At 39.4% G+C, this 72,089-nt stretch overlaps 2 protein-coding genes and 1 long non-coding RNA gene across 4 annotated transcripts in view; all 3 read right to left on the bottom strand.

Moving 5' to 3' along the window:
• ASAH1 (N-acylsphingosine amidohydrolase 1) overlaps positions 1-8,286 on the bottom strand; it is a 51,415-nt gene extending 43,129 nt beyond the window's left edge. Inside the window, exon 1 of the mRNA XM_077772464.1 lies at positions 8,037-8,286. Within this exon, the coding sequence (XP_077628590.1) occupies positions 8,037-8,114 (78 nt within the window). The 5' untranslated portion in view covers positions 8,115-8,286. The remainder of the gene's footprint in view (positions 1-8,036) is intronic.
• Positions 8,287-25,456: 17,170 nt separating this feature from the next.
• On the bottom strand, positions 25,457-48,382 carry FRG1 (FSHD region gene 1). Of its 2 annotated transcripts, XM_077772336.1 has the most exons (9): positions 47,856-48,377; positions 45,570-45,640; positions 38,841-38,966; positions 37,556-37,613; positions 36,024-36,138; positions 31,789-31,893; positions 27,354-27,445; positions 26,760-26,870; positions 25,457-25,567 (listed from the first exon to the last, which is right to left on the bottom strand). In XM_077772336.1, exons 1-9 carry the CDS (start codon positions 47,915-47,917, stop codon positions 25,531-25,533), a joined length of 777 nt encoding a protein of 258 aa, XP_077628462.1. In that variant the 5' UTR covers positions 47,918-48,377; the 3' UTR covers positions 25,457-25,530. The 2 variants fall into 2 exon arrangements, with proteins under 2 accessions (XP_077628462.1, XP_077628467.1); XM_077772341.1 differs by lacking the exon at positions 31,789-31,893 and having other exon boundaries at positions 47,856-48,382.
• A 305-nt stretch (positions 48,383-48,687) lies between these two features.
• LOC144239302 (uncharacterized) lies at positions 48,688-49,329 on the bottom strand. The gene is made up of 2 exons (XR_013337379.1): positions 49,209-49,329; positions 48,688-49,129 (listed from the first exon to the last, which is right to left on the bottom strand). It is a non-coding gene; the product is annotated as an uncharacterized LOC144239302 (long non-coding RNA).
• Positions 49,330-72,089: the final 22,760 nt, after the last annotated feature.

The following is a 72,089-nucleotide window of genomic DNA, read 5'->3' as shown; positions in this document are numbered from 1 at the left end:
AGGAAACAAACTCTTAATTATAGACAGCAAATGGATGGTTACCAGAGGGGAGGGGAGGGGTGAGGAGGTAGATTAAGAAGGACATTTGTGACTGGCACCAGGTGTTGTATGGAAGGGTTGCATCACTGTATTATACACTGAAACATTACACTGTGTTAAGTAACTGGAATCAGAGACAACATGTAACTGCAATGGAGGGCACAGGGCTCACCAGTCCTTCAGCAAAGCCAGAAAGGAACACTAAAAAGCCGCACTCTAGTTAAAGTCTTAAGCTGCAACTACAAATTTTCCAAACAGATCACTTAATAAGGGAAACACAACTCTTACTTCATTCCAACTTATTCACCATAAGATTCTTCTAAATATCACAACTTTGGGTTAGTTTAAAATGTGATTTGAGGGGCGCCTGGGTGGCTCAGTCGGTTAAGCGTCCGACTTCGGCTCAGGTCGTGATCTCAGTTTGTGGGTTCGAGCCCCACGTCAGGCTCTGTGCTGACAGGAGCCCATTTCAGATTCTGTAGCTCCCTCTCTCTCTGACCTTCCCCTGCTCATGCTGTCTCTGTCTCTCTCTCAGAAATAAATAAAAACATTAAAAAAAAATTTTTTTAATGTGATTTGATTCATTAAAATCCAATGTGTGCCCTTTCACTGAATTTCAAGTTATCAGGAATCTAAGGCTCATGTTCTGGATGCAAGGCCCATCTCCATCAGTGACTGCAGGTTACACAGCTGGAGACAGAACGAGTCTCCAAAGCCCTGGTCCAGCATCCTCCCCCTGCTCTCTCTCACATCGTTTCCCACAGAGAGAGCAATAAAACCAGTACCTCAATTTAATTCCTAATAGTGAACAATCTAAATTCCCTTCAGGGCTTTTAATGATCACTAGAATCAACACGGCAAGTAGGGCAATGTAATAACGCTCATCTCTCCCTAGTAATTATATCCGCATGAGCTGGGTGGAAAAGCCAATATAAAAATCACACTACAAGGTCTATTTCTTATGGGACAATGTGAGGAAAGTCAGAAGTGCTCTGTCAAGTCCTAGGGAAGAAATCAACCTGCCCCAGAGGTGAGAGCAGCCTCGCCCTAATAGATGTGGGACTTTGAGGCCAATTAAACATTGTAGTATGATAATCCTGGCAGCAAAAAATAAACCTGAAGTACAGACATGACATCTACATAAAATCTATCTGAAAGAATTAAGGTTACGGGCATCTGAGTGGCTCATAAGTGTCTGACTTCAGCTAACATCATGATCTCACACTTTGTGGGTTCAAGCCCCACTTGGGGCTCTGTGCTGACAGCTCAGAGCTTGGAGCCTGCTTCTGATTCTGGCTCCATCTCTCTCTGCCCCTCCCCCACTCATGCTCCGTCTCTCTCAAAAATTAAATGTTAAAAAAAAAAGGATTAAGGTTAAATGTGACTGAAATTTTTAACTCATCAGCTTAAGACTAGGGTATTTCAGGTGCTCAGAAGGTTTTAGCACCGAAGTCATGTTAAACAAAAAGGTTAGATTTGGGGGTAGAGTGGAAACAGCTGTGTCCTTACCTTCAAGGGAGATTTCTAAAAGGAAAGAACACTTCAAAATCTATGTAGAGACTTGAAATGGAATTACAATCAGCTCATTTGTTATTTAAAGTTTCTCACGATCACGATCACCAAATTTAACTACACATAGCTTTAATAACAGACTGCCTTATCAAGGTAGGTAAACATTTAAATAGATGATAGGTAAAGATTACGACCAGGTGACAGGTAGAAGGTTATGCAGTTGGCCTGGCATACTGTGCTATACTCTGTCACAGGGGAAGAAAACACAACCAACTTAGAATCTCAGTCTCTCTCGCACTTGCTCTCTCTCATTTTGGCTTCCTAGGACCAGAGGAGATGGTGAAAATCTCTGGAAAATGCTTTGTAAACAGTTTCTGGGTCAGTGAATTCTCTGAATATTCTAGTTATTTGATAGGAACTTGTACCTCTTTGAAATTAAAAAATCTTTATGTCCTCCCCACAGGTGAAGAAAATTTACAGAGCTACTGGACACACAATTATTTAGGAAAATAACATAGAAAGTGAAAATTCTTCCATTAGCAACTCAAATGCTCCATCCTAAGAGAAATGACATACCTCATCCAGGTCCTCAAAATATTTGAGTCCTGCAGAATTAGCGAGACAGTCCATGGACTGTGTGCTTCTGAGACGCCACAAAAACGTTCAGAAAGCCCTCGTGTGCCTGTCTTATTCACACACTCAGAAAAATACAATGAAAATACTCAGAAAAGCAACTAGAAGAAATTATATAGCTCACACCCGTGTTCACACCATCAGAAAAGAAGTCAAACAATTCTAGCCAGAAAATTTTAATTAACCAACAACAATTTTCTAAGTAAGATTGGTTCCTCAAAATGTTCTCTGTGTACAAGAGCAGGCACCTATCTGCTGAGTGAGGCATGTTTCTTGAATATACGGCAAACTCCAATGGGCAAGCAACCCTAACTTGTTTTCTGACCTTTGATGGCATGGCATTCTACTTAACTAGGAGTATTTAGGAGAAAGGAATGGGAGTAAACCTTCCACGAGGGCTAGGACCTTTGTATCTATCACTAACCCGTTCCCAGCATCCGGAACAGCACCTGACACACAGTAGGCATGCAGTACTGGGTCAGTGAACAGATTACACCTGTGTGTTCCTTCCTTTGGAGTAACTGGGGAAAGCAGACACGGTACAATTATATCGGGCAGGCAGGAAAGTGTTTATGTGATTCGTGAAAACTCTGTGAAAATCATTGCTAAAAAGCTGACCTAGTAGCCAATGTCAACAACGTTATTATTACTCATAGGAGAAGTTCATACATAAAAGAAAGTCTGATTTAGGGGCACCTGGGTAGCTTAGTAGGTTAACGGTCCAATTCTTGATTTAACTCAGGTCATGATCTTAGAGTTTCTGGGATCAAGCCCCAAGTTGGGCTCTGTGCTCAGAGCCTGCTTGGGATCCTCTCTCTCTCTCTCTCTACCTCTCTCTCTATGCCCTGCTGGAGGCCAAGCCGGCTCCAGCAGGTCCAGGGGTCCCTGAAGGATGGACGGTGTCAGCAAGAGAGAGAGTGAGAGAGCCCCGTGATTCTTTCTGATCACCCGGCAGGCATCTCTGTCCTGTCGGTTTTGGTCTTTATTTATAGGTTAAATGATAACATGACATCAGAAAAAGGAATTTTTACAACGGATAACTCTTTGTGATAAGATGCTTTGGAAAGTGTACAGAAGCAGGTTTTACAGAAATATTCTTGCAGAACTATTCCAATTATAGTGAGGTTAAGTAAATCTTATAACTAGAGAATTAAGGTATTCTTAGTAAAAGACAGGATACATATTTGTTCTAAGTTAATAACGCTAAGGTTAGGTCATAGGTTAAGTGTAAAGATAATGCTTTAGCTACTCTTATCTATCCTCATCCCAGCCACCTGTAAGGGAGGGTATTTGCAGAAAGTAGGCCTTGGGGAAGGGACTGCCATCCATCACCAATTAGGAGAGGGTGTAAGTATTAAGTTCTGTCCTTATCTGTACCTTAACTCTAAATTAGGCTCTTTGTCTCGGGGCCAGGCTCAGTTGTAATTCTTGTGTTCCTAACCCCCTAAGTCTTGGATCTGCAAGGCCCTTAGGAAGAGCCTTTTGACGATCATCCATAGAGCTTTCATCCCAAATCTCTCTTGCAAAGGCAGGAATATGCTTTTCCTCATGAGGTATCTGTGTTCAGAATATTGGTCTGATATGGAATATTGTGAGGCCTGGTCAATACCAGCACAACATGAGCCAGTAGTAGCAGGAGATACCAGTTTTCATTTCTCATGGCGGTAGCTGTGCAAACACTGCCATTTCCTTGCTGTGACTGCCATCCATAGAGGCCAGTGCGGCTCCTGGCAATGCCCCTTTCCCACTCAGGCTCTCACTCTCCCTCTCCAAATAAACAAACATCAAAAAGTAAAAATAAATAAATCTGCTTCCGCAATTACTGGGCCATTGGGTTTCATTGTCACACATTTTCGGAATCTGCTCGCATTTATCACTGACAACAGTCGTCTCTGCCACGCTCATTCCTTCCCTTCTCATCACTCCTCAGCCCAACTGCAATGTCTCTTCTGCTCCCGCCACTGCTCAGGCCAAGTGGCCAATGACCTCCCGCTGCCAAGTATAACAGACACCTGACATCTCAGTGGCATCCGGCACAGGGAGACCACCGTCCACTCTCTCTGAGCTTCCCCAACGCTCGCGCTCCCACGCTGGCTGCCGCTTCACCTTTGCCATCTCTCTCTACCTGACACACGTCCACGTGCAGGCGCCCTAACCCCTGCCTAGGGGTCTTCTTTTCTAGGTCACCGATCTGCTCAACCTTCACTTGCTCCAAAGGCTTCACGTGATAAGCCTGGACTCCCAATCTCCTCTGAGCTTCAGTCCCAAAGGCCCGCTGGTATCCTGCACCCACGGGAATGCAACGTAAGCAGAATAAACACAACTTTCATTCTTCCAACCCCGAACTTCCCCCTTCCTGTGTTCGGCCGACGGAGCACTGGAGAAAGGTGCTCGTCCCTCATCCTCAGCCAGTCCTTCCTTCTGCTCAGTCTACCTCCTGCTGTTCTCTGGAGCCACCAGCCTCTCCCTCTTCACTGCACCGCCTTCCACGTGTACGTCACCCTCCAGCTGTCTTCTCCCCTGGACTAGTCTCCTCATATCCACCCCTGCTCCCTTCCAATCCAGACTTATGTTTTTATTTTTTTAAGATAATTTATTTATCTTGAGAGAGAGAAAGAGAGAGAATGAGAACAGGGGAGGGGCAGAGAAGAGGGAGAGTGAGAATCCCAAGCAGGCTCCCAGCAGCCAGCACAGAGCCCGACGCCAGGCTCAATCTCAGGAACTAGAAAATCACGACGTGAGCCAAAATCAACTCAGATGCCCAACCAACTGAGCCACCCAGGCGGCCCCCAGACTTTTAAAAATGAAACACTTGGGGCACTTGGGTGGCTCAGTCGGTTAAGCGACCTGGCCAGGATATCCGTTTGGGAGNGCCATTTCCTTGCTGTGACTGCCATCCATAGAGGCCAGTGCGGCTCCTGGCAATGCCCCTTTCCCACTCAGGCTCTCACTCTCCCTCTCCAAATAAACAAACATCAAAAAGTANTTAAGATTCATTTTCTCTCTCTGTCTCTGTCTCTCTCTCCACCCGCCCCTTTCCCACTAGTGCCTGATCTCTCTCTCCCTCTCTTTCAAAATAAATTAAAAAAAATAAATAAAATGAAAGCCCTTCGCAAAGTCCACAGAGCCCTGAATGGCACGGTCTCCACCTCCCTCTTCAGATATTTCTTGTGCCATTCCCATCACCACCATCATTCCATAGGTCTTTTAACAAAGTCAATAATTAACAATGACTCAGGAAGACCTTAAAATAAGCTATATTCTGAAAAGCCTCAAACACAAAACCCACGGAACATTCCAAATCAGTGATTTTTGTTTGTAACTTAAAGCCAGTCTTCATTGTTCACGTTTATCAAAAGTAGTTCTGAAATATCTTTTGTTACTAAGTCATTATGCACAGTTGATCATATGATTTGAAGTGAAAAAATGCTTATTCTTGTCTGGGAATGAATGAGGTCACTATACATCTATGAGGTCCCAAAGGTCCTTTCCAGCCAGAATTTTTCAGATCAATAAAATATTGCGAGGCCCCACACAAGGGAATGCAAATTTTTATTCTCCCGCATGGAGGTGTTAAAAACAAACAAAACCCCACGCAGGTAAAAGAAAGAACGCTTTAACAACACAAACTGGAAAACCATAAAGTCAAAATAACAGCTAACATTCTAAATGAATAATTTGGGTATGATGCCCTCATTTTTCTCATTTCATTTAAGATTTGTGAAAACAGGTTTCCAAAATGACACCTGTTGCTAGACTCGATTCTGACAACCGCTCTTCTGGATACAACTACCGATGTTCTACAGATGGCTTTGTAGGGGTGCCTGGCTGGCCCAGTCAGAATGCGACTCTGGATCTTGGGATCATGAGTTTGAGCCCCATGGTGCATGTGGAGATTACTAAAAAATAAATAAATAAACTTTAAGATAAAATAAAACCTCTTCCTTGAAAGTACTGAAAGGAAAAAAAAAAAAAAAAAAACCCAGCCCCTAACATCTGAAACTGCTCAGAGGTTCACAATCGGACCCCAGTATTATTACAAACTGGTATGACACTCACAGGCCACCTCGGCTCTCCTGTTGGATATAACCAATGTCACAGAATACCCACCTCAGTTACAGTTACTCTGAGAAACCATAAAATGAAACAAGGCGAGGCTACTTCATGATTCTTTTTAAGCACAGACAAAACAAGGGTATGTGCAACCTACAAAATACCAAACACCCCCTTTTCTTCCTAAATTAATGTTTCCTCTTTACCCAATCACAGAATTTCCCCACCTTTTAAAAGTATCCTATCCTGGGGAGCCTGGATGACTCAGTCCTTTAACCATCCGACTTGGCTCAGGTCATGATCTCATGGGTTTGTGGGTTTGAGCGTTGTGATGACAGCTCAGAGCCTGGAACTGTTTCAGATTCTGTGCCTTCCTCTCTCTCAGCCCCTTCCCCTCTCGTGCCTTGGTCTCTCTCAAAAATGAATAAACAGTAAAAAAAAATTTTTTTTTAAGTATCCAATCTAGATCAAACTCCCTATCCCTTGGACCTACTCCAATTTACTCAACCCAAGTCCAAGTTATGAAATAGGTTTTGCCAATTGCCCTTTTACTGAGAGGCCAATGGTCTGCGTTCCTTCTCACTGTAAAGAGCAATAAATTCAATCTGTTCAACTACAGTTGGGTTTACTTTTGGCCTTTGGCTGAAGGGCACTTAAGGGTATCAAAGTATTAAACTATTTTAAAATATTCATGATCCCAACCACTTTAAAGCAAATGAATTCCCTACACACACTAAAAACACCCAAATTGTATCTCTTCTTATGCCCTTCCAATCCTTATCCACGTGTATGTACTGTGTATTTTTCTGTTACTGAAATCACAGTACATACTATTTTATTTTTATTTGCTGAATATTCTATCAATTTCAATGAATGAATAGTATCCCACCGTGATTTTATTCTTAAATCATTTCTCCTTAGAAAAATAAAATAGTAAAAGGAGAAAATGCATATATTGTTCCCACTGCTGACATCTTAACTAAGCTATTCAAGATCACCCTCATCCAACCTCAGGTCAGATGCACCCAAGTTCCTATATATCTGATCTGCTAGCCTGTCCACTTACTCTATAAATGAAATCTTAATGCTTTTAAAGAAGAGAAGGAACACCAGATGGGTGTCAAGAGGCCTGAGTTTTTAGGCATAATTGAGTACACGATAGCGTAACCTCTGGCTAGACATTTTCCCACTGAGTTTACTTCCTCCTCTGTAAAATAAGGCTGGTCCTTCACTGTCTCTTGCAGTTGGCAAATCTGGGTTCCCCCGACTTCCTTCTGGGGAAAGAGCCATGGGACAGGCGTTCCCATGACTCGGGGATCAAGGCCACAGCAGCCACATCGGGGCCAGCCTGGGCCGCTCCACAGCCCTGACTGGGGACGCCTCGGCCTTTCCCAGGGATCTCAGAAGCCTCGGGGGGCAATTTATCCTTCAGCACCTCTCCGCCTGGCAGAGAATGCCCAAGTCATCACAATTATGTACACAAGTCGACTGAACTTTTCTCTTCGCAGCACAGGAGGCGCAAGCCTGGACCTGGTATAACGAGCGTAATCGCTCAAATTTGGGGGCGTGCAAATCACACCCAGCATTCCGCAGAGGTCACAATTTCCCTAAAGGGTGTCTTTCCAAGCATGTAGGGAATCAAAGCGGGGTAGGGGTCGCGAGCCCGCTCCGCACGCACACCGCCCGGGGGGATCCCGGAGACCCCCGGGCAGACGCCGCCCCGCGCCCGGCCACACTCGCACCTGCGCCACCCCGACGGGGCACGCCCCTCTGCGCGCCGCCCCCTGGAGCGCACTCACCGGCGGCGCGTGCTGAGCCACGGCGCGGGTGGCCGCCACGGTCAGCAGTACGAAGGCCAGGCGAGCCCAGCCCGACATGGTCCCGGTCGCTCCTGGAGGCGCCTGCCCAGGCTTTAAGATGCACCACCCGGGCTCCAAGCAGGCCTCGCCCCGCCGCCGCGTGACCTGGGGCACCGGGCCGCACCAAGCGGGACGGGGGGAGCGCGGACGAGACGGGGCGGGAAGGAGAGGCCGGGGCTTTTCGGTGTGGCAGGAAGGGGCGGCCTTCGGGAGAGCGTGCACAGTCCTCGGGACGGGAGTCAGAGCTCTCACGAGGACCCGCGATATCGGTCGGGCATCCCCCCAGGCCCCTGGGCAGTGGTTGGGCCCAGCCGGAGCCCCGCCCCCCGGCGGGTGGGGCTCAGCAACTTTTCTCCGGGTCTTGGCCGGGGAGGTCCGCGCCCACCTCGGAACCTCCTCCGGTGCGGGCCGCGGGCGACACTCGGCCGGAGCTTCCGCTCCACTCCGGGCCTGGTGCCGCCTGTACGATGTCCCCAAACGGCCCAGGACGAGCTGTTCATTCAGGCCAACCGGTACCAAATGCTCACGAAACGGACCCAAGTCAGAAGAGTCTCCAAAGGCGGAGGTGTGACATGCTACCCGACCCATCCCTGCAGATGAGCACAGCCGGAGCTTGCTCGTCCCGACCGTGGAGTCCCTGGGCGGCCGCAGTGGTGAGGGGCAGGGAGGGCGGTGGCGGGAGTCTCATCCCCACCGACGCTCTGGACGAAGAATTACCCACTTAGGCTTTCGCCGCAGGGCTGACCCGTCACGGAATTTAGGTTTCAGTTATTGGAACTTAGACACAGGTGGAATGATCAGGGAGCATTGCAAACCTTCCTTCACTCATGTATTCAGCCCCTGAGCAGCTGTGTGTTTTCATCTCACTCAGGGAAGCCTTTGGGTTGGCAGAACTACGCTAAACCCAGGAGGTGGGGATGTAGTCAGTGCTGGATAGCCTGCACCTGAAGAAGAGTTAGTTGCTTGTCATTCATGGCTTCCATGGACATGGTCGTCCTGTTGGATGTTACTTAAAAGTTCAACAGGAACCCCTACCACCGGGATTGAACTTTCCGGGTGTCTCTAGGCTATCCCAACTAGCAATGTTTTAATGGCTAATGAAACTTAGAATACTTCCACTAAAATATTCATTTATTTCTCATTTCTTGTGTGTGGGAAATTATAATTTTGCCCATTTATAATTCTTCCTTAGAAAAATCAATCTTTTTAGTTGGAGATTGGGAAATGCGAATTCGATGTTGGGGGGGGTAGATAATCTTGTCAACCTTAAAATAGCCAGTTATTTTATCAGCAGAGTAAGTTTGTTGGGAATAGCGGAGTAATTGCAGTTTGGAACATTCAAACTATGGCAAACGATAGGCAAGTTGGGTGAACAAAGAAGAGGGGGCTGCTTTTACAGAGGAAAGGAGGAAATTGGAATCTATTTGAATCGAAAGTCCACTGAAGGAGAGCAAGAGTTCGGTTGTGGCCACCACTCATTGTTCGAGTTGTTGTAGGGACAGTAAGAAACTTTCCTTTCTATTACTGGGGTAGTAAAGTAAGCTGCTTCCTATTGTGGAAGGAACAGGTAAACTTTCTCCTATTGGGGTCTATAAAAGGTGGGAAGTGGTAGTGTGTGAGAAGCCTCCCTTCAGGGCTTCCCAACTCCATTTTAAATGAGATTTCCTTTGTTCATTTTCACACTCCCTTTGAGGAAGTTTTACTTGTGAAACATATCACATGATTAAAGTGGTTCCTTTCTGGACAGTGAGCAAGCAGATCATAGATATGTTAATTCAAGAAACATTTGCTGTCGGCCTACAATGTTCCAAGGTTTTCTCCACACACAGACTGGGGTTAAGCAGATAACAAAAACGTTCTTCTCTTATGAGGCTTACACTCTAAATGAGAAATGGATAAACACAATACATAAGAAAATTCATATAGAATGTTAGAAGGTAATAAATGTTGTACAGAAAAGGCAGAGTAAGGGGATCAAGAGTGAAGAGAGTCAGGGGTGCCCAGGTGGCTCAGTCTGTTAAGCATCTGACTCTTGGTTTTGGTTCCGGTCATGATCTCATGGTCTGTGAGATCGAGCCCCACATCAGACTAGGTGCTGGCAGCACAGAGCCTTGCTTGCGATTCTCTCTCCCTCCTCTATGCCCCTCCCCACAAATAAATAAACATTAAAGAAAAAAAAGAGTGGGGAGAATCACAGTGTTAAATTACTGAGAAGGTGAAGTCTACAGAGACTTGGAGGTGAGGGAGTTATCCTGGTGGAGGTCTAGGGAAGAGTGTTCCAGACAGTGGGAGCAACTGGGAGAAAGGTTTAAGAAGAGAATGCCTGGCATGTGTGGCTAACCAGGGAAGGCGGTGTAGGTAGAGCAAACAGAAGAGAGGGGAAAGAGTAGATGAAGTCTCAGTGAAAAGAGTAAGGCAGATTACGCTTGCCATTACCAGCCATTGTAAAGAACTTCAAATATATTGAATTATCTTGGACCTTAAAATCAGTCTTTAGGAGAGGATTCCCATCTTCTGGTATATAGTTATTTGGTTTGAAGATCATTCACGTTAAATGATACTGAGGGCGCTTTAAACTTGTCATCAAATATATNAATCACATTCTTTATGCAAAAAAATATTTGTATATTTTTTATTATATTTTATTATATTCTTAGGCACAATTTTCATAGAATTTTGCATTTAACTTTCAAAGGCCTTTTATATACTATTGATTCTGTTTTCAAATTAAAAAATTTTAGTCTACTTTTCCAAAATATACCATTTTATTCATTTATTTTTTATTTTGAGAGACAGTGCATACATACATGCAAGTGGGGAAAGTGCAGAGAGAGGGAGAGAGAGAATCCCAAGCAGGCTCTGCTCTGTCAGCACAAGGCGTGACATGGGGCTTGATCTCATGAACTGTGAGGTCATGACTTGAGCCAAAATCAAGAGTCAGTTGCTTAACTGACTGAGCCACCCAGGTACCTCCATTTAAAAAAAAAAAATGTTTAATGTTTACTTATTTTTGAGAGAGAGAGAGACAGAGTGTGAGCAGGAGATGGGAAGAGAGAGAGAAAGACACAGAATCCAAAGCAGGCTTTCAGCTCTGAGCTGTCGTCAGCACAATATATATGTCAGCATATATATTTTCCTACTTCATTCTTAAGGATTAGAAATATACAGAAAGCCAAGGTGAGGCGTGTAGTCCCAGGAAAAACTTTTCCTTAGTTTGAGGCATACTGATGTATTCACAGAAAATGACATTTAAATGTACAAATAAGTGACTCTCGGTGGGAAGGGTGAGTCAAATACTGCCTTCACAACAAGCATCACATTTAAGACTTGGATAACCTGTTTAGTATGCCAGAGTCAGTATCAGGAATCAAACTGTGTATCAGAATAGGGAAGTACTACTTGGCAAGCTGTGGACCTTTCTAAGTCTCCTGCTAACATTCCTAGGTTTCTGAGGCAGAGTCTTGATTTAAAATTCTTAATTCTTGCCACCCCACCCTAAATGAACTCTACTGCACATAACACTACATTACTTACCCAAAACAGGTCTGGCTTGATTTAAAAAGACTGAATATTCAAAAACTCAAGAAGTAGAGTGTTTCAGTTTGAAAAATAAACCTCTTGCCAGAAGTATTTACCAGTGAATTGCTTAATTAAAAAAAAAAAAAAGAAAGGCTTACTGTATTTAAAAGGTAATCTGAGTTTCCAAACTTAAGACTACTGTCCACTTTTCAGAAAGGGCTCTAGAGAATAAAAGATGTAAAAAATGGAAAGCCAGAAGTCATACAAAATTGTGACCTGACTTCTCCTCTGGTAGGTGTGTCACACTAAGAAAAGATTACTTGCTTTATGTTTTACTTATATATAGAAAAAGATATGCAATCACCGCATTCAGCTCAAGGCACTGTGTTACACCACCACGAATTCAGTGCTCACATTGTACCTAATTGTTCTTTCTTACATAGTGTCAAAATAAAATAATTATCTTAATTATCCTTCACTTTGCACTTCTCTGTGAAATATTTGTGATCTCTTATTGAATCTCTGACAACATCAGGCATGTTAGAGTTTGACGACACTTTAAAAAAATCCTTTTGTCCTATTTGTACCTATTTTTTTGATGATTCTGGCCTGAAAAGTATTTAATTTGGCTCAAATCCAATAATCTCTCATTTAATTTTTGTTGCTTTTGTTCTGACTTCATATTCTTCTGTAGTTCCATTTTGCATACACCCTTAGGGATACCTAGTAACGTTCCAGCCAGTTGTTTCTCCTTGGTTTGCAGTAGATTCGTGTATTCTCTCAATATATTTTGAGCACAAGGTGCTGAATAACTAATGAACCAATGGCGCTGCCTTCCTGGGGCTTTCAGTATCATGGCGGAGAAAATGATGATGGAGGGGAAAATGTAAATCAAATGAGTATCCGGAAAACTTCCAGTACATTTAGGTCATTTTCCCATACTCTCATCTCTGGTTTAATACTGTAGATGTTACACTAACCTCAGTTCCCACTCCTCCCTGGTGCACCAGCCACATGTCAGGATGAGTCTTCTCCTCCTCCTTCTCCCTGGAGGTGGCCCCTGGATGGCCTGACCCTGAGGCTGCTGACCTATCCCTCTTGCCGCAGTGCGTGGCTTTGGTCTTAACCATTCAGACTCTTGAATCCAACAGCTCATGGTTTGAAGTTCAAGGTTTTGCTCTATGATTGAGGCAACTGTCCTTTACCTTCTAACAGGAAAAAGGAAGCTAGGAGCCCTCACTGCGACTGGCATTCATGCTATTCATGCTATGCCTTAGGAGCTGCCTAAGGAGGAATACATACTGTGGACAGCAGAGAAGAGAAATGGAAAGAAACCGGGTCATTACGACGTTGTTAAGCTGCTAGATCAACGAACCCTGGAGCCTGTCCAACAGCTGGACTCTTCATTAATATGAGCTGCTACTCTTCTTTATTATTTAAGCTAGTTCAAGTTGATTTGCTTGCAATTTTGTATCTGTAGCAGATGCGCATATTAAAATAGGTATTGCTACCTTCTGAAGAGCAGAGGAAGATTTATTGTAAAAGGTAGAATGCTTAAGTTTTAAGACCTTCACTCACTTGCTCAGTCCTCTTCCAAACTTTCGACCTAATTTCACACTTGTAATTTTATATTCTTTTCCTTAAAGAGGACTATCCAAATTGTGTAACCTCAGACCTCACAATAACAACGGGATCTACCATCAGATGTTTGGGGGAGAAAATGTCCGCCTTTCCCTCTAATTCCTTCCGTGCACGTCCCTAGGAGAGGCGTGCCTTACCTACTGGGTGAAGAGCTGGCAGGGTCACTGCGCACATGTGGCCTGGCCTCTCCCGCTCTCTCGTTCAGATCCGCTTGCCCATAGTGGTACGTTCACTGCAGCACGCCCCAGGGGACAAGAGTAGAAGGGGAAGTAGTTGCTGCCTTTGACCACATCTTCCAGAACTGGCACTTGCCCAGCAAAGTTTAAAAACACTGTGTTAACAAGATGGCTGTGAAGACTCCGAAGAAAGCAGCATGAAGGGCCGGCTCTGTGACATGTGGAAAGAAGGTAGTCATGGAGCCTTTTGCAAGTACTTGTGTCTGCTACCCGCCAGCCCAGCCTCACGCTCCATTCAGTCTCCTCCCCTCATGGTAGAAACTGGCTGTGGCCCCGGGAAGCAGTTTGCATCTGTCCAGGGACTCAGTGCATAAATACATTCCCAGGTGGAAAGACATGGGATCCCACCTCGGCCTTAGGTCCAAGTGTTTTCTCTATTCCGGTTTACTCAGCAATAAAGCTCAATTGATCCCCATTTAATGCCTGTGTATATCTCCTAGACATTTTCACCTAGAAGGTGGGGAGAAAGATCATCACCCTGAAACGACAACAGAAGTCAGCAGTAGCAATAACAGTAATTATGTATAAAAAAGTACTATATGACCAGCTAACAGTCCCAAGCAAATCCTAAGTGCTTTGACAGAAACACATCTGGTGAAATAGAAATTCCTGATCTCAGAGAGTCGACAACTGAAAAAGAAAATAGCACTAACATATATCCATATGAACTTATGAAGCTGACCACAATGCACACATTTTATGTATGTTCAGTTACTAGATTAAACCATATGAAATTGCCTTTTTCATAGGCTAAAAAGTAGTTAAGTATCAATATTTTCACATGGCTGTCCTAATGTTTCCAACGCCCGACATACTCACAGTTACTTGACTTGACTTGGAAGCTGGTGCCATCACACTAGACAGCTGTAGACCTCTCATGGGTACCGCTTCCCCTTACCCCTTGGACATTTTCAGAGCTGGCTCACAGTCTTTGTAATTTGATTTTCAATCAAAATTCTTGGTGATTGCAATATCCACAAAAAACAATCCTTTTAATATTCTGGTTTCTTGACCTCTTCCCTTGAAATGTTCTTGGCCTCTATTTTACCTGAAATACCCAATTCCACATTTGTATCTGAGACATTGGAAAACTTACTTCATTTTTCTTAAAAATACCACCATTTTTGGTTCTTCCTCACTGGCACAAGGTCCTCAGAGGATCTTGAATACACCCTGTTGGTTTCTTCTCATCATTTGACCTCTATACATGGGGTGGCCCAGGGCTCAGTCTTCAGATGTCTTTTCTTCTTTTCCTCTGCTCACTCTTGATGTGATCTCATCCAGTCTCACAACATTTAATTCCTTCTCTGTATTGATGATTCTCACATTTATATCACCAGCTCATACCTATCTCCTGAATTCTTATCTACCTTTTCAATATTATCTACTTTGGACATGTCATAGGTATCTTAAGCTTATTATGTTTAAAAATGAACTCTTGGGGTACCTGGGTGGCTCAGTAGGTTGAGCATCAGACTGGCTCAGGTTATGATTTTACAGTTTGTGGATTCGAGCCCCACGTCACAGTTGGGCTGACAGTGAGGAGCCTGTTTGGGATTCTCTGTCTTCTCTCTCTGTACCCCTTCCCTGCTTATACTCCCCCTCTCTCAAAAATAAATATTTTTAAAAAATGAACTCTTTATTTTCTCTGTCCTAATCTACACTGTCCCTATCTCAGTAAATGACGATGCCATTTTCTACATGGCTTGGACCAAACCTTTGACTTTCCTTTTCTTTTTAATTTTTTAATGTTTATTTTTGAGAGAGAGAGAGAGAGAGAGAGAGAGAGAGAGAGAGCAACCAGCGGAGGGGAACAGAGAGGGAGACAGAGGATCTGAAGTCAGTTCTGCACTGACAGCAAAGAGCCTGATGCAGGGCTTGAACACCTGAACCATGAAATAATGACCTGAGCCTAAGTCGGACACCCAACCAACTGAGCCACCCAGGCACCCCTGCCTTTTCTCTTTCTTACCATATACCCTGTACACCAGCAAATCCTATTGCATCTGCCTTCAAATTATATGCAGAATCTGATCACTTCTTACCAGTTCTACTTCTATCTTGGTGCAAGTTACTCTCATGTGGATCGTTGTAATAACTTTGTAGTCAGTATCTGCTTTTTCCCATCATCTAACCTCCACAGGAATCAGATCACGTCACTCCTCTCAATCCCCTCCAGTGACTTCCGGCCTCACTCAGCACGGCAGCTGGCGTTCTTACCACGGCTTACAGGGCCACCGAGAAGGACCTGGCTGGCCTGCTACTTCTCTGACCTCATATCCTTCCAGCTTTGCCTTTTCTCATGATGCTGTGGCCACACTGGTCTTCTTTACAGACTTCAAACATGTCAAGTATGCTTTATTTTAGAAACCTGGCACTAACCTCTCCCTCTGTGTAGAATGTTCTTTCCCAGATATCTATGTGGTTCACACAAATACTCAAATAGTCCTTTATTAGGGAAGCCTTCCTACTGCATCATGTATAAGATTCCACAGGAATTCCTTATTCCTCCTTTTTCCCACTTAACCTGACTCCAAACATCATCACCACCTGCTGTTGCACACATTTTCTTTTTGTTTAGTTTCTGTCTCCTGGCAAGAACGTAAGCCTCATGAGGGCAGGGATTTTCTTTGGTTTAGCACTTAGTCTCGGCACCTAGAACAGTGTCTATAGCACTCTATAACAGCACTCTATAACAAATAGCTATTGAATAAATAAAGGAACTGCATTAATATCATATACCAAGTGGTATCTAGAATGTAAGGCATCACCAAATTACAAATGGAATTTTTTCCATAAGTTTTTAAGTTGGACGTATCTGGAAATCAATATGCATTTTCTATGAAGATATGAAGGAAGTGCTGTTACTATTTATTCCCATCTTATGGTTGAGAAATCTGAGACTTAGGGTAAGTAACTGTGCTTAGATTTTCTGATTCCAAGTACACCTAACCACCACACTAAATTTCCCAGGCCAGATCACAAAACCATACATAAGTCACGTAGTTCTGATATATTCTATAAAAAGGAAGAACTACAATCGAAGACAACTATCTTATACACAAATAGCTGTATTTAGAGCCTGGACCGACCTCCCAGCAATCGAGACTGTTAACTCAGTCACCCCTGTTCCTTGATGGTCTTTGCTTCCATCAGCCTCACTACTCTCTTGCTGTGCTCTGCTCTCCAGCTCTGACCCCATGGTCCATCAACTATTCACTTGCCAATATATGAGAAGTTTTTGTCCTTTCATTACCTATCCCATAAAACCCCACCCCTGGGTGAATACAACTATCTGTACCTTCTGTATATCCACACCGGGGCTGCTGAGTTCTGCTCCACTGATTAAGTATCATTATAAAATTATTATACAAATCTTCTGGCTCCTTAATACTGTATATCAAGTCTGTGATCTCATGCACTTCATCCGTCCTCAACAACCCTTTCAAACCCTCTTCCTAGGGCACCTGGGTGGCTCAGTTGGTTAAGCGTCTGATTTGGCTCAGGTCATGATCTTGTGGTCATGGGTTTGAGCCCCGCGTTGTGTTCTGTGCTAGCAGCTCAGAGCCTGGAGCCTGTTTCGGATTCTGTCTCCCTTTCTCTCTGCCCCTCCCCCACTCATGCTCTGTCTCAAAAATAAATAAACTATTAAAAAAAATAATTAAAAACAAACCAAAAAAATCCTCTTCCCAAAACTTTGACCACTACTATATCTTCCCTTATTCTTAGATTACCATATCTTTTTCTTCATGAAGAAAATATAAATTCCAGAAGGGAACAACCTCACTTCTCTACCACCTAATCTCCATACAGGTCTGTACCCATCCCCAACCTTTCTGCTTCTCTCCTGTCACAGTGGGAAGGTTGTCCCTCCTAAAAGTCCAATCTCTTCGCTTGTCTTCTAGGGTCTCACCTCTCCTTCCTTTTCAGGAATATGATGCTATAAATTATGCCTTCTCTCTTGCATCTCCAAATTCTTCTCTCTTTGCCTCTTGACATTAGCATTTAAACATACTCAGATCTCCTCTATGTTAAAAATAGTCTCCCTTGGATCCTGTCGCTAATCTCATTCTCCTCCATTAGTAGCCAAAGTCCTAAAGAGAGTACTACACTGGAAATTCCCAGACACTAATCCCTGGACAGGTATCACAGCATCAGGAGATTTTTATGCATTTGTGGGAAAATAAGAAAGAAATAAATTAATCCTGCCCACATCTACCCGTATGGCAAGTTACAGATCTTTATGTTGGGTCGAAATTACTGATTTTCTCCTCCTGAGGATTGTCTTACACTTTCCAAATATGTAAAGTCTTAAATTTTTAAAAAAATTTTCAAGAGAGAGAGCATGAGCAGGGGAAGATCAGAAAGGGAGACACAAAGTAGGCTCCAGGCTCCGAGCTGTCAGCACAGAGCCCAACGCTGGGCTCGACTTCATGAACCATGAGATCATGACCTGAGCCGAAGTCAGATGCTTAACTGACTGAGCCACCCAGGCACCTCCAGATTTCTTTTAAAAACACTCCACTTGTGCTTGAATTTTCTGTCTTCCTTAGTTCTGTGTTAATTTCTGTAAGTAAATTCCAAGAGGAAGTAGTTTGTCCATTTTTGATGTTTTTCTCTATATGGTATGTATCTCCTTTATGGTAATTATATTAGAGGATAGTAAAGAAATTAGTAGTCTTTTATAAACTCTAAAGGAGGCAACTCCAGGTGGACAAGAGGTATCCCTCACTAAGTATCAGTTAACTCTGTGAATTATCTTTTGTTATGGTTCTAACCAATTCACTGCGTTTTACAGAATATATGGTCTCTGTTGTTCCCTTTATTTTTGGAGGCTGACTTTATGGCCAAGTAGGAGTCCAATTTTTGCATGTTCCAAATGCCTGAAAGAATATGAATCCTGTTATGTACAGGGTTATTTACATATCATCACTTTATGATCATGCCATTCCATTCTCAGAATTTTGTCTGCTTGATTTATTAATTATTTAGAGAGGTATGCTACGGTAGATTTTCCAGTTTCTCTTTGTGGTTCTCAATTTTTGCTTGTAATTTTGAGGTTATTATTAGATGTGTACAAGCTTAGAACCATTTTATCTTCAAAGTGAAATGACTTTTATCACTATATAGTAACATGATTTATTAATATAGTAATTCCTTTTGAGCTTGTAGTTATCACAGCTACAAATGTTGTGTTAAGAGTATCTTTTTTCCATTCATTGATTTTCTGAATTCTTCTGTCTCTTTAAACAATTTTTGCTTGACATTTACAAAATCCGTTTGATAAATATGAGTGCTTGGCAAATTTACTTTCATTGTGAATGTAACACATTATGTGGTTTCCCACATTTTTTTTTCCTTTTAAAATTTCTTTTGGATTAATTTTACTCCCCTTTGTTGGAGAATATATGTTCTTTGCCTCTTCTTTGCTTACCCTAAGTATTTTAATTTTCCTACTTAACAGAGTATAAAGTTAACATTTTTTCTCGTCTCTAAAACATATCTAAGACCTTATAATAGTTCACCCAATGCCCCCTCCCTGTCAATAACATGTCATTTTTGTCTAATTATTAGGTTTAACATCCCTTCTACAAATTTTTTTTTTAATGTCTATTTTTGAAAGGAAGAGAAAGCGAGTGAGCACAAGGTGGGGAGGGGCAGAGAGAGAGGGAGAGATAATTCCAACCAAGCTCCCCACTGTCAGTCCAGAGCCTGATGCCGGGTTCAATCTCACCACCCTGAGGCAAAATCAAGAGTCGGACGCTTAACCAACTGAGTGCCATCCAAGCACCTTTAAGTATTAGGGGTTTTAATACAGTTTTGCTGAGCCTCACCCATATCTTTGATATCTTTGCTTGTCATTTCGTATCATATCTCTGACCTTCCTTCTGGGATCATTTTCCTTCTGTCTAGATTTTCTGTTGTAATTTTTTGAAAATAACGATCTCTTGGTGATAAATTCTCTCAATTTTTATGTTAAAATGTCTTTATTTTTCTTTAGGGTTTTTTGCCTTGTTATTGAAAGATAATTCAATCAAGTATATCATTCTAGGTTGACAATTATTTGTCTCAGTTCACAGAAGATACTCTTGACACTGTCTTTTGGCTTCCTATCTGCTGGTGAGAAGCCAGCAATCCACTGATTTGCCATACTTTTTTGGGTGATTACTCCTTACTTTCTAGCTGTTTTTAAGATGAAACTTTTCCTATGTAGTTTTGCAGTTTCACAATGTGTTTAAATGTGTCTCTTTGTTATGATTCACTAGGATTCCAAGATCTGGTGTCTGAAAAATTCTCAGTTATCTCTATTACCTCTTTCCCATTCTGTTATCATCTTTTTGTACTTCAATTGGACATATATTAGACATTTTCATTATATTCTGTGTGTCTCCTGACCTTTACTTCATCATGTAGGCCATCTCCTAGTCTGTGAGCTGTACATGGGACCGATTATTCAGATGCATACTAGTTGATCAACTGTCTGGCTTTGATGCTTAATGCGTTGCTGAATTTTTAATTGTTTTTTATTTTTTGATTTTTTTCCCTATCTGCTTAGTCTTTTTATTACGTCATATTTCCTACTTGTATTTGGGAGTTTTATTTCTTTAAACATGTTAAGTTTATTCATTATTCTACATTTGGCATTTTTAATTGTTTTTTGTTTCTCTTGGTTCTAATAATATTTTGTCTATGTATGTTTAATTTTGACTGTGAGCTGCTTATTTTCTTTGAAAAAAGATTTTTGGTAGGATTTATTTTAAAGTCAGAAAAACAGAACTGAGTATTTTATTTATTTTTTTTAATTTTTTTTTAATGTTTTATTTATTTCTAGGAGAGAGAGAGAGAGACAGTGTGAGCAGGGGAGGGTCAGAGAGAGAGGGAGTCACAGACTCTGAAACAGGCTCCAGGCACTGAGCTGGCAGTCAGCACAGAGCCCGACGCGGGGTTCAAACCCACGAACCGCGAGATCATGACCTAAGCGAAAGTCGGACGCTTAACCGACTGAGCCACCCAGGCGCCCCAGAACTGAGTGTTTTAAATTGAATTCTCTCCTTGAGATTTTTGTTTTCTTTTAAAATAAGAAGTGTGAGTTTGAGTCACAAACCCATCTGAAGCCAGCTTGTGGTTACATCTCAAGATATTTTTCCTTTCATTCTACCCAGTGCCAAACAAAACATTTCTTTGTACCCGTTTATATAGTAAGATTTCTCATTTGCTGTTACCTTTGAAGGTATAGTCCTTTGTAGTCATAGATTCCCTCTTGGATGAATACAGGCACCTACATCCCATATCATGGGCTCTTGTCAAGGGAAAAGCTAAAAAATCAAATCCTCCAGGATTTGGTACAACGTTCAGGTCAGAGTGAGCTTGGTACACATTCTCCTCGGATGTTCCTGCTTTCCCTTCATTTGCTTTCTATAGATTCACTTTCTTTGATGTGGATGAGTAATGTTTAAAAAGATACTTAGGGGCCCCTGGGTGGCTCAGTTGGTTGAGTATCTGACTTCAGCTCACGTCATGATCTCATGGTCCATGGGTTCAAGCCCCGCATCAGGCTCTGCGCTGACAGCTCAGAGCCTAGAGCCTGTCTTCGGATTCTGTGTCTCCCTCTCTCTGCCCCTGTTCCACTTGTGCTCTCTCTCTCTCCCTCAAAAATAAACAAAGATATCTAAACATATTTTATCCAGTGTTATTAGTTGTTTTACTAAGGAGTGCCATTCATGGTATCTAAGCTGTCATACTCCTGAAAGGTCCTGGTTGTGTAAAATCATGGTTAAACACTTCCTCTTCTCTTGGGTTTAAAGTGAGTGAGATGAAAACTCCCAGGAAAGAGAGAGAAAGAGAAAGGAAGAACGAAGTCCGTGCATTTAGCACTAATTAGTTTCAGACCCTGTGTAGTGTATGTAGTGTAGGTCAGCGGTAAGTAAGTAGATCAGCACCCTTTCCCACAGCTCCTAGCTAGGAGGTGCAACACTGAGGCTGCGGAAGAACAGAAGGAAGAACAGTGAGAGTGTTCCTAGGAATGTTAAGAGGACTTTTCATCTTTCATTTCATTTACACCATATGCCAAATTTGTCAATGATTTTCTAATATTAAAGAGAAAACTTTGGATCCTCTGTACAGTAGGAACTGGGCAAGATTTCAAATTTCTTAGAGGTAATATATTTGTTGTAACAGAAGATGTTAGTATTGGGTTGAAAGTGATACTGTATAATTCTTTGAATGCAGTAACTTAAATAATATAATGTATTGAAAAGAAAATAATTAGATTTAGAAATAAAACACTAAATTCAAGAAAACTAAATCTATTAAGAGCAGAGGACATGGCACTGAGAAAGTGGACTTCAAAACATTTTATGATTTATTTTTTAATTTTTTTAATGTTTTATTTATGAGAGAGAGAGAGAGAGAGAGAGAGACAGTCTGAGCAGGGGAGGGTCAGAGAGAGAGGGAGACACAGAATCTGAAACAGGTTTCAGGCTCTGAGCTGGATGTCAGCACAGAGCCTGGTGTGGGGCTCAAACTCACTAACCAGAAGATCGTGACCTGAGGCGAAGTCAGACGCTGAACTGACTGAGCCACCCAGGTGCCCCTAAAACATTTTAAAATAAAAGTGCACTGGGTAAAGAGATGCTATTGGAGGGTCATTCAGAGATAGAAATCAGGATTTCCAATCTCAGAAAACAGTGAAGCAAAAGCAGTGTTTAACCCAGCTGGGTTGAACTACAGTTAAAAAGGGGAGTGAAGGATCAGCTGAGCCGGGAGGACAGAATGTCGCAATAGCGTGAATGAATGCTGGAGTCAGTGAAACCGAGACGGGAGACCGTGCAGACAGACAGTGAGCCAGGGCTCAGGTGGGTGAGGACGCTGAAGGGCAGAGCGGAACTGCAGTGATAATGGGCGGAGATGGTATGCGCTTCCAAGCCTGAGTTGATGGGTGGGGATAATGAGAAGTTTCAAGACTGATACTTGGGGCCATGGTATAGGAGTCTGCAACTCTGGGCGCGCCAGAATGAAAAGCTGCATTCAACTTGGAAAAGATCAGAAGGGGCATTTTCTTGCGAGAGTTAAATGGAGATCTGTCTGATAGAAATTTTTGTTTACTCTTCTGCTAAATGCTTAAGTCTTTGTCCATTTTCCTGTATTCTGGAAAGGACACACTGGTGGGGAATGAGGCTACAGGAGTAAAAGGAGCGTGGGAAGACGAAGCTGGCAGTCACAGGTGCAGGCGGCAGGGCTGCAGCGCGGAGGGCCTTCCGGAGAGGACTTGTGGGCTAACATGAAGAACAAGGGAACATGCACGAGTGTTCTGTCTGCATAGGCAGGCGGGGAAATTATCTTTCTAAACAACAGAAGGGATAAATTGAAAAACATCCTTGCTGCTGTGCAAGCTGATTTAAACTAGGATTTAGGGTTGAGGTGCTGTAGAACAGCCTATGTTGGTCGCCAAGTCCACTGGTCTTTCCGAAAGAAGCACCACACTTGAGGAAGTCATTTTACACAGACAGGTAATACCAAACTGAATGACGCTGGTCGGCTGCTAAACTAGTATCTTAGTTTTGAGTTCTCCTGAACCTAGGTATATCCCTGAAGTTTTTCTGCTATCAGCTAAAAAACAAATGAACAAAAAACCCTTGGTGGAACCTATTTAGCATCAGAAAAAGAAAATAGGGACAAATATTTAAACATAAGAGATAATAATGAAAAAGAATAAATAAAACATTGGGAGCTTAAAGCACTGCCTATTTTTTATTTTTTTCCTATGTGACTGACTGCAACTGTACAACTTATTTTTGCCAGGTGGCAGTTAGGAAACTAAGGTTGGAAATGATGACTTAACTCCCTACCTTGGCATCTACTTTTATTCAGGCTTCCACCTTTTTAAAGGAATAAAGAGGTATGCTTTGTTCTTTTCCTTACAGTTCCGCCTAGTATCTAAGGGCCAGAATTAGGAAATTGCATGATGGAAAAATAAACACTAACAAGTAGTGCTACACCCCTTTCTCTGCTAACAGCACTCAGAAAAGGGTTGCAAAACCTCATTAGATTTGTGAAACACTGTAAGAGAAAGTAAACACCTGCAGATCTTAAAAGTCCTTGCTATGCACTCTGAAAATATATTTTTTAAAGGATTTTTAAAATGTTTTATTTATTTTTGAGAGAGAGAGAGTGTGAGCGAGGGAGGAGCAGAGAGACAGGGAGACAAAGAATCTGAAGCAGGCTCCAGGCTCTGAACTGTAAGCACAGGGCCGAATGCAGGGCTTGAGCCTACAAACCATGAGAGCATGACCTGGGCCAATGTGTGTAACAGCAATTTGGAGATGGTAAAAAAGTGAGTTGGTGAAACTGAAGACAGAAAAATTGAAATAATCTAATCTGAAATGTGAGCAGTCAAAAAAAAATGGATGTGGGGAGCTTTGTCTTTGATTAATGTTTTTATTATATATAACCTTCTTGATAAGGCTACTAGACTAATAAGCCAGGGGAATGCTGGGCGAGAACGCATTTTTGACAGTGGACTTGATTTTGAATGTGAAGCAGATGACAGTATTTAGGTACATTTATTCTTGACCCCCACCACTCTGCCAGACTGACTTCAGTCTTGTAACAGGGAGATGAATAAAGTGCAATGATAGAAATAGGAAAGGAAGATTTATCAATTGCCTGAGAATTTTTACCATTGTGCTCCTTCAGGAGAGCATAAACTCCATGAGGGCGTCCAGTGCATATTTTTAACCTGCACTTTCCTTCCCAGTTGCCAGGACCTCTCATTAGTTCCGCTCTCTGAACTGGGGGGGGAGGGGGGGGAGGGTGAGAACAGGTACAGGGAATCCGGGAATGCACGATGTTTAGACACTGAGGCAGACAGAATGCTTGTTCCAGGGAAATCAGTCAGTTGGCAGATGGTGTCAGGTACCAAAATAGTGTTGGAGGGAAGACTTTAATTCCTTGAGTGTTTCTCAAAGTGTAGTTCAGATCACCTGCTTCAGAATCACCTGGAGTTCTCGTTAAAATGTCAGTTTTGGGATACAATTCTAGGCTTGCTAAGCAGGCAAGGGTAGGTCTTGGAAACCTGCAGGTACCGTACACAATTCTTATTTCTTTTTAAAAAAAATTTTTTTAATGTGTTTTATTTCTGATAGACAGAGAGAGAGAGACCATAAGCAGGGGAGGGTCAGAGAGAGAGGGAGACACAGAATCTGAAGCAGGCTCCAGGCTCTGAGCTGGCTGTCAGCACAGAGCCTGACACGGGGCTCGAACCCACAAACCGTGAGATCATGACCTGAGCCGAAGTCAGATGCTCAACCGACTGAGCCACCCAGGCATCCCTACAATTCTTATCTCTAGGGGTTGGGACCTGGCAAAAGCAAGGAAGAGACTGAGTCCGAGGGCAAACATCAGAACCCTGGCACTGTTAGCATCTTGGCTGGAAAATTCCTTGTTGTAGGGACTGCTGTCCTGCTCACTGTCTGAGGGTCACCAGCATCCCTCGTCTCCAGCCCTCTAGATGCCAGTAGCACCCCCTCTCCCAGGCGAGACTGATTTCTTTCTCTTTTCCCAGCCCCTCTAAGATCTGTTTGGTTTGTGTGATTTGGGCAATATTTAGGAAGCAGAATCAAGGCCTTGTTGAATGGACTGGGAGTCTAGCTTCCTTTTAAAGGTACCAATCAAGCATTGGTGGTAGAAAGTAAGTAATATAAAGTAATACTGTAAAGCAGTAAGACACTCCAGAAGCTGCCCAAGAAACATGAGGTTCAGAGAGTAGCACCTCATGCTTTAGGACAGAAAATCTAGAAAAAAAAAATTCTGCGGCATGTTCACTTGTGTACTCAATGTTTCAATTCCACGTGAAACACTGCAGTTAACTAAAAAGTACATCCATGAAGAATCTCAGTTAAACTTGATTCATCTTGTTTAAACTAGCTATTTCAGCAATAATTCCATAATAGCCCAAGACCTCTGTAAAAACACTTCCAATGATTATTTTATTCAGAAAAAAAACAAAAACAAATAGGAGACAGAAACAAAAATTCTGGTCATTTGCAGTATCTATCAGCCTTCAATTTGGCTCTCCTGTTTAAACACAAATGATAAAAATTATGTAAAACATGCCATATATAGTCAGCTACTAAATATATACTCAAACTCAAACTGTGTTCTCAATTTTGATTATTGTATCACCATCCCACTTACATTAAAATATTTTAATTAAAATTTAACTTTTCAATGGTAGTTTCATACTATACACATTCTGTTCTTATGAAAGTCTTTCCTAATCTTTAAGAAATGTTGCCTAAGAGCTTTTTCAATCCACAACAGAATTTTAATTGCCTCTGAATTTAAGCATGCCCTAAACTTCTACTTAACAGGGTGGCAATGTTCTATTTTCATTAGTGTAAAAGTTATTAGACACGGACCTTATTTCTTGTGTGTCCATATACTGATTTTTTTTTTTTTACATCCTTATTTCTTAAAACCACATACATGCTTTCTCAGCAGGAAAAATTCTTACGTCACTTACTAAATTCAGATAACAAAACAATCAACTTCGTTAACAGGAAATACATGATGAAGCATCATCTTTATAAAGTAATATAAAGAGATGTTTTAAGACGCATTTTGCAACACAAGACTTGAAGGAGTGGCAGATTACCACACTCTCTTTCAATCTGGCAGTTAATGTGATTTGTATTTCTAAAAGTACAGCCAACCCTCTCTACTCATTTTTTTTTAGTATTATAAATCTAGGACATTGCTTACCTAAAAAGGAATAGCAATAGATAAATATTAATAATATGCTTTGATAAATATCCTGTACACTTCTGAATTCAACTTGGTAAAAGTGCTTCAATTTCATTTACTTCACTTAGTAATTTTTAAATTGATCTATTTTTACCTCATTTTTAGGAACGTGTACTACCCTACTAGAAACCACTGAAGTTTGAAATTAAACTACTTCTTTATAGCCCTGGTTCTAATAGTTATAAAAAGATGATGATAAATAAATTCATGAAGGAGCTTCAGTCAAACCTGAATTTCTTACAACAAAATATTTAAGTTTTTGGAACCTGGCTATCTTTAGGTATTCTTTATTGGTGATCTTCTCCTAGACTTAGCATGTCCTTTTAAAGTAACATTACCATGTTCACAAATTAGAAGACAAAAACTTAAGAACTGTAGTAACTTCTGAGAAAGAACATTGGTTACACATATGCCATTTCTACTGAACCCTGAAAATGGCTGGAAATAAGTAAAAATACCCTACCTGTCCAGAAGTGTTTCATGCAAAAATCCATCCTTCCGGGCCTTTTTGAGAATTTTACTGTCTTCTTTACTTATTTTAAGTTTGTGGTCTTGGAAGCTTTGAAATTTCTTTCTGTTAAGACAATTCCTTTCTTGAAAATCCTCTCAAACTTTGATTATACGTGCTTACATATGAAATTACAAATATTTTTAAAGTCTTTCATTTATTTAAAAAAACTAAGTGTATTTCATCAGTAACATAGAGCTTCTCTGCTGCAGAGATGACCTCGGCGCTCCGCCCTGCAGGGGGCAGTGGCGTGAGCAGCAGCACAAGGCCTTCCTTCCACTGAGGGCCACTGGGGGTCCCTAGTGCTGGCTCTGAACGTCCGGTCGGCATCATATACTAATAAGCTACAGTCATTCTGTTAATGAACAGGGCGCACAGACTAACCCAAGTAACTTTAGCTTTGAAAGCCAGTGGGATAATTAGGAAAACTGAAGTTCTGAGAAAAAAGCAGCCTAGTTGTTGGTCTTAGAGTGTGTTATGCCTCTTGTCCTCCGGGCCTTGAGAAAGACCCGTCAAATCTATAAGGTCGAAAAGGAAAAGAATACATACACATAATTGATTTCACACTGTTTAACATTTCCTTTGTCTTCTTCTGGAATATCATCTTTTTTCTTAGTTTCTCTTTCAGCACAGGATCTAATCTGGACAAGGGAGAGAACACGACAGGTTATACATGAATCTTCCCATTTCCCACTTATTTCGTAAAAACCCTCTAGATGATTTATTTCTTATGTAAAAGAAGAAAACAATCAACTTAGGAATTAGATCCAGAAAAAGACAGGTTCTAGATATGTTTATATATATATACGATTTATATAAGTAATTGCTACTATAGGTTTCCCTAGAGCCCTTGCATCAAACACAGAGCAATTTATTTGGAAAAACATTTTATAGATCAAATCCTGCTGAGCAATTAGGCAATAATTTAATTTAATGGTGGATCAAAGTAAATATTCAAATTATTCTGTAAATAGTGTTTATAAGACTGAAAATTTAAGATTGTATTTTACTTTGCATAAGCTATTCCCAAAGCCATTAAAACTTTCAACATTACACAACTCATTTTTACCTAATTGGAATCTGTCCTTCTAAATCTTATGTCCTCATAAATTGTGACAGATATTTACTATCATGTGCCATAAACTGACACAGCAATTGGGGTCCATGGGGTGGTGACAGAAGTCAGGCCTGTGGAACTGGCAATTTGCAACTGGAAGGACCGGGATTCTATCTCCAAAGATTTACATTTCTGAAATGAGCTCTGTGGCTCAGAGCTCAATTCCTAGATTGCCTAGATAGTAGTGACCAGGGGCGCCTGGGTGGCTCCATCAGTTAAGCGTCCAACTTCGGCTCAGGTCATGATCTCACGGTTTGTGGGTTCGAGCCCTGCGTCCAGCTCTGTGCTGACAGCTCAGAGCCTGGAGCCTGCTTCAGATTCTGTGTCTCCCTCTGTCTCTGACCCTCCCCTGCTCACGCTGTCTCTCTCTCTCAGAAATAAATAAAACATTAAAAAAAAATTAAAAAAAAAAAAAAAGAAAGAAAGTAGTGACCAATAAGGCGTGCACCAATGCCACGTGTATGACAGGTTTGGTTAGTGGGGTCCTTACAGATATGGGGAGGTTACCGGCCAGGGCATGTGACAATACTACTTTCAGCAGAGGAGAATGTGCTCTGCTAGGTAAGGTTAGGCTACAAAGGTGGATGGATGATACGACTAGCAGAGCTTGCAAAGTAAAATGCAAGGTGGGAAGAGTTCTGGATTGTCACTGCTCAGATCTTCCAGGTACCTGACTAACCAGATGGACCAGGCAAATGTGACAGCTGCTGGGGTGCCTGGGTGGCTCCGTCGGTTAAGTGTCCAACTTTGGCTCAGGTCTTGCTCTCACAGATCGAAGTGAGCCCTGCACTGGGCTCTGTGCTGACAGCTCAGAGCCTGGAGCCTGCTTTGGATTCTGAACCCCCCAACCTCCCTCACACACACTCTCTCAAAAATAAACATTTAAAAAAATTAAAAATTTATAAGAAGTTGTAATTAATGATAAATACAGCATCGTATTGTTTTTTTCCATGAAGTGCAAAGTTACTGCATTTTATTTGCATCGTTTTTCTTCAAAAATCATACTGTTAGGTAAGTGAGAAATCCACCAGTATTTTTTCTCATGACCTATTTTCTGAGAGGTGGTATGGTATGGAATGTCAGTAGTTCCCAGTCAGTTGGGCCTGGGTACATATCCTGTCTCAAATGTAGCTAGCTGTGGGACTTTCCCCTCAGAGGCAAAGTTACTCGCTACCTCCAGGGAGCACTAGAAAGTTTCAAGACAAGGTAGGGGCGCTTGGGTGNCCCCCCCTCTCTCCCCTAAAAAAAAAAAAAAAAAAAAAAAAAAAAAAAAGATTCAAGACAAGGCATGTGCCACCTTCAGCAGAGTGCCTATGGCTACTTGCTTCTGCTTTGTTTTTCTTTTGTTTACATAACTAGAAAATGTAATGACTAACGCTTTTCATACACCTTGTAATTCTGCTTGTGGGAATGTGCCCTCAGATACACTTGCACAACTACAGAAGGATGAATATTCAGTTATGTGTTACAGCACTGTGTGTAAGGGCAAAAGACAGGAAGGCACCTAAAATTTGCATTTATAAGGAACTGATTAAATACACTGTGGTACATCTCTAAAATGGAGTATCATGTAGCTCTTAAAAAAAAAAACAAGAGAAGGGGCATCTAAGTGTCCGACTTCGGCTCAGGTCATGATCTACGTTTGTGAGTTTGAGCCCCACTTCAGGCTCTGTGCTGACAGCCTGGAGCTGCTTTAGATTCTGTGTCTCTCTCTCTCTCTGATCCTCCCCTGCATACACTCTGTCTCCCAAAAATAATAAAATTAATTAATTTTAAAAAAAGCAAGAGAAAATTTTTTACATAATGATAAGGGAAATTTTCCAAGTACAATGTTAAGGAAAAAAAAAAATCAAGTTCTAAACGAGTGTGTACTGGAGGGTAACTTTAGTGTAAAATTATAAACATATCCATATTTTTATAAACTCTGGAAGGCTACAGAAGGATGGTGGTGATGTGTTAGTATGTTTGTATTTTAAAAATTTTGAACCATGTGAATATATCTATTTAAAAATTAAATTTTAGGGGCGCCTGGGTGGCTTAGTCGGTTAAGCGTCCGACTTTCGCTTAGGTCATGATCTCGCAGTTCGTGGGTTCGGGCCCCGCATCGGGCTCTGTGCTGACTGCCAGCTCGGAGCCTGGAGCCTGTTTCGGAGTCTGTGACTCCCTCTCTCTCTGACCCTCTCCTGCTCACGCTGTCTCTCTCTCTCCTAGAAATAAATAAAACATTAAAAAAATTAAAAAAAAAAAAATTAAATTTTAGGGGCCCCTGAGTGGCTCAGTCGGTTAAGTGTCCGACTTTTGCTCAGGTCATGATCTCNCCCTCCCCCCCCCAAAAAAAAAAAAAAAAAAAAAAAAAAAAAAAAAAGATTCAAGACAAGGCATGTGCCACCTTCAGCAGAGTGCCTATGGCTACTTGCTTCTGCTTTGTTTTTCTTTTGTTTACATAACTAGAAAATGTAATGACTAACGCTTTTCATACACCTTGTAATTCTGCTTGTGGGAATGTGCCCTCAGATACACTTGCACAACTACAGAAGGATGAATATTCAGTTATGTGTTACAGCACTGTGTGTAAGGGCAAAAGACAGGAAGGCACCTAAAATTTGCATTTATAAGGAACTGATTAAATACACTGTGGTACATCTCTAAAATGGAGTATCATGTAGCTCTTAAAAAAAAAAACAAGAGAAGGGGCATCTAAGTGTCCGACTTCGGCTCAGGTCATGATCTACGTTTGTGAGTTTGAGCCCCACTTCAGGCTCTGTGCTGACAGCCTGGAGCTGCTTTAGATTCTGTGTCTCTCTCTCTCTCTGATCCTCCCCTGCATACACTCTGTCTCCCAAAAATAATAAAATTAATTAATTTTAAAAAAAGCAAGAGAAAATTTTTTACATAATGATAAGGGAAATTTTCCAAGTACAATGTTAAGGAAAAAAAAAAATCAAGTTCTAAACGAGTGTGTACTGGAGGGTAACTTTAGTGTAAAATTATAAACATATCCATATTTTTATAAACTCTGGAAGGCTACAGAAGGATGGTGGTGATGTGTTAGTATGTTTGTATTTTAAAAATTTTGAACCATGTGAATATATCTATTTAAAAATTAAATTTTAGGGGCGCCTGGGTGGCTTAGTCGGTTAAGCGTCCGACTTTCGCTTAGGTCATGATCTCGCAGTTCGTGGGTTCGGGCCCCGCATCGGGCTCTGTGCTGACTGCCAGCTCGGAGCCTGGAGCCTGTTTCGGAGTCTGTGACTCCCTCTCTCTCTGACCCTCTCCTGCTCACGCTGTCTCTCTCTCTCCTAGAAATAAATAAAACATTAAAAAAATTAAAAAAAAAAAAATTAAATTTTAGGGGCCCCTGAGTGGCTCAGTCGGTTAAGTGTCCGACTTTTGCTCAGGTCATGATCTCATAGTTCGTGGGATCAAGCCCCACATTGAGCTCTGTGCTGACAGCTCAGAGCCTGGTGTGTGCTTCAGATTCTATGTCTGTCTCTCTCTCTCTCTCCCTCCCCCACTCATGCTCTGTCTCTCTCTGTCTCAGTAATAAACAAACAGGAAAAAAAATTTTTAAATAATAAAAAATAAAAAATTAAATTTTAAAATGCAGGGTTTAAAAAGAAAATATAGGCTTACGAAGCATGTGGCCATTTACTAAGACATGGGGGTAAGATACAGAGTAATTTTTCTATCACATGGGACAAACAAGCCACCAGTTATGGGATTTATAATTAAAAATAAAGGTTATTTGGATCATAGTATAAAAAACTATGCATTATACCTTTAAAGTGATAGTAAATGACTACTCAACATTTTAAAGGGATACATCATATATGTGACATGTATTAATGTATAAAAAGTCATGATTACCTTTATCATTTCTTCTTCTCCTGCTGTTTTACTTTTCGCTTCTATATCGCCTGCCTCATTGCATCTAATAAAGCAGCTATTTGAGGCCAACAGAGCCATTTTCCCCTATGTAAAACAAAACAAGAAAAAAGTCACAAGAAAACTTACAAAACAATTCTTAGCCTTGAGAATGACATTAATTCCTCCTCTTACCCCCAAGTCTAAAAGTAATCAGTAAAACTGAAACCAGTAAAACTGGGAGAAAACACAGAAAATGAAAAGACATACAGAAAAGAAAACCAAAATCATCTATAATCTTACTACCCAAAGATAACCACAATAAATATTTTTAGTATAATCTGTTAATACGATGAAATAGAATTGTTTCCTTTGCCCTCAAAGATGTATTGAGAATATAACTGATTTAGTTCAGGTTGAAAAGTAGTTTTTAAAACAATAAAAATTATATAATTCACACTAATTTACTCAAATAGTACTGTTTTAAGTAAAATTTTCTTCATAATTAGAAAATATAAAGAAAAATAAATGCTAACTTTTGGTTCCCTTTGAATTTACTGCTCAGAATGTTAAGAATCAAAGTCTGAGGGACTTTATGTGGACAGAAATATTCATACTGTTTTTATTTTTCTTAATGTTTATTTTTGAGAGAGAGAGGGAGAGAGAGAGAGTGCATGAGTGGGGAAGGGGCAGAGAGAGGAGGGGACAGAGGATCTGAAGTGGGCATCCTCTGAAGTGGGCTCCGTGCCGACAACCCCATGCGGGGCTCAAATACATGAACTGCAAGATCATAACCTGAACCGAAGTTTCCGGTTGGCCGCTCAACAACTGAGCCACTCACGTGCCCCTTCCTACTTTTTTCAGTTGTTTAACCCCTGTGTTAAACTTATTCTAAAAGGTAAAACTTGAAAATGAATTTTCTCGTTTATCTACATTTAGATTTAATTAAATTTCCTTAAATATAAGGCTTAATTATGACTTAAACAAAACCTTAAGCATAGGACAAAATACAATCATTACAAAATGTATTAGTAACTTTTATCATACCCAGTAACAAAAGGACTAATAACAATGGATGTGACTGATTTCTTATAAAGGTGGCCAGGGCTGGGCTTCCTACCATCTGGACACTGGGGGAGCTGGGTATGGCTGTATCGTCCATTGTTAATTTAAACCTGTAATTTAAAGCTGAATCCCTCTTAGCAATCAAGTTTTCCTTGCTCCATCAGGAACTTTCATGTGTCTTTTTCATTTAAATTTTTAAAAGTGTCTTTCCCCAAAACAAAGTGCAAGGAACTTCCCTAACATTCTGTATGAGTGGTAGTATCTGGCTTATCATCATGGTGGCCTGATGATATACTGGCCTTTTCTGTTGATATAATTTTTATTAGAAGTACCTCATCATGTTAGTAGGATCACCTAGAAGGGGCTGCATGAAATCAATTTAGTGGGTCCTGCCCGTATTAAAAAAAAAAAAAAAGACACATAAAAAGAGGTACAACTGTAAAACTCCCTTGAGCCAAAAGGTGAGGGGCTTGCANCCCCCCCCCCCACACCTCTAACCGCAAAATTCTTGCTTCTGTACACCGGCTTCGCCCCCACTCCCTATATAAACCCTGAGCTATGGCTCGATGGCGCGCTCTTCCGAGGACTCTTTGGGTGCTTGGGAGGGGCCGTCAGGCCGGACTAAAATAAACCTGAATAACCAACTCCTTTTGTGTTTGTGGGCTTTGTCCTCGGTGAGTCTCCTTTGGAAAAGGTGGTCTAACACAACAGACTAGAAAATATTGAAGTGCACAACACAAAGATTAAATAGGTATTAAGTACAGTGTGTGTACTGGGCTGCAATGTAAAAATGTTTTTCTCACTGGACTGAGGTCATAAAAAGTTTGAAAGTTGCTGACGCAGAGATTTTATCCTAGGAGATGAGGGAATGAGTCTAAATAATTCTCTCTTTTGGGGGGATGTATGGCATGTGGAAAACACCGTGAGATCCTATTCTGAATTCGTTATTGTCTATTCCCACTGGTGCTATGCAGTTACCAAACTCCTCTTCCACCCATCCTTCCTGTTCTTGACACAGTATCCCCTCCTACCTCTGTATGGAGCTAAATACATAGAGCTGTAGAGAGCTCTGTACAGACCTTGATATAGTATCTCCTTTCGCTCAGAGACTGTTTAGCTCTGGTATATTTTTGTTCAATCCTTTCTGCTTACACAAATAGAAAAAGGAACCTATATGTTAGGGTTTTTTTTTTTTTGAACTTAAGTATTCTGAAATAAACAGACACTTAATAAAACATCCATCCATTGCTAAGTGCCTATTTACTAAGATCAATAGAAATTAATGTATTATCTTCATCCTTCTTTTGTACTAAAACTATCTTTTGGTACACTATTTGCTTTTGAGTTTTACCATGAACTCAAATGTTTACAGACTAATTTGATTTTAGTGAGCCATTATCACTATTTACTATTTAATGCACAGAATGTCACAAGTTGGCCATAAGCTTGCTCCGCTGTTCTCTTACCAGTCTCTAATGTTTGGATCTTTAATGAAAAATAAGAACTGAATCGAGGCACCAACGGTATACAGAAATGATGGTGGGCAAAAATATTATTGGTATTTTCATTGCACTATTCCCCCCCACCCAGCTTTATTGAGATATAACTGACAAAATCACTGTGTAAGTTTAAGGCATACAGCGTAATGGTTTGACTTACGCATGTTGTGAAATGGTTACTTCAATAAGTTTAAGTAATCACTTAAACTTCCTGCAGTTACAATAAAAAGCAAGCATAAAATGGAAAAAAAAAATTTGTTTCCGTTACAATGAGAACTCAGGATTTATTTTCTTAACTTACCAGTACATCACACAGCAGGGTCAGCTGTGGTCCTCATGCTCCACATTGTATCCCTGGCACTTATTTACCTTGTAACTGTAAGTCTGTGCCTTTTGGCCACATTCCTCCTCTAATTCTTGCTCCCAACACCCTCACTTTGGCAACCACAAGTCTGATATCTTTTTCTGAGTTTAAGTTAGTTATTAAATAAGATCCCACATATAAAGGAGAGCTTACAGTTATCTTTCTCTGACTTATGTCACTCAGCATAATGTCCTCAAGGTCCACCCATGCTGTTGCACACAAGATTTACTCATCTTTCATGCCCGAATACTATTCCACTGTGTGTGTGTGTGTATCTATAGATATAGATATATCTATATATATCTATATCTATATGTATCCATATATATGTATAGATACACACACACACACACACACACACACACACACACAAACACACACAACTTCTTTATCCTTTCGTCTGTCAGTGGATGCTTAGCTTGTCTCCATACCTTGATCTTGTAAACAGTACCACTATGAACACGGGGGTGCAGATATCTTTTCATGTTAGTGAAATCTTTTTGTTTCCTTTGGATATATTCTTAGATGTGGGACTGCTGCACAGAGGTTCCCTTTTATTCACATCCTCAAGAGCATTTATTTCTCGTCTTTTTGAAGATGGCCATTCTAACCGGCATGAAGTGACATCTTACTGTGCATTTGGTTTGCATTTCCCTGACAACTAGTGATGCTGAGCATCTTTTCATGTACCTGTTGGCCTTTCGTATATCTTTTTTTTTTTAATTTTTTGTTTTATTTATTTCTGAGAGAGAGACAGACAGCATGAGCAGGGGAGGGTCAGAGAGGGAGACACAGAATCTGAAAAAGGCTCCAGGCTCTGAGCTAGCTGTCAGCACAGAGCCCGACGTGGGGCTTGAACCCACGAACCATGAGATCATGACCTGAGCCGAAGTCAGACGCTTAACCGACTGCGCCACCCAGGCACCCCTCATATATCTTTTCTTGGGAGGGGGGGACATCTAGTCAGGTTTTTTGCCCATTTTTTAGTTGGGTTATTTGGGTTTTGTTGCTATTGAGTTACAGCAGTTCTTTAAATATTTTGGATATCAACCCCTTATCAGAAATCTAGTTTGCAAATATTTTTTTCACATTTCTTAGGTTGTCTTTTCACTTTGTTATTTCTTTTGCTGTGTTGCACTAAATTTTGACATCTTTTTAAGGTTGTAAGTTCATATTGGTTTTCTCCAATTTAATGTATTCTATTATTAAACTCTGTTTTTTGTTTTTAAGAATCTATACTCTCATTGACTGTTAAGGACTGTATCTTACCTTGACAAGAAGCTTTTTTTATAAACAACAATAGCACTTACATCTTGAAAGACTGGTTCCCATTGTTCTCTTGGTCCGATTGCATCCGAACGCCCCACAACAAGTCCATCTGAATTAATACCAAGGTATTTTCCATAGCCAGATTTCAGGGCAATTCTTTAGATTAACAACAACAAAAAAAATGTTACAAACTGAGAGAAAGAAAATTAAATATGGAACATAAAAATAATGTGGGTGTGGATAATAAAAATCCAGACTAGCCACAGCCCAAATTTTCAAAAGCATATGTCTAGTGACGACCATATTGGAAAGTGTAGTTCTCTCTCCATAATTTTATATTCTACTTATAAAGCTTCTATTGCATGCTGTCAAATTGTTTCCCAGAAAAAAAAATTCTATCAGCTTAACATTCTCACCTCAAAACAGGAGAGTACTATTTTACCACAGTATTTTTAATATTATAATTTAAAAAAATTTGGAATATCAGATACAGGAAAAAAGTGTCATATTTTATATTTTAATCACTGTAAGTGACATTTGTATTTCTTTTCCTTTCCCTTTAAATTTTCATCTTTTTCTTCATTTTTCTAGTGGGGTCTTATTTTTTTTTCCTAGTATTATGAGTCCTATATACACATGTAAAGAATAAAAATTCATTGCTTGTTAAGGTTGTTGCACATATTTTCCTCATTTGCCTATTTTATGCTTTTTTTTCCAATTGTAAAGAAGTTAGTGTTTATTGATTGCTATTCTGCTGCTTTTATTCTCCCACCATACTTATTTGCCACTTAAAGAAGGTATAGAAGTAATAATCTTAATGTGAGTTTTTCAAAGCAAAAAATAGGATTTCTAACTTTTTAGCTTACCAATCCCTTATGGTGCCAAGAAATTGTTTTTATATTCACTTATAGTTAATGACAATATAATACAAATGATTATCACACTGATGCAGCTAATTATTAGAATACTGAAATTCCATTTCTGTGTATACTACCCAAAGTATCATTCTGTACTTTGGCACTATGAAAATATAAGGTCAGCTTATGAAATGACTGTGAAAATAGTAAATATTCTCTTGGTCTTTGTGACTATGTAACATTCTCTACTGGTTTTAATAATGTTCCTTTCTCCTATCTTCTTGTTTATCTCTTGCCTTCTGACCAGTGAGTTTACATATCACAGCAGCACCAGACCCCACTGTGTCTTACATCTGTTTTCTTTACGTGATCTTTCTTCTAACCTACATCTTATTTGGTATGTGACAGTATTAATCCTAATTTTTTCCTAGTCTAGATTATATACTGCTAGGAATCATCTATGCTTTTATTCGGAGTTTTAATTCTCTTTCAAAGACACAGTTACTGCAAATGAAATTTAATAATACCTAAATATGGGATATATATTGTATTTTTAAAATGTCACAAATACACTTTCAAAAAGATTGTTTTGCTTTTTACCTCAAAATTACTCTGTGGAATTCAGTTGGCTTAATTAATTCGCTACACACTGGGGATTTTCCGTGAATAAATTTAAATTTAAAAAATTAAAGGTTACTAATTATAGTTCAACATACCTGGAATCAGACAATTTGACAGCTGTAAACTGCTCTGGAGGACTAGGGCCCTCATCAACTATGGGGAAAAAAGCATTTTGAAATAAATTTGACATTTGTTACAAATATACATGTAAAGAGATCCTTCTGCTTTAAAGTAGTTTTCTTTTAAAATTAAAATAAGAATATTGTGATATTTTAATATATTATTCAAATTCAAAGTATCAAGATCTACCTTAGCTTCTTATAACTACAGCGTTAGTTTTACACACTTAATAGGGAGGTCAGCATGATGCTTAATCAGTCACTTTTAAGATATTTTTGTTTTGGGGGCATCTGGGTGGCTCAATGGGTTAAGTGTCCCAACTTCAGTTCAGGTCATGATCTCATGGTTCATGGGTTTAAGCCCCACATTGGGCTCTGTGCTGACAGCTCAGAGCCTGGATGGAGCCTGCTTCTGATTCTGTGTCTCCTTCTCTCTCTGCTCCTCCCCTGCTTGTACTCTCTGTCTCTCTCAAGAATAAATTAATAAACATTAAAAAAAAAGTTTTTTTCTTTTTGTGTTTTAAAATGCACTTGATACAGGGGCACCTGGGTGGCACAGTCAGTTAAGTGTCTGGCTCTTGATCTCGGTTAAGGTCATGATCTTGCAGTTTGTGAGTTCAAGTCCCACATCAGGCGTGGATGATGCAGAGCCTGTCTCTCCTCTCTGTCTCGCCCCTGCTTGTGCACATCCTCTCTCTAAATAAATAAATAAATAAGCTTTAAAAATATATATATAAAATGCACTCCATACATAGACAAATAAACCCTTAGTATTTAAAAAACTAAATGCTTTAACTTATCTAAGGGATGGACATTCACACCAAAAGATGCCGCTTTTTATCTTCAGTTACTTCCTATCTCATTAGTTCTTATTCCAGTCGTCTAGAAGGAATAATGAAACTTCAAGTTGTCAATCATGCTCTGGGTTAGTTTTGGCTAAAGGTCTAAAGAATAAAGCAATTAAAGCTTTGACTCAACCAGGATTTCCTTTCAATTTCAATTATTTATGTTGTTTTCGATTTCCATAAATACTCTTCTGGAACCATATAGAATGTTTATAAATGCTTATAACTGAAAAAGAAGGATCTGCCAAAAAGTGGTAAACATTAAGGAAGGAAAAAAGGCGAAGAGTCAAATGCAATGGATTTGTTCCTTTGAATTATACTGGAGATCAGTTGGAATTTGGCCAAACTGAATGAATGTTATAAAATATATACTGTCAGTGGTCTTTTCCCTTTCATTGCTTCTACTAGACACAAACCTTCTTTATGTGGAGCTCCCAGTGTAAAAAGTCCATTGTCAAGTGCATGTATGTAGGTTCCTTTATCCATTTCAATTGCTATGGTTCCTGAAATTTCACCAAAGTTTGTAACTGTCCACCAGATTCCTAAAAAGTAAAACGAGTATTTTAAATTTGTTAGATCTGATACAGGGTTATTTGTTGTTCCTGTTGTTATAAGTTATTCTTTTAAAACTTTTTACTTTGCAGTTGTAAGAAATAAGACAGAGCAATCTCTAAACCCTTTACTCACTTCTCCCAGTGGTAACATCTTGCATGACTATAGTACAGTATCAAAACCAGATTACCCTTTATACAAACCATGAGCCTTATTCAGATTTCATTAGTTTTACATACACTCATTTGTGTGTTTATATATAGGTGTATAGATGTGACTACCACAATCAAGACATTTTTTAAAAACACAGACTAGCAGAGCACGTGAAGGCACAAAATGATAGAGAACAGTCTCTCTCATTCCATCCCCAGCCATCCAGGATTACTTTTCAGAGGCAATGACTATTACAACCTGTTTCTTAGTTATCCCTCCAGAAAGACTTCCCAGCACAGTATTTTTAAAATTTTTTTCATGTTTTTATTTAAATTCCAGTTAGTTAACATACAGTGTAATATTCGTTTCAGGTGTATAATTTAGTGATTCATCACTTACATACAACACCCACTGCCCATGACAACAAGTGCCCTCCTTAATACCTGTCACCAGGCCCCCACCCACCTCCCTTTCAGCAACACTCAGTTTGTCCTCTATAGTTAAGAGTCTGCTTTCTGGCTTGTCCCTCTCTCTTTTTTTTTCCCCTATGTTCACCTGTTTTGTTTCTTAAATTCCACAAAGGAGTGAAATCATATGGTATCTGTCTTTCTCTGACTTATTAGGCTTAATGCAATACTCTTTAGCTCCATCTATGTCATTGCAAATGGCAAGATTTCATTCTTTCTTATGGTCTAACCGTATTCTTAACCAAGATTTTAGATAAACAAAATGAACAGAAGCTATATATACTATGTATACAAATAGAAATGGGTTTCTTTTTTTATTCATTTTTAAATTCAAGTATAATTAATATCCAGTGTTACATTAGTCACATACGTACACTATAATTAATTCTATACATTTCTCAGGGCTCATCAAGATAAGTACTATTTAAAAAAAATTTTTTTTTAATGTTTATTTATTTTGAGAGACAGAGTACAAATGGGGGAGGAGCAGAGAGAAAGAGCGGCAGAGAATCTGAAGCAGGCTCCACACTGTCAGCACAGAGCCCAATGCAGAGCTCAAATTCACAAACTATGAGATCACAACTTGAGCCAAAATCAAGAATGGGACACTCAACCGAATGAACCACCGAAGTGCCCCAAGGAATTCTAATTCTCTTTCACCTATTCCCCTATCCATGCTGCACATAAATGCAATCCCTATCAAAATAACAATATTTTTCACAGAATCAGAATAATCCTAAAATTTGTGTGGAACCACAAAAGATCCCAAATAGCCCAAGCAATCTTGAAAAAGAAGAACAAGTCTGGAGGTATTACAATCTCAGATTTCAAGATAAACTACAAAGCTGTAGTAATAAAAACATGGTACCGGGATCAAAACAGACACATACATCAACGGAACAAAATAGAGAGTCCAGAAATAAGCCACACTTTTGGTAAATTAATTTATGACAAAGGAGGCAAGAATATAGAATGGGGAAAAGATAATCTTCAACAAATGGTGCTGGGGAAACCGGACCACTTTCTTATACCATATCCAAAAATAAACTCAAAATAAAGACCTAACTGTGAGACCTGAACCCATAAAATTCCTACAAAAAACATAGGCAGTATCCATCCTTCCTGATTCTTTGACATCAGTCATAGATACATTTTTCTAGATGTGTCTCCTCTGGCAAAGGAAATAATAGTATAATTAAACTATTGAGACTATACCGAAACGAAAAGCTTTTGCACAGTGTGAAGGAAACCATCAACTAAACAAAAAGGCAACCTACTGAATGGGAGAAGTTAGTTGCAAATGATACATCCAATGGGGGTTAATATGCAACTTATATAAAGAACATACACAACTCAACACCAAACCCCACCCCCAAAATAATCCAATTAAAAAATAGGCAGAGGACCTGAAAAGAAAAATTTCCAAGTAAGACACACAGATGGCTAACAGACACACAGAAAATGTTTAATGGCACAAATCATCAGGGAAATGCAAATTAAAACCACAATGAGATAAGACCTTAACACCTGTTAGAATGGCTAAACTAAAAAAGACAAGAAATAACAAGTGTTGACAAAGATGTGGACAAAAATGAACTCTTGCGCACTGTTGGTGGGAATGTGAAGTGGGACAGCCACTGTGGAAAACAGTATGGCATTTCCTCAAAAAATAAAAAATACAATTACCATATGATACAGGAATTCCACTGCTGGGTATTCACTCAAAGAAAACAAAAACACTAATTCAGAAAGGTAATGCATTCTTATGTTTATCATATGAGCTTTGTTTTTGGGCTCTTTGCTCTTTCGCTCTTAGCTCTTTCTGTTCTCTTGATCTAGGTATTGTTTTTATGCTAATACCAAACTGTTTTGATCAGGATAGCTTTGTAATATAGTTTGAAATCAGAAAGTATGGTACCTCTAGCCTTATTCTTTCTCTAAATTGTAGGCTATCTGGGGTCTTTGTGGTCTCAAACAAATTTTTAGATTGTTTATTCATTATTTGTGAAAAATGCCACTGGAGATTTGATAAGGATTGCACTGAATCTGTAGATTGCTTTAGGGTAGTATGTGGATATTTTAATAATTTAATTCTTCTGCTCCATGAGCATGGAATCTTTCCATTTGTATATCCTCTTCAATTTCTTTTATCAGCGTCCCAGTTTTCAATGTATGGGTCTTTCACATACTTGGTTAAATGTATACTTAGGTATTTTATTCTTTTTGGTGTAATTGTTAATGGGATTATTTTAATTTCTCTTTCTGGTAATTCATTATTAATATACAGAAATGCAACAGATTTCTGTATGTTGAGTTTGTATCCTGCAACTTCATTGAAGTCATTTATTAATTCTAACAGTTTTTTTGTAGAGTCTTTAGGGTTTTCTATAGGTAAGATCATATCATCTGCCTATAGTGACAGTTTTATTTCTTCCTTTCTGAACTAGATGTTTCTTTCTTTCTTTTTTCTTTTTTTGCCTTCTTGCTTTGGCTAGGATTTCCAATACTGTGTTGAATAAAAGTGGCAAGAGTAGGTACCCTCGACTTGTTCCTGATCTTAGAGGAAAAGCTTTCACATTTTCACTGTTGAGTATGAAACTAAATTGTACTTAGCTAAAAGAGAAATGTGTCAGTCATTAATAAGATATTAGATGACACTAAGGAATTTCTTGCTAATTCTGTTAGGTCTAATGATGACATATTCTTATGTATTAAAAAACGGTGTAAAACAGAAGAGACAGACTGACTTTATAAGCAATATACATTTACGTATACATGAGTAGAATGACATAATATTTGTGTTTCCTTTTAAAATTCTCCTGGCTGGCTTAGTCAGTTGGAATTTCAGCTCAGGTCATGATCTCATGGTTCATGAGATGGAGCCTCACATCAGGCTCCATGCTGATGGTACAGAGCCTGCCTGGGATTCTCTCTCTCCCTCTCTCTGCCCTTCCTACTGCTCATGTGTTTTCTCTCTCTCTCTCTCAAAATAAATAAATAAAACTTTTTAAAAAATAAAATAAAATACAGTAAAAATTCTCCAGAAAGAAGTGTGTATAGGATATCATTTCAGAGTGGGAACGTACGTAAATTAAACAAGACTGTCAAAATAATGATCATTACTAATTCTGGGGGTATGGGCACATGGGAAATTCATTGTATTTTTCTTGCTACTTATGTATTAGTTTGAAAATTTCCATAAAAAAGTTTTTAAAAATTGAATTTATTACATTACACAAGATTTCTTATTCATCTAAACAGGGAAGGCTTTTTATAACCAATAAAAAATTAGTAAAATTTTCACTTATATGAAGTTGGACTTCACCTAATATCATATATACAAACTAATTCAAAATGGATCAAAGACCTAAATTTATGAGCTAAAACTATAAAACTCTTAAAAGAAAATATATGGTAGAAGTCTCATGATATTAGACTTGGAAATCATTTCTTTGATAGGACACCAAAGGCACAAACAAAAGAAAAATGAGACAAATTAGATTCATCGAAATGGAAATCTTTTGTGCATCACAGGACATTATCAACTGAGTGAAAAGACAACCCACAGAACAAGAGAAAATATTTGTAAATCACGTATCTGTTAAAGGATTAACATCCAGAATATATAAAGAACTTAAGACTGTTCAAAAAATGGGCAAAGGACTTGAATAGATATTTCTCCAAAGACAATATACAAATGACCAATGAGCACATGAAAAATGTTTAATATTGCTAACCATTAGGGAAATGGAAACTGAAACCATAATGAGATACCATTTCATACCTATCAGGATGGATATTATCATGGAACCAGAAATAAGAAGTGTTGGTGAGGATATGGAGAAATGGGAACCCCCATGCACTCTGTTGGTGGGAATGTAAAATGGTACAACCACTATGCAAAAGAGTACAGAGTTTCCTCAAAAAATATAGAATGATCATAAGAGCCAACAATTCCACTTCCAGGTATATGCCCGAAAGAACTGCAAGCAAAACTCTGAAGAGAGATCTGTACAGCCATATTGATAGCAGAATTATTCATAAGAGGCAAAAGTGGAAGCAACCCATGTGTCCGTTGAAAGATGGATGATAAACGAAATGAGGTCTATATGCACAATGAAGTATTACTCAGTCTTTAAAAAGAAGGAAATTCTGACACACGCTACAGCGTGGATGAACTCTGAAGACATCACCTGATTTCAAAACATTATGAAGTGACAGTAATCAAGACAAATGGATCAGTAGAATTAGAGACAAATCAATGGAACAGGGTCCAGAGATATGTCAACACATATAAAATCCATCGATTTTTGACAAATACATCAAAGCAGTTTACTGGAGAAAGGAAAGTGTTCAACAGTGGTGCTGGGACAACTGGGTATCAATAGGAAAAACTGGAAAAAAACCCCTCTGGGGCATGTTGGCAACTCAGTCGGTTAAGCGTCCAACTCTTGATTTTGGCTCAGGTCACGATCTCATGGTTTGTGAATTCAAGCCCCGTGTTTGGCAATGTGCTGACAGCGTGGAGTCTACTTAGGATTCTCTTTCTCTTCCTATCTCTCTGCACACCCCTTTAAATAAATAAACATGCAACATAAAGAACCTGGACTCCTCACACCATACCAAAAATTAATTTGAAATGGATCACAGATCTAATGTAAAAGCTAAAACTAGGAAGGTTCTTAAAGAAAATGTGGAAAAATTTCTTCATGACCTTGGGGTAAGCGATAATTTCTTAGACTGAGGATATAAGGTAGTAGCTATAGTAGAGAAAGAGAGTAGTAAAGTTGTATAAAAGCTAAAAACTTCTATACACATGTATCAAATCATGTTGTACACCTAACACTTAATAAAATGTTACATGTGAATTTTATTACAGTTGAAACAATTTTCATACTTTTGCTTTTAGAAAAATTCCATTTCAGCAAATTAAAAGTCAAACCACAGATTGGGAGCAAAGACTGATAAACAGAACTGTGTTACTTCTTGGTGAGAGTATAAAATGGTGCAGCCACTTTCTAAAATTCTTGGTGGTTCTTATACAGTTAAATATTCATCTATCTTCTGACATACCAAGTTCCATGTCTAGATATCCAGACAAGATATTTACCCTATTTTCAGAACTGTTCATTTGCTTATTTCAAAAAAAAAAAAGAGAAATTTTCTAGGTTATTAGCTTTATACCATTTCCTATAAAATGTAAGGGAAATTTATGAAATTTCAAAATCAACGGGCCAAGTTTTAAAAGAGGAAAAAAATTGCCTTAAAGTATAGATGTGGAAAGGATAGAAGGACTAAACAGAAACCAGGCTGGTTAAATGTGTTTGGGTCAGTTTATCTCTGGTACCATTTACAGGCTACCGTGATGCTCTGTGTTGTTCAATTAAGAATTTCATTCATTTCACGGTATACAAAGTAATCATTTTTACTGTGTATTATTTTTACTGTTCCTCTAGGGACATGCATATCACTGGCTTCTACAATTAAAATGCATACATGTTCAAAGAAAATAATTTGTGAAATATATCTGATTAGATAATATTTATCTATATCAGGTCTTTAAAATTATGTTCAGAATCTCTAGGCCATTGTGGTATGATGGTATCTTTTAAATCAGAGAGCTATGTTTCCTCTCTCTGTGCCTTGTTCTGATGATGAAAAAGAAAAGGCATTAGTGACATCTACTGTAGTAGACAATAAAAGAAATGCACAACTATAAATAATATTGAACACTTTAAGAAAATATTTTTAAAGGCATCTCAACCTGTGTTAACTTTTCGCATAATAAAGTATAGAAAACTGGGGCACCTGGGTGTCTCAGTCAGTTAAGCATCTGACTCTTGATTTTGGCTCAGGTCATGATCTCACAGTTCGTGGTATCAAGCCCACGGATTCTCTCTCTGCCCCTCCCCTGCTCGTGCCCTCTCTCTCTCACATTCTCTCTCTCAAAAAACAAAAAAACCAAAAACTTACCAACAATATCAAGTTGAGTTTCTTCATCTTCTTCTCTTTTTCTCTTCTTCTCTTTGCTCTTTTTCTTCTTACTGCAGGAGATAATTCATATAGATGAGTTTAGATGTTATATATATAGATGATTTGATGTTAAATATCACAAAATGCAAACTTAGAGGAATCTTTTAAGCTGTACATAGATTTATGAGTTATTGATTTACAGTTGTCTACACCGATATACCTTCTTACTTCTAATCCTGAGAACTTACTTCTGATCCTGTATGTATTGTGTTACAGTTAAGAGAACAGACTCTGGAGCCAAACTGCCTTTTTAATCCTGATATTGTCATTTCTGAGCTCTCTCACTTTAGGAAAACTACTTTATCTCTTGTCAGTTTCTCACCTATAAGATGAGGATAATAATTTAACTGCTCTTAAGGTTACTGTGATGACAGTTAACATGTACCTTCATATATTGCTGGTGAAAATGTAAAATGGTATATAGCCGCTTTAGCAAATAGTTTGGGGTTCTTCAAAACCTTAAATACAAAGTTACCATATGACCTAACAATTTCCTCCTGGGTATATACCTAAAAGTGAAAACACATGTCCACATAAAAATTTTACGACAATATTCATAGCAGCATTATTCATAATAGCCAATAAGGGGAAACAACCCAATGTCCATCAACTCATGAATGGAGAAACAAAATGTGTTATATCTATACAGTGCAATGTTATTCAGCCATAAAAATAAGAGTACTGATACATGCCACAATGGGGATGAAGCCAGATACAAAAGGCTGCATATTGCAGGAGTCTGTTTATGTGAGGTGTTCAGAACAGACAAACTGATACAGACAGAAAGCAGATGAGTAGTCACCAGGGATTAGGGGAAGAGTGAAATGGAGAGTAACTAGTGATTATGGGGTTTCCTGCCAAGATGATGACAATGTTCTGCAGCTTGAGAGTGCTGAACTTCGCGAACACACTAAAAAGTCACAAAACTGTACTTTAAAATGTGAATTTTATGGTATATGTATTATATCTCAGTAATAAAAAAATACAGGGGTGGTTCAAAAAAAAGTTATATGCACAGTGCTTTTAAAAACTTTTTTTAATGTTTTATTTATTTCTGAGAGAAAGAGAGAGAGAGACAGACAGACAGACAGCATGAGCAGGGGAGGGTCAGAGAGAGAGGGAGACACAGAATCTGAAACAGGCTCCAGGCTCTAAGCTAGCTGCCGGTACAGAACTTGATGCGGGGCTGGAACCCACAAACCGTGAGATCATGACCGGAGCTGAAGTCGGAGGCCCAACCTACTGAGCCACCCAGGCGCCCCTATATGCATAGATATTGGCACACAGCGCTGTATGTGTGTTAATTACAGTGGAGTTGTGATCACTGTAAGACACACTTGCTTGTATTTTCATCACAAGGTAAGCTTTCCGAAGTTAACTCTACCCTCTCTCCTGTGAATGCAGACACGTTTCAGATTTACTCAGGATAAATTCTTTGTGATTCCAGACATGGAAGCAGAGTTCCCAAGGGCAGCGGCTGCAGCTCGCTGCTTGACACTTTCTTTCATCTTACCTACAAGTACCAAAAACCATCACCGAGACAGGATGAAATGCTTAGCTTGCATGAAAAATCAACCCTGAGTACATTTGCCAGTTAAGAGAGAGCTGGAGGCAGGAGTGGGCAGACACCTTTTTGTAAAAATCTAATCATTATAAATCACTACAACCTTCTCCTTGCATTTGGCTCTACGTACTGTGTATGTTATCCGATCTAATCCTCATAATAATCCTTTTAAAGTACCGTTAATATTTCTTAATCAACGAGTAAATGGAAGCTCAAGGATATTGCCGCAAATCGCAAAACTGGTGGGAGTCGAGATGGGAGTCCATATCCCTCTCAAAACCCACATCTGCATATTGTATTAAAAATTACTTAAGAATCTTTGGGGGGGGCGGGAGACAGGGGGGAAAATAATGATCCCTAATAAAGGAAGTTATTGTTCTGGCCTATGTCATCAGACTATGGCAGACCCTCCATTAGGAGGTCTGGAGGGGGGCCTTATCATGGACCCCAACTCGTGGCTCCTGGGCTACTGGTCTCGCTCTCCTGTCTCCCCCCTTTTGAAGGCGACAGTCAGGGCGCGCGTCTCTGGCAGCGACGGTCCAGGTGCCAGGAACTGAGTCGTAGCATCAGTCCTCGCGGGATCAGACAGGTTTCGGCGAGACTCTCTGGCGGGGGGTGGAGGGGAGGGGACGCACACAGTCCCGCACAAACTCTGGCCTTACCTCTTAGCCTTGGTTCCCTTGAGCACGAGTTTGGTGGACTTCACATACGAGTATTCGGCCATGGTTCCGGGGTTACTGTATAAAGAGGTAAGAGCGAGCTAAGGGCAAAATACCTTCCCCGGAGTAGGAACGCGCGAGAGAGCCCCAACAACAGAAACAGAGGGTAGGCTCCCCCAAAAGCGCACGTAGCCGCGGGAGTGGACCCCTTAGGAGTCCTCGGTGTTTTCCACCCGACCACGGAATTCTACTTCCTGTTTACTGTCTGGGACTACGGCAACAGCAGAGGGCCGAAATACGTCAGGGTTCCTTTGCTCTGTCGTGAGCCCGGAAAAGTTCCGGCTTCCCGAAGTGAGGACACCTGCAGAGAGCGCCCTCTGGTGGACACAGGGGGTCTAGTAGCTGCGGTTGGCCCCGCGAGGCACTCTAGAGGTTTCCTCCTGCTAGGCTTCCTGGGAAGGCGACAGTTTTTTGGGTAACCGGGTGAAATGACTCAATCAGAGCTCCTGGTCCCACCAGCTATGAACTGGGCCTGACCACCCGGCGCGGCCGAATNTGGCAGTCAGCACAGAGCCCGACGCGGGGCTCGAACCCACGCACCGCGAGATCACGACCCAAGCGAAAGTCGGACGCTTAACCGACTAAGCCACCCAGGGGCCCCTTACCCAGCCATTTCAATTCCATAAACCCTCTTTGTATTAACTAGGGAGGCTTGAGAATTGTACAGGAAACAACAAGGGAGTAAAGTAAAAGATAGTAAAGCTCATAGATTTGGGCCACAGATTTCACACGCGCTGTAGGAATGTGGGTGGAGGTGGACGTTGGAAACTGACAATCAGAGGAGTCTTTCTGTGCAGGCGGGGTCTTGAGAGAGGCTTTCACGGTGGCTGCCACTATTTCTCCGTCCTGCTCCAATCTCTTCGACAGTTTTATAGTCCACCTCGCTGACTCCATTTTCTCCCCCTTCCAAGCCGTGTCTTATAATGCTTCCCGAATGCTCTTTCTAGAGGAAAAACCTGCTTAGTCTCCTATCTGAGGCAGCCGATTATTTTCGGGAGGGAAAATCCGGGATCACTCGATAAACTGTTGACAATCTCGCCTCTTTTCCCACCACGGAACCTTCTGCCACCTTAGTTCAGGTCACACCAAGTCCTTGGAAATATCTGAATGCTCCGTGTTTACTTTCGTTGCTTGGAATGCTGCCCTTTCCTCTTTCCCACGGTCTTCGCTAGGCCTTGTTTTTCAGCCTTTAAGACAAACTCAGGCGTCATTTGTTCCTGTGAAAAGTAAGAAAGAGAAACCTCACTAAAATGGAGGAAGGAGGAGAAAAGAGCAAGTTAGAAGCGGGAGCCTTACCACTCAGCTTCAATTACAGGAAGGATTGTCGATTAAAAACCCCAAAAGGAGAACCCGTAGCAGGAAAGGTCACCAATTACAGGCCCCGGCAAGGGAAAGATGTGCTTTGCATCTCCTACGGGATATCACTGCCCCTGCAACTCAGCCCGTTCCAAACCGTCATTACCCAGACTTCTGCTTGTTTCCATTGCACTTTTGTTGAGAACAACGCCTCCCAGCTTCCTCCTCCTTCTGCACAAAATAATGTTCCTCTTCATTGCTTGTTGGACTTGCCCATGGTTTTGCCATAGCTTGTGTGTCCCAAATTGCAATTCTGTTATTCTTGAAAAAATCCATTTTTATTTTCCAGGCTAGCACTCCAAAAGCCCGTCTCTGAATGACCTCCTGCATTTCTCATTCTGTAGCCAGTTGTGTGCTCTTTCAGGGCAGAAACCTAAGTAGCTTATCCATCTTTGTTTCACCTATACGCCTCCCTAAGCCTACTTCAGAGTAGACCCTACGTAAGTGTCTGTTAACATGTTAAGATTTTGAAGCCTGAAGTTTAGCTGTGGGATAATGAAGACAGTGGAGCTTTTAGGAGTTAGGCTTGACTACATAGGAGGGGTTGTGGTAGAAAAACAGAAGGAAGAAAGTTCGATGGGTAAAGAATAACATATCACGGAGGCCACTGGAGGTCTATTCCTTATTTATATATCAGCCATCCGTGCAAAGACATTGTGTGATAAGACAATACAAAAGATGCTCCGACTCCAGGCCTGATCTTTTTTTTTTAATTTTTTAATGTGTTATTTATTTCTGAGAGAGAGAGAGAGAGGCAGTGTGAGCAGGGGAGGATCAGAGAGAGGGAGACAAAGATTCCGAAACAGGCTCCAGGCTCTGAGCTAGCTGTCAGCACAGAGCCCGACGCGGGGCTCGAACCCATGAACCGTGAGATCATGACCTGAGCCAAAGTCAGAGCTCAACCAACTGAGCCACCCAGGTGCCCCTGATCTTTTTTAATTTTTTCTAAGTCAAATCTATAATTTTGTATCTTGTAGCTTGTAATGTTTGGTTAGTTGAATTCCATAATAAAATTATTGGCTAGTAACAGATTACCTAAACAGTGTATCTATAAAAATTCATAATTAAATACTATTTACCATTCAATTATTTATATCAATAAATAGTGATAATCTCAAGTTAACAAAATTATCTCGATCTACCTAAATGTGATAAACGATTCTTATTGAGTTACTGAATTTCAATATGCCAGAAACTACTTTCCATGAAAAAATTATTAAAGATAATTAATAACTAGATTAAATATCAACATTCTTATGGATTATCACAGTCTATGTGATGTATCTAAGTATGTATAATTCATACTTGATTTTTAAAAATTTAGGGGCGCCTGGGTGGCTTAGTCGGTTAANTGTTTCAGAGTCTGTGATTCCTTCTCTCTCTGACCCTCCCCTGCTCACGCTGTCTCTCTCTCTCTCTCTCCTAGAAATAAATAAAAATATTTAAAAAAAAAATTTAAATCCAAGTTAGTAAACATATAGTGTAATAATGGTTCTAGGAATAGAATTTAATTATTCATCATATATATATAACCCTTAGTACTCACCCCAGCAAGTGCCCTCCTGAATGCCCATCACCCTTTTAGCCCATCCATCCACCCAAAACACCTCCAGCAACCCTCAGTTTGTTCACTGTATTTAAGAGGCTCTTATTGTTTGCCTTACACTATGTTTTTATCTTATTTTTATCTTATTTTTCCTTCCCTTCCCCTCTATTCATCTGTTTTGTTTCTTAAATTCCACCTGTGAGTGAAAACATCTGATATTTATCTTTCTTTGATTGGCTTATTTTGCTTAGCATAATATGTTCTAGTTCTATCCACATTGTTGCAAGTGGCAAGATTTCAATCTTTTTGATCACCGAATAATATTCCATCACATATATACACCACGTGTTCTTTATCCATTCATCAGCCGATGGACATTTGGGATTTTTCCATAATTTGGCTGTTATTGATAGTGCTGCTATAAACATTGGGGGGTGGGCATGGGCCCCTTTGAATCAGCATTTTTGTATCCTTTGGGTAAATACCTAATAGTGCAATTGCTGGGTCATAAGGTAGCTCTATTTTAATGTTTTGGGGAAACTCCAAGCTGTTTTCCAGAGTAGCGGCACCAGTTTGCATTCCCCTCTTCATTCCCACGGGCAGTGCAAAGTGTTCCCTTTACTCTGCCTACTCACCAACATTTGTTGTTTTGTGAGTTGTTAATTTTAGCCATTCTGACAGGTGTGAGGTGGTATCTCATGATGGTTTTGATTTGTATTATCCTGATGATGAGTGATGTTGAGCATCTTTTCTTGTGTGTGTTAGCCATATGGATGTCTTCTTTGGGACAGCATCTGTTCATGCCTTTTGCTCGTTTCTTCACCGGATTATTTGTGTTTTGTGTTATGAGTTTGATAAGTTCCTTACTAAGTCTTTACCTGATATGTCATTTGAAAATATCTTCTCCCATTCCATCCATTGCCTTTTAGTTTTGTTGATTCTCTCCTTTGCTGTGCAGAAGCTTTTTATCTTGATGAGGTCCCAATAGTTCATGTTTGCTTTTGTTTCCCTTGCTCCAGAGATATGCCTAGTATGTGGCTGAGGTCAAAGACGTTGTTGCCCACTATCTTCTCTAGGATTTTGATGACTTCCTGTCTTACATCTAGGTCTTTCATTCTTTTTGAGTTTATTTTTGTGTATGGTGTAAGAAAGTGGGCCAGGTTCATTCTTCTGCATGTCACTGCCCAGTTTTCTCAGCACTATTTGCTGAAAAGACCATCTTTTTTCCATTGGATATTCTTTCCTGCTTTGTTGAAGATTAAATTGGCCATACATTTGTGGGTCCATTTTTGGGTTCTCTAGTCTGTTCCATTGATCTATGTGTCTGCTTTTTTCTTTCTTTGTTTGTTTTTAAATTTATTTATTTGTTTTGAGAGAGAGAGGGAGAGGCAAAGAGAGAGAGAGGGAGATAGAGACTCCCAAAGGCCTCGTGCTCTCAGCATGGAGCCTGATGTGGGGCTCGAACTCAGGAACCGTGAAATCATGACCTGAGTTGAAATCAAATGTTAGATGGTTAACTGATTGAGCCAGCCAGGCATCCCTACATGTCTGTTTTTGTGCCAGTACCAGACTGTCTTGATGACTACAGCTTTGTAATACATCTTGAAGTGCAGAATTGTGATGCCTCCAGGTTTGGTTTTCTTTTTCAACACTACTTTGGCTAATTGGGATTCTTTCCTGGATCTCATACTAATTTTAGAATTGTTTGTTCTAGCTCTGGGAAGAATGTTGATGTCATTTTGATAGGGAATGCATTGAATGTGTAGATTGCTTTGGGTAGTATAGACATTTTAACAATGTTTGTTCTTCCAATCCATGAACATGGAATGTTTCTCCATTTCTTTGTGTCTTCTTCAATTTGTTTCATAAGTTTTCTATAGTTTTCGGCATACAGATCTTTTACTTCTTTGGTTAGGTTTATTCCTAGGTAGTGTATGGTTTTTGGTCTAATTGTAAATGGGATTGATTCCTTGATTTCTCTTTATGCTGCTTCATTGTTGTTGTATAGAAATGCAACTGATTTCTGTACATTGATTTTATGTCCTGAGACTTTGCTGAATTCATGTATCAGTTCTATCAGGTTTTTGGTGGAATCTTTTGGGTTTTCCATGTAGAGTATCATGTTGTTTGCAAAGAGTGAAAGTATGACTTCTTCCCTGCCAGTTTGCGTACCTTTTATTTCTTTGTGTTGTCTGATTGCTGAGGCTAGGACTTCCAGTACTATGCTGAACAACAGTGGTGACAGGGAATATCTCTGTCATCTTCCTGTCCTTATGGGGAAAGCTCTCAGTTTTTCCCCATTGAGGATGATATTAGCTGTGGGCCTTTCATATATGGCCTTTATGATGTTGAGGTATGTTCCTTCTATCCTTATTTTCTTGAAGGCTTTTTATCAAGAAAGGATGCTGTATTTTGTCAAATGCTTTTTCTTCATCTATTGAGAGGATCCTGTGGTTCTTATGCTTTCATTTATTAATGTGCTATATCACGGTGATTGATCTGCAGATATTGAAGCACCCTTGCGTACGAAAAATAAATCCCACTTGATAGTGGTGAATAATTCTTTTAATGTATTGTTGGATTTGATTTTCTAGTATCTTGAGAATTTTTGCATCCATGTTCATCAGGGAAACTAGTCTGTAGTTTTCCTTTTTAGTGGGATCTTTGTCTGGTTTTGGAATCACAGTAATGCTGGACTCATAGAATGCATTTAGAAGTTTCCCTTTCATTTCTAATTTTTGGAACAGCTTCAAAACAATAGATGTTAATTCTTCTTTAAATGTTTGGTAGAATTTCCCTGGGAGGTCATCTGGCCTTGGTCTTCTGTCTGTTGGGAGATTCTTGATTACTGATTCCATTTTCTTTACTGGTTATGGGTCTGTTCAAATGTTCTATTTCTTTCTGTTTCAGTTTTGGTGGTTTATATGTTTCTAGGAATTTATCCATTTCTTCTAGATTGCCCAATTTGTTGGCATATAATTGCTCATAATATTCTCTTATTATTGTTTGTATTTCTGCGTGGTGGTTGTGATCGCTCTTCTTTCATTCATGATTTTATTTATTTGGGTCCTTTCCTTTTTGGTTTTGATAAATCTGTCTAGGAATTTATCAATTTTGTTAATTCTATCAAAGACCCAGGTCCTAGTTTCATAGATCTGTTTTTTTTTTAATTTCAATATCATTGATTTCTGCTGTAATCTTTATTATTTCCCTTCTTCTGCTGGTTTTGGGATTTATTTGCTGTTCTTTTTCCTACTATTTTAGGTGTAAGATTAGGTTGTATATTTGAGGTATTTCTTCCTTCTTTCAGAGGAAAGTCTGATCTGAAGGGCCTTCATCGAATACTGTGCAGTGAGAAGCAGCATAGCTTGTAGTATAGCTTCTGAAGACAAACTAATCAGGTAGTCATAACTTGCTTTCTATGAGACTTTGGGTAAGTTATTTAACCTCCACATATCTCCGTTTCTTCAGCTATAAAATGGGATGATACCTCCTGGAATTATGATGAAGACTAAGAGAATCAATAAAACTGTTTTCAAAGTTACAGATAAAAATAGTAAGTGCATCACAAATGTTAGCTATTATTATCAGCTATCCAAGTACCCTGAGAAGGACAAACAAAACACTATAGCAGAATATAGTGGCCACATGCTGCAGGAGTTAGGTGCCCCTATCTTGTTCTAGGGAGCAGAAGAAGCTTAATGGTCAAAGTGACGTCTGAATAGGGTTTTGAACAGCGGGTGAGATTTTGACAGATGGAGATGGCATGGATAGGCATGTCGCTGGTGGCAGCAGTAAGGACAAAGGCATGGAGCTGGAAGAGTGTGGGTTGTGAAAGAGCAGCGAGTGGCCCTGTTGACCAGAGCACAGGGCTTGCAGAGTACCATGGGGGGAGCCAGAAGTGAGAGAGCAGGGTGGGGTCATTTTGCAGCTAACGAATTTGCAGGAAATCAGAAGGCATTTGTGGGGATTAAATAAAGGGGATGAGATGAGAGAGCGGTACTCCAGGATGGGTATTCTGCAACACTCAGCATATGGAGTGCAAGCTCTGAGTCTTGGCTTTTTTTTTTTTTTTTTTTTGGTAATACAAGAAACTGACAAAAGACGGTTATCTCAAATAAATACATTGACAACCACAAGACCAGATAAAGAGCCATATGCCACGGCCCCCACTGAGACTCCTTTGTGATCTTGGTTGATTTCAATAACTGATCATTTGGGCCACTTGCCTTTTCTCTTCCTGCTCTTGAAATTTGTAGTGGGCCTACAAAACTCTAGGCTGCCGTCCTTGACTCCAATAAAAGCAGAACCCCCTGGCCTGTGCACACTTGCGTGCTCACCATCCCCTCTCCCCCTACCCTGTGGGAACTCTCTGTTGTTACACAGCTGTGCTGTGTAATTTCCAGTCTTATAAGTAATAAACTTCTATTTTTTTCAAAGTTTCCTGTTGTTGAAGGGAATCTTGCAATCATAATAGAAAGCAGATCCATAGAAGGGCTGATCCATACACAACGTTGGTTGTCGATAGGCTGAGACCAGCACAAAGCAGTGACGAGTTGTGTGAGTGATTCCAAAACCCTCTCACTGGAGCTGTGGCCCTTTACATACTGTAGGGGACCAGTTGGCTTCAATAATGTTAAGAGACATAATTAAACTCATGATTCCTGGTGCACCATAGAATCAGGTTGGGCCCACTTTACCTGACTCAGAGCACAATACCAGAGCCAGTAATTTAGTAGGTTAGTATCCTTGCATACTATTATCACATCTTTTCCAATATTTCCACAATACTTTCCTTTTTCTTATACCATAACAATCCGTGTCATGACGAAAAAATCCCTAGAGCCATGAACAGAAGAGACAGGATGAGAGGGTGCTCCTGTTGGCTTTTCTAAGTGATGTTTGGCAAAACCTCAATTTCCTCATCTCTTAAAATCGGGTTAGTAATAGTACCTCTGAGGGTGATGAGGATTTGATGGTGTAATTCATGTAGAGTGGTTACAAGCGCTCAGTAGAAGTTAGTTGTGACTGTCACCAGCCTGTTATTGCTATGTGGTTGTCACCACACTCGCAGGAATGTCGAAGGCGAGGGAATGGATGCATGTTTGGAGGGAGTGAATGTGGAGAAATCAGAAGAGCAGGAATTAAACCATATACCCCCATAGCAAGGGGGGAGAAAGAAAAAGTGAAGACAGGAAGATTAAAAAAGAAGGAAATAACAGGATTATAATTGAATCCTGACAGAAATTGACAGAAATCATAAACTCCAGAAAGAGCAGTATTATTTAATATTGAAGATGTTCAGAACAGGATGGAAGGAAGGCCACTGATTTAACCTACAGGTAACGTGTGGGGAAGTGCTTTCAGCAGAGCAGTGGGGGTGGGGGGGATGGGGGGGATGTTGGCTTGACCTAGACAGTAGGTGGAGAAGAGGTAAGAGCAGTTTGCTACTGACTGTTTGGCAGCAAGGGAGGTAAATAAGCCTTCTGCACTTCTGGCTTTCATTCTGTCTTGCTCAACCACTATAGATGCACAAAGTTATAGCAAAAAGTTACAGAAAGTAAAAATGAGACTAATTTCATTTGTAGAAACCTAAGAACACAATCCTAGAATCAAGATAAATTCATGACTCTACTTTCTGCTCTCTTTCTTGGTTTTTAGGTTCAACAGCTGCTTTTCCTCTTCGTTAATTTCATGTTGAGCTCCTCCCACGTGTTTTTGGGAGTTACATGAATGAGGCTTCTAGGTTCTTAATGAGTTGAGGAGGGTGAGGCGATGTGAACAAACGCTGTTTTCAGCAAAGGGAGGAGTTTGAAATTCTGTTCACGTGTTTTTCAGTTATAGTTCCAAGTTTTCAAGGTTATTCAATGACAGGGATGCTTAGGCAATTTTCCAAACTTTACTGATAAGAACCACTGCAGATTTTTGTTTAAGATACTGATTCCTCGGACTTCATTTAGCGATTCTTATTCAGAAGATCACTGATGGGACCCAGGAACATGTATTTTTTTTAAATTTTTAAATGTTTATTTAGTTTTTGAAAGAGAGAGACAGAGTAAGTGGTGGAAGGGTAGAGAGAGTGGAAGACACAGAATTGGAAGCAGGCTCCAGGCTCTGAGCTGTCACCACAGAGCCTGATGCGGGGCTCAAACTCACAGATTATGAGATCATGACCTGAGCCGAAGCTGGACGTTCAACCGACTGAGCTACCCAGGTGCCCCTAATTTTTGGTAAGTGTCAAAAGTGATTCTTATGGTTAGGCAAATTTGGGAAACACGGGTTTAGCTTTTATATATTCATTGCTGGCAGCTGGAGAAGCCTGTTCCCCAGACTTCTATGCTTTTTAAAAAAATAAAATTTAAAGGGAAAATTGTATGACTAGGTAAAATATTTATACATACACTATATGTATTGTATACTTCTGTCATATTTATAACTAAAGATGGGTAAGAATACTCAGATTGTATATTAAATGAAAAGAGGGGAGTGTAGGGGTGGAGAGAAATGCAGCTTACTGCTGTTGCTGCTGCAAAGAAAAGGAAGCCAAAATGTTAGAAATCTAACATTACAGTATTTTGTAAAGTGCAAGAGCTTCAGAATCATGTCTGCAGTCTTCTTTGATGTTCAGTTGTAAATGGTGACTTTGGACTGGATTTAGGGGAGAAACCAATTATGCTTTAAAGTGTTCTTGTAAAAGGCTTTCAATGAAGGAAAATCCTTATATGTGGTTGCAGCAATTTAAATTGAAGGCTTTTAACAAATTACTAACCCTTCATCTCTTAAAAATTGTCTTTCATTTGAAATGAAAATTTAAGTTGTTATTTATGCTCTATTAGCATCCTTTTGCAAAGACTGAACAACATGTTTTACAATTCCAGATTTTTATTTCTTGATTTTTCTGGAAGGCATAAACTACTCCGTTGATTTTTTTTTAAAGCAAGGTATAATAATTCATTGTGACAAGGGATACCGTACTTTCTTCCTCAGTTTTCTGGTGGCAAAGATTACATTTAATAGTGATTTCAGTGTGAGAGCATTGAAGTCTACATTGGGTCCATTGCAGTTGCACTAACATCACTAGAACCCTGTTCTGTTGTTTGGGTTAAAAGAAAAATAGAGGAGAAATATTTATTTTTAATTTTTAATTTAAAAAATTTTTTAAAGTTTATTTATTTTGAGAGAGACAGACAACACAAGTGGGGGTGGGGCAGAGAGCAAGGAAAAGAGACAGAATCCCAAGCAGGCTCCTCACTCTCAGCGCAGAGCCCAACGCGGGGCTTGAAATCAGGAAACCAAGAGTCGGATGCTTAACCGACTGAGCCATGCAGGCACCTCAGAAGAGAAACATTTAGATCTGATACCAAAAAACAAACAAACAAAAAACATCAACAAGTATTTATGATGCAGAAGGAAAAACGGAGGAAATAGAGCTGAGAGTATTGAAATTTGATAGTCAGTGATTATGTCAAAAGCCATTGGCCTGTTAAAAATACTATGTTTTAAAAATTGCATTAGGGGCACCTGGGTGGCTCAGTCTAAGCGTCCAACTTCAGCTCAGGTCATGATTTCGCGGTTGGTGGGTTCGAGCCCCGCGTCCGGCTCTGTGCTGATAGCAGCACCTCAGTGCCTGGAGCCTGCTTCGGATTCTGTGTCTCCCTCTCTCTTTCTGCCCCTCCCCCATTAGTGCTCTGTATCTCTCTGTCTCTCAAAAATGAATCAAAACATTTAAAAAAATTAAAAAACTGAATTAGCTAAGTTTATTATTGAGGAGAAAAAAAAGAAAGAAAAAGACTACTTGAAGGTAGCCCACAATGACTACAAGGCTATAGTGACTTTTCAACTCTATTTAATGAAATTAAAGCTACAGTTGTTATACATCTTGCTGCCACCAGAAAATAGCGTTCATTCACTTTACATCTGTAGTTATATTAAGTTTTTTCTGACGTCCTGATTTTTAGAATCCCTTAATGAAAAAAAATTCATTTTTTTGTCTCTTCTGAAGGAGTGTGTAGGGTGACTGATAACAGAATTGCTCACAGAATTAACTCTGAAATTCAGAACATTTCAGGATGATGTTGGTAATATGGTCAGTGACCTAAAATAAAATCTTGCTAGAGGTGGTATCACCGTGAATCTATCTTGGTATCTTGTTGGATCTGGCACCCAAAAGTTGATAAATTAATTAATAAAATATACTTCCATTGATGAATTTATAACTTTTAGATGTGCTCATCCTTCTTCCCTCCCTCTTTCATTTACTTGTCTGTTTATTCATTTGTTTACATGGAGCAATGGCTTCCAGTATAAGATCATGAGACTCCTGAAGACATTTTTGTTGGTGTTATTCTATTCTCAAAGTCTCTGTTATTTTTGTTTCTCATTAAAACATCACAGCAACATCGCTATTTATTTACTTATTTATTTATCTTGCTTTATTGAGATGTAGTTGACATACAATATTGTATTGGTTTAAGGTGTTGGTTTGCCACATTTATATTTTGATAAATTATTATCCACAGTATCACTAGGTAACACCTCAAGACCTCACGTAATTACTTTTTTTTTTTTGCAATGAGATCATTAAGATATAGTAACTTGCAAGGAGATAACACAGTATCGTTAACCATAGTCACCGTGCTGTACATTACATCCCCAGAACTTATTTATCTTATAACTGGAAGTTTGTACACTGTGACCAGCATCTCCATTTCCCTCACTCACCCACCTATGATAACCACCATTCTGTTGTCTCTATGAGTTTGCTTTTTTTATGATTCCACACATAAGTTGGATCATACAGTTGTTTGTCTTCTCTGCCTGACTTATTTCACTTAGCATAATACCCTCAAGACCCATACATGTTGTTGCAAATGGAGCTTTTCTTTCTTTCTCATTGCTTGAATAATAGCCCATTATGTGTGTATAAATATTCCATTGTGTATGTGTGTATATATATCACATCTTACTTATCCATTCATCCACAGGTGGACACTAAGGTTTATTTCCGTATCTTGGCTATTGTGAATAATGTTGCAGTGAACATGGAAGTGCAGATATCTTTTTGAGATACTGCTTTCCTTGCCTTTGGATATATACTCAGAAGCAGCATTGCTGGATCATATGGTAGTTCTATTTTTAATTTTTTCAGGAACTTCCATACTGTTTTCTATAGTGGAAAACATTCCCACTGACAGAGCACAAGGATTTCCCTTTTTCTACTTCCTCACCAACACCTGTTATTTTTTGTCTTTTTGATAATAGCCATTTTAAAAGTGTGAAATGATATCTCATTGTGCTTTTGATTTATATTTACCTGATGAATAGTCATGTTGGGCGTTTTTTCATGTACCGGTTGGCCATTTGTATGTCTTCTTTGGAAAAATATCTGTTTACTTTCTCTGCCCATTTAATAGGATTTTATTTTTTTACTTGTAACTGAGTTTCATGAGTTCCTTATATATTTTGTTCCTTATATATTTTGGATATTAACCTTGTATTAGATATATGATTTACAAATATTTTTCTTCCTCTCTTTAGTTTGATAGAGTCTCACCTGTTTATTTTGATTCTGTTGCTTGTGCTTTTGATGTGATATCCAAAAAGGCATTGCCAAGCCTGTTGAAGAACTTTTTTCGATGTTTTCCCTAATTTTTTTCACTTTGGGTCTTATATTTAAGTTTTTAATTTCTTTCAAGTTAATTTTGTGAGTGACATAACACGGGGGTCCAGTTTCATTCTTCTGCATGTAATTATCCAATTTTTCCAGCATCATGTATTGGAGAGACTATCCTTTTATCATGAATATTTTTGGCTCCCTTGTGAACCTCTAGTTGACCATATATGTAAAGGTTTATTTCTGAGTTCTCAACTAGGTACCATTGGTCTACATCTGTTTTTATGCCAGTAGCATATTGTTTTGATTGCTACAGCTTTGTAGTCCAATTGGAAATGAGGAGGTATGATATCTCCAGGTTTATTACCTTCTCAGGATTGCTTTGGCTATTTGGGGTCTTTTGTTGTTGTGTATGAATTTAAAATTTTTTTTAAATATTTCTGTGAATAATGCTATTGGAATTTTGATAGGGATTGTGTCGAATCTCTAGATGGCTCTGGGGTAGTATAGGCATTTAACAATATTAATTCTTATCCATGAACACAGGATTTCTTTCCATTTGTTTATATCTTATTTTTTTAATTAAAAAAATTTTTTAAACAGTTTTAAAACTTTACTTATTTATTTTGAGAGAGAGAACCAGAGAGGGGGAGGGACAGAGAGAGAAAAAGGGAGTTAGAGGATCCCAAGCAGGCTCCGCACTGTCAGTGTGCAGGTCAGAGCTTGATGTGGGGCTTGATCTCATGAACCGTGAGATCATGACTTGAGCTGCAATCAAGAGTTAGACATTTATCTGCCTAAGCCACCCAAGTGCCTGTGTCTTCTTTTTAAATTAAAAAAAAAATGTTTTAATGCTTATTTATTTATTTTGAGAAAGAGAAGGAGGGGCAGAAATAGAGGGAGAGAGAATCCCAGGCTCAACGCTCAGGACAGCGCCTGACATAGGGCTTGATCCCATGATCATGAGATCATGATCTAGCCAAAATCAAGAGCAGGATGATCAACCAACCTGAGCCATCCAGGCTCCTCTGTTTGTGTCTTCTTCAATGTCCTTCATCAAAGTCTTGTAGTTTGTAATATACAGATAGATCTTTCACCTTGGTTAAATTTATTCCAAAGTATTTTATTGTTTTTGATGCTATTGTGAGGGGGATTTTTAAAAATTTCTTTTTAAGATATTTTGTTGTTATCATATAGAAAGGCAGCTGATTTCTGTGTGTTGATTTTATATTCTGCAGTTTTACTGAGTTCAATGATTAATTCTAACATTTCCACTTCCCCACCTGGAATCTCAAGGGTTTTTAATATATAAGATCATGTCATCTGCAAACAAAGACAGTTTTGCTTCTTCCTTTCTGATTTGGATGTCTTTTATTTCTTTTTCTTGTCTAATTGCTCTGGCGAGAATTTCAAGTACTGTGCTTAATAGCAGTGGCAAGAGTGGGAGCCTTTATCTTGTTCCTGGTCTTCGAGAAAAAGCTTTCAACCTTCACCTTTGTGACTGATGTTCACTGTGGGCTTATCATATATGCCTTTATTATCGGATGTACATGCCTTCTATAGCTAATTTGTTAAGAGTTTTTGTCATGAAAGGATGTATTTTGTCAAATGCTTTTTCTTCATCATACTGACATGATTATATGATTTTTATTTTTCATTCTGTTAAAGTGGTATATCACATTTATTGATTTGTGTATGTTAACACATTCTTGCCTCCCAGAGATAAATCTTACTTGATCATGACATATGATTCTCTTAATGTGTTGTTGAATTCAGTTTGCTAATATTTTGTTAAGAATTTTGTATTCGTATTCATCAGAGATATTGGCCTATGTTTTTCTTTCTTGCAGTGTCCTTATCTGGCTTTGATACAGGATAATGGTGGCCTCACAAAATGACTTTGGCAGTGTTCTTTCCTCTTTAATATTTAAAAAAAAAATTTTAATGTCTTATTTTTATCTTGAGAGACAGAGACAGAGAGTGAGTGGGGGAGGGGCAGGGAGAGAGACACACACAGAATCTGAAGCAGGCTCCACGTTCTGAGCTGTCAGCACAGAGCCCGACGTGAGGCTCTAACCCATGGACTCTGAGATCATGACCTGAGCCGAAGTTAGACGCTTAACCAACTGAGCCACCCAGCTGCCCCAGCTCCTCTTCAATTTTTTTGTCAGAGTTTGACAAGGATTGGTGTCAATTATTTAAATTTTTGGTAGAATTTACCGGGGAAATCATGTGGTGTTGGTCTTTCCTTTGCTGGGAGATTTTTGGTCGCTCATTCAATCTTATTCTTTATTGGACTATTTTTCATGATTTATTCTTGATTGGTTGTATGTTTTTGAGAATTTGGCCATTTCTTCTAGGTCATCCAATTTGTTGGCATATAAATTGCTACAGTGATTTTTATGGTCCTTTGTATTTCTGTGGTAGCAGATGCAATGCCTCCTCTTTCATTTATGATTTTATTTGAATTTTTTCTTTCCCCTTACTAGTCTATCTAAAGGTTTGTTGATTTTATTTATCTTTTCAAAAAACCAGATCTTAGTTTTGTTGTTATTTTTTAATGTTTCCCTGGTCTGTATTTCATTTATTTTGGTCTGATCTTTATAATTTTCTTCCTTCAGAAAGCTTTGGGCCTAATTTGTTCTTCTTTTTCTAGTTCCTTGAGATGTAAAGTTAGGATCTTTATTTGAGCTCTTTCTTTTTTTCTTAATGTAGGCATTTATCACTATAAACTTCCTTCTTAGAACTTCTTTTGCTGCATCCATAGGTTTTGGTATGTTGTGTTTCCAATTTTGTTTGCTTCAAGATATTTTCAATTTCTCTTTTAATTTCTTCTTTGATTCATTGGTTATTTAAGAGTTGTTATTTAACGTCCATAAATTTATGAATTTTGCAGGTTTCTTCTTGTATTTATTTATAGTTTAATAACATTTTGGTCAGAAAATATAGTTGCTTTCAGTCTTCTTAAATTTACTAGGTCATTTGCTTTATCCTGGAGAATGTTCTGTGTGTTTGAGAAGAATACACATTCTGCTGCTGTTGGATGGAGTGTTTTGTGTAGGTCTACTAAGTCTAAATTATGGATGGAATATCTCTTTGTCTGACGTGTAGTTCAAGTCCATTGTGTCCATATTTATTGTTTGTCTAGATGATATCCTAAACTCCTAAGGAATCCTTGAATGTAAGAATGGGAAGCCAGGTCTGGTGATATCCAAAAGTTGTATTTAATATTTTAAATATGTCAATAAATTATACATTTATAAAAGATAAAGCTATACAGATTTTTGAAATATGGATATTTTCTTTAATTTTATTCATAAGTCAATGGTGTATATTAATTTTGGTTATCTCATTGGTTAGAATCTCTAATGCATAGCCTTATATATATTTAATTAAAAATAAGGTAAGTAACAAAAAAATAAATGTACTTTCTTTAAAACAGATTTTCAAACAACTTCTTGTGCTGGAGTATCTCCTTCATAAATTAAGACACAGTAGGCACTCCTTTAGTTGACCTCCACTAACTGATTTACCCAACAAACCAACGTTCTCTGGTATTCCCAGAAAGCCTACTAACTAATGACCACTGCAAGCTGAAAACTCTTGAGCTACACTTTATTGTATTGATCTCTTATGCCCGTGTATTTCTGCTCCCATCATGCACCCTGTATATTTTCTTTTTTTAATAGTTTATTGTCAAGTTGGTTTCCATATAACACCCAGTGCTCATCCCCACAGCACCTTGTATATTTTCTAAGACACAGTTGTGTTTGTTCCCAAATGTGTTTACCTCCTTTGTTCCTGCTCTATAATTGTATAATTATACAATTACATAATTTAATGAAATAGTATGTAAGCTGAGAAAATGAATATAATAAGAGTATTGTTGTTTCTCTAAAAAATAAGCTGAATGCATTGGAAAGATGAGACAATAAAACAGTTGCTGCGAGATTAAATTGTAAGCCAAACAACTGGAAACACATAGGAAAAATCTGTAAAATCTGTGACTCAGTTCTTGGATTGCTTCGCCCCAGTTTTCACTTTATAGAATGTGAAGCTAGAAAGCAGGGACAATGAATCATTGGCATGGTTTCTGGAAGAAACTCTAGTGAATCTATACAAGGCTTTGAACGTGTATCAAAATATTGGCAAATTTATTTACACAGGTAGCTTTTAAGTTAAAAATAAGTTTTATAGGTATACATGTGATACTTTTTATGATTACTCCTCTTAACTGAAATGTTTGATTAATCTACCCATTACTGGTCCCACTCTTATTGAATAAAAGGGTTTCTTCCATTTTTGCTAACCAAAAAGTTACTTTGGTGAGGATGGATTTATAAATATAATAATTTATTTGAGCCTGCAGGATTATATTAATAGACCTCAGCAGTGAATAAACTTAAGTGTGCCTAAAAATCACTTGAAGAGCTTACCAACAATACACATTCTTGGGCTTTAAGGCTGAGATTTCAATTCAATAGGTCTAGTGGGGAACAGGAATTACATTTTTAGTAACGTTAAAGGAATATTGTTTAAAAGAGGATAATCGTTTAAATGAGAGCAATTGTTTAAAAGAGGGTAATATAAAAATCGTGTATATTTATATGTACAAATATTTGTATATACAACAACTCTTATAAAAGGTTTTTATTTAACTCAGTAATTAATGAACAATCTAATAAGATGTTACAGCGAGTTCTATGGAGAATTCAAAAGTCTGCACATATCTATGCAGTAAGGGACATTGAAACAGATTTGCTTCCGTAGAGTTAAAACTGACTTCTTGCTGCGAGGTAGAGGGAAGAAGAAAATTAATTATACTTCCATCAGAAGTCAGTCATTTTCTTGTCTATACACAAGACAAGAAATTTGTATTGTGGGATGCCTGAGTGTCTTAGTCAGTTGAACGTCTGGCTGTGGCTCAATTCATGATCTCTGTGCTGATAGCCCAGAGACTGTAGCCTGCTTTGGATTCTGTGTCTCCCTCTCTCTCTCTCTGCCCCTTCCTGGCTTGTGCTTTCACTCTCTCTCTCTCTCAAAAATAAAAAAATAAACATTAAAAAAAAAAAGAATCATTTGCATGGTATCACTGATACGCAATTTAAAGAATTGCAAATACCTCAAACACAAGAAAGGCCCAAGGTCCCCATAGAATCAGATAACCCCAAAGTTTGTGGTAGACAGGTGGAGTTTTCCACTGAAGATATCTGGTTCATCTCTTTGGTCCATCTGAAACTCTTTCACAATTTTTCTCTACAATACATTGCTCTGGCGATTCTAATACATTGTGGTTAACGAGTCATAATTTGAGGCATCCTTTAAGTAGCCTGTAATCAAAGCTGTTGAATGATTTCCCCCCTTAGAGAGAATACTAATATGTCCATGTATGTGAGTATGATGAAAATGGCTTACTATTTGTAAGTAGACTTGAAGTTCCTGATTTTCTTAAGGTTATTAACATTTCTGGAGAATCTACCATATGTCGAGCAATGTATTATGCTTTATAATTTAATCCTTCATTGTCTTTTACTTCCACTTCAATTGAACTGCATGCTCCCTTGGCTATAAACTTAACTCTTCTGTAACCAAAACCTACTTCCAATGTTGAGTTCTCTAATGTCTCTGTTCTTTTTGACTCCTTTTCTTACTGTCAGTTCACCTTTTCTTCTATCTTATTGAGTCCCCAGTATCCTGACAATTCCTTTTTATAACAAGAATTTGGCTCCTCCTAGGTTTTTTTTTTTCCCTTTCCTAACCAACCTAGATAAAACCCATCAACCCTTTTCCTTCCCCTACTTCTAGTGCGATTGCTTCTTTGTGTTCCTGCCATATCTATAATCCCACATGACCTTAAGCTGGCTATTTACAAATCATAAATCTTAACTTCCTATAAAATAGGGATAATAATAGCATCCACCTCATAGGGATGTTAAGACTGTTAAGTGAGGCTTTCCTTATTAAATGAAGGTAACTTTTTCAAACATATTGGTGAGATTTTTCTGTGCTCTCTTCTGACTGAACCAGAGGCATCCATTGCCATGGAAAGCAATAGGAATATGATAGCAGAAATTAGAAGTAGGTAGCAACTTATTAAAAATCAGTGTTCTCCTTATCAATTCTGAGATAAGAACTTGAAACCCATAGCCCAACGATAGTTATGAGCAACAATTTACCAGGCTGATCTGGGTTTTAAAAGCCTAAAAGTTACTTTTTGCATGTTCGAGAGTCAAGATTGGTTGCATAGCATCCTATAAGGGGTGGATTATGCACTTTAGTTGGAGAAGGTGGAAGGTGTCAAAGAGAATATGTCACGGAAGCTAAACCTGGAAGGATGACTTTATGCAAGGCTATTGCAGAAGGGGAGAGACGTGAGAATCCAGTCTGAATTCCGCCCCACTGAAACAAAGGGTTGTGGGGATTTTAAGAGGTGGAGTGCAAGGGAGATCTTGGGCCGTCTGTGTTTGCTAATTGAGTTTAACCAAAGGAAAAAGAAGCTTTCTTGTATCTCTATAACAGAAGGTAGTTTTATAATGTGGATCAAGGCACCACCAAACTTAGACTCACACTCTCCCACAGAGACTGGGAGACAGGAATACTCTCTCCTGTGAGGATTACATTTCAAAGGAATGGCTCCCAGATCCCTGAGTAAGATATTCCTGGGTTGTAAAAGTGGAAGGGGGCTTTAAAAATGATTTACATCTCAGTAGGACAGAAATATTTATAGTCACAAGTTCTGTAAAGTGGATATTCTAAGAGAAAGGAGGCCAGGGGCCTAGTGTCAGGAAGAAGTCTGTCTCAAGTTTAGCCAGGCTGAGGGGAATGTCTTGTTAAAGGTATGACATAAGGGGCAATTCCCACCGGTTAGGAGGGCGTGGCTTCCCGCCTTGGGGAGGAAGCGACTTCCAAATGCTCTGACCGGTCACGCAGCGTTCCCTGGCCGGCATGTGCACAGAGGCGAGGGGAGCTGAGGGGTGAAGCAGAGNCAGGGGGGTGGGGGAGGAGGAGGAGTTTAGGAGGATGGAGGTGGAGTTTCAGCTGTCATTTCCTTCCTTTTCCTTTCGTGCTGTTGTTGCTGGAATTTGCTTTTTAGCTTATGATATTACCATAAACTAGGAACTGTGGGAATGGGCATCACTGAGACTGCCTGATTAAAGACTTTCTTTCCTGCCTTCTAACTTTCGGTATATTCAAAGAAATCTGGATCATTTTTGTCCCCACCCAAATTTGGAATTTAGAGAATCCATGCAACTACATTCAGGTGATGTGTCTCCCTGAATACATTTTAGGATCGTTTCTAAATCTCCATAAGTAATGCTATGCTATCCTTTAAATATAAGCATGACACTACATCTCTTGGAGAAAGGGCTACACAAACCTAAAAAATGGGAATTTAAATACAACCCGATACTCCTGGAGCAAAATGTAGGCACTTTCTTATTTGTCCACAAGGGGCTGCTGTTTCCTTTCCAGTAACACAAGGCAGCAGATTCCAGGAACACCAAGTACTCTAAAAAATTGCCTTAGCTCCTGTTTCATAATTATTCAGTTTTCAAAGTGCTATTAGGTTTGTCCCATAGAGAGAATGTGTAGGGTTTTTCCTGTAGAAACACAAATTTTAACAATAAGTTAGCCCCAAATTCAGCATTGTTAGAGTGAGGGTCTCCCTATTTCCCCTATAATTTTATTTACAATAATTATGTTTTAGTGATACTAACAGCCTTATAAAAACATCATTATATTATATACCCAATGACTGTGAAATCATCTGCCTTGAAGCATAGAGAAATCATCAATCAACAAACCGGGTCTAAAACGGGACCATTTTAAGAAAGCTATTTACACTGTAATTTGAAAGTTGATTTTTTTTTTGAAATTAAAACATTTCTAAAATGCACTAACTATGATTGTTTAAAAAAAGTAATGGCTCTTTTTATGGTAAGGAAATAAATTGAACCTCTGTGCTAGAAAGTGCAGAAAACAAATCAGCTTTCTTTATAAATAGATTTTACTGCTGGTTTAGAAATTACCTTATGTGCTTTTTAGATGATGGGAAAATGAAATCAGCTTCTGTTTGCACTGTGAGTGCAGCATGTTTGCTGTGTCACTTTCCAGGGGATTATGGAATGTAGGGAGGTCAGGATTCTCGAAATGTAGAATTCTAAGAAGTGGCAAAGTGAGAAAACGAAAATAAAGCTGGCCTAGTTGTTTAATATATGTGCTGATGGAGTTGAAGGGAAACCCTGGATTGGGAGCTAGCTCATGCTCTGACTTTGACCGAGTCACAGCAGGCCTGGGCCTCAGTGAAGGCCAAGGGTGACTGGGGATCCGGCTGACTGGCATCAGAACAGGGAGAGAGAGAGACCACTCACTGGCCAGAGGTTATGGCCAGATGTTCAGTGGCCACTGTTAACCATGGTGCTAATGTGCATTCTGAGGACAAGGCTGACCCCAGAATCTGAACTTTCTGGTGAATCTGTGACCTCATTCTGATGGGCGGGCTTAAGTAGTCTCACAGGTGCTTTCTAGGGATGCTGGCTGGTGAGCCCCGCGGAGACGCTTCCTTTCATTAACAAACATTCTTTGATTGTCTGTGTTAGACAGGACCACCCCACAGGAGCACAGACAGACTCTTCAGATGTGGGTTAGAGGTACGGCTCTGTGGAGTGAGAGTCCCGGAGTTTCCGGGAGGGAGAAGGGAGGAAACCATATCTCAGGATGACGGGTGACTCACTAAACTGGATTTCTGAAAAAAAGAGAATCCTTAAACCTTAGTCTGCTTGGGCTTCTATAACACATTATTAAGACTGAGAGGCTTAAACAATGAACATTTATTTCTGTCATTCCGGAAGGCTGGGAAGTCCAAGATCAAGGTAGATCCAGTGTCTGGTGAGACCTGCTTCTGGGTTTGCTGGTGGCTTGTATCCTCAGATGGCCCAGAAGGCTCTGGTCTCTTTCTTTTCCTATAAGAACACAAGGCCCATTTTACATTCCCTACCTCAGAACTTCATCTAAACCTAATTACCTCCCCAAAGCCAAGCCTCCCAATACCACTGCTAACACCACAGGGCTTCACGCTATGAATTTGGGGAGGACACAAACATGCAGTTCACAGAACCTTTATCTAAGAACAGCCAGTGTCCCTTGGATAAAAACTTAGCTTCTAGAAAAAGACTTAAAAAATTATGCCTTGATTCTTATCCAAATTGTCTGTCTGGATTTGTTAATAACAAAGCACATTGGACTATTTCCTCTAAAGATTTGTGTATTCTTACCCTATTATAGTCACCAAATTTTTACCAAATGACCTCCACAAGCCTTCTAATAGCTTAATCTATCATAGAAGCCTTTATAACACTGTTGGTAAAAGTATGTGCTTTGAAATCATATGGCAGAATTTATGAACAAAGCTAATGCTGAGTGCTTTATATATATTATATAATTTGATCCACACGAAACCCTAATGTCGACCACTCTCACTGTTCCAATTCTGCAGTGGAACTAAATTGGAGAGACTCGCCCAAGGCTACACAGTTAATAAGTGGTATAACTGGGATTTGAATCAAGTCTATCTGATTTCAGAGCCTATTTACTATTCTCTTACAATACTCTTTAAGCCCCTGACAGTGCTAACATCTTTTCTTTTGAAATCTTACGTCTTTTTGGGTAGCAGCTCTTTAAATCTGTGAATCGGGCACTGTAAAGCAGACAAGAAATTCTTTCCAATCTTAAATATTCATAGTGGGAAAAGAAGGAGTTCTGTGGTATTGTCAATGCATGCATAAGCATCATCTGAAGACATACTCTTCTAACACATAGTCAAAAACAGGAAAACAGAAAACAAACAAAGCCTAGGCAAGCTCCCCTGCCATTACTGAGACGGGTCTCTGTCTGGCTGTCTTCCTTGTCCTCTTCTCTGACAGGTGTTCTAGTCCTTTCTCGTACCAGCGTGACCAGATCTAAGAGTTCATTTGGGTGTGGGGAGAGTAGATGGAGGAGGAGGTCTGTGGTCTATTCTGGCATTAGACCATGTTAGTAACAGAGTCCTTCCAGCCTTAAGTTCAGCTCGTTAGACCTCTCGTTGTATTTGGAGAAAATCTCTGGGGAGTAATGAAATGTTATTTCTACACCTTTCTTAGGGACATAGTGGGGAAATTTGTTCCCTGGCTAAATACCATCTTAACCACTTCCATTATAACAAATTTTATTTCCTTTGTGGAACTGAAATCTAAATGGAGGTTTGAGAAAAAGTACTGTGAAAGAATTGAGAAAGTAGATCCTTTATCATCTTCTTAGAGGGACGTTGATGATTTCCCCCTTTGCTTTTTACCAAGTTCTAGACTTTCATAAAATGGCATTTAGGTCTGATTGGTTAGTGATAAATTAGACCACCACCTATAGGACTACTGGGAACTCTCGCTTGTCTATTAGAGATCCCTCTATTTGGAGATGGGAGCTTGGAAGCCTGTTAATATTTACTGAATGGGAAGCACTAGCCATATTAAAAAATTTTTGAGTATCTTTACATTTGATCCTCACAGTAATACTCTGAAGTACCTGTTACTAGACCCATTTTAGAGACGACAAAACCTAGGTTCAGAGTAACCATATTAAAACATTTTTGAGTATCTTCACATTTGATCCTCACAGTAATACTCTGAAGTACCTGTTACTAGACCCATTTTAGAGACGGCAAAACCTAGGTTCAGAGAGAGTTAGAACTGCAGGTAGGAAAAGATGGTGTTGAGGTGTGTAGCCCTTCTATCTAACTCTGGACCACCATATTTATGCCGTCTTTTTGCTAAAGAGTTCTTTCTGTGATTCTTCAAAGCCCTTGGTTTTCAGGAATTAATCTTCGTAGATTTCACAGGAAGAAACTGCCGAGTGAAACTTCGTGGCTGAAAGTAGAGACTTGGAGCTTGAGAGAGGCACAGGGGAGGGTTTTATAGATAAACTTCATGTCATTTGTGGGGGCCTGAAAGACTGTTTCCAAATTCTTTGTCTTGTTGACTTTCCATATTAGTTCAAATGTCATACAAGTGTCCCTTTTGGGTTAAACTAAAGAATTTCTTTAAAAATTAAAAAAAAAAAAAAAAGGACTCAGAGAGAGATAAAAAGCCAACTCAGACCTTATACTTAGGTCTCAGAATTTTGTTCAACCTAAACAGGCCTTGGTACACGTTGAAGAAGGCAGGATAGAGTTTGGTAATTGTCAGCATACCTGCCTGTGTTCAGTGTTCATGAAACCATGAGTTAGAGTGTAACCCAACTCAAGGGGTGGGTCCGTTGCTTGGGGTGCATCAGATTGGAACACAACCCAAGGAAGTGCTGGAAACAGAATTTTTTTTTTACGTCTTGTTCCAATTGAGGAGACAGGGAGATAGCTCTCAAAGCACTGTGTGCCCATGGGGTCCATCCAGGAAACTTTCATGCAGTATATTAGGGGGTGGAGGCAGGCAGCTTGCATATACGTTAAGGAACGTACACATACTCTGTTACTCGGGCACTTCTGGTTCAGGTGTGCATGTGTGTCGACATGGCAGGGCATACATCGTATACTCCAACAGTGATGGAAAGCCCCATGCATAGGAGATCTTTGTATTATAATGAGCTGAAGGTAACCTCAGGACAATTCGGGGGGCTTCTGTGCAGGTTGTCAGCT

Source organism: Crocuta crocuta, unplaced genomic scaffold (assembly GCF_008692635.1).
Source record: "Crocuta crocuta isolate KB4526 unplaced genomic scaffold, BGI_CrCroc_1.0 scaffold140, whole genome shotgun sequence".
In the NCBI taxonomy this organism is placed as follows: Eukaryota; Metazoa; Chordata; class Mammalia; order Carnivora; family Hyaenidae; genus Crocuta; species Crocuta crocuta.
Note: the sequence above shows the minus strand (reverse complement) of the source record. Positions and strands in the feature narration are given on the sequence as shown.

Excerpts from the sequence above, each read along its gene's own strand:
- FRG1 (XM_077772336.1), bottom strand. The coding sequence starts at position 47,917 with ATGGCCGAATACTCGTATGTGAAGTCCACCAAACTCGTGCTCAAGGGA. Across the intron at positions 45,641-47,855 it reads AAGGGAACCAAGGCTAAGAG|TAAGAAGAAAAAGAGCAAAG; the intron begins GTAAGGCCAGAG and ends TATCTCCTGCAG. Across the intron at positions 37,614-38,840 it reads GGGAGCTCCACATAAAGAAG|TTGATGAGGGCCCTAGTCCT; the intron begins GTTTGTGTCTAG and ends TTTTCCCCATAG.